We start from the raw sequence: 71,785 nt of genomic DNA, 5'->3' as shown, positions 1-71,785 counted from the left end.
CTGTTCCGAAAGTCCAGTTTTTTAGAAATCCGGATTTTCAGCCCCACTGCCATGAGTTATAGAACTCTAATGAGAAAATTTTCTTGAGCAAAAATGTTTTTCATAAGATTATAAACATGATGTGAAAGATTAAAATGTTTTGATTTTTGAAAGTTTATTGAAAATGAATTTTTACAAAACTAGTTTGAATTTTGAAAAACCGTTTTCACTTTCAAACTTGAAAATATTTTGTCATCCAAATCAAATAAATTTTCAAAATGTATTCAAAACTATATCTATATCACATATGTTCAAAATCTATATGCTCTTGAAAATTTGAGTGGGAGGTCTCCTTGTAGACATGCCAAAAAATAAAAAGATGTGTAATCTCAAACTTTCAAGTGTTCGAGTGAGTTGAAGTTCACACTTCCCTCATGCACTTTCCCAAAATAGAAAAAAGGAAAAGATCCGAGTATGTCCCTTGTGCCTTTATGCACTAACACTGCTCTATCGCTCTATAACTAGGAAAACCGTTTCTGAACTTATAAGAGTCGATGTACCAACTCCAAAAACTAAGTGGGAAGGTTATACTTGTTGTTTGTAACCCACGATCCCCAAGACTAATGAAAGAAGCAATTAACGTGAGACTAAGAGCCGCTCTTGCGACCATCTCTTAAATGGGAGTCCTCTAAGGCGTTTTTGCTTCGATCATTGCTCAATGAGCTACGTCCGAGAGTGAGACGATGATGACAAGGCCTCCCCTTGGGGGATTGTTTTTCAAAGTTGATATTTTGGACTAAGTGGTTGGTTGCACACTTAGGCTCAATCCCTAGTAATCCTCGCTTGAGGCTCTGCGAAAGGATGTGAGTGATCAAACCAATTTAAAAGGTGGCTAGTCAAAATTGATGTATTGACATCTTGGCTAAGCATTAATGATGTGTCATTTACTTATAAATGGAGATTTTTTGCGGCGTTCTCTTGAGGGAGTAAATTATCGTTTGGTTTATAACACCTTTGGATTTTATCAAGTCTTAAACAAACTTAAATCCTAAACCAAAGACTAATCATAAACTTGTTTCAACTTTTATAGGCAAAATGTGTCTCAACCCTCTCTCAACCATTCTTTCCTCGAATAAACTCGAAGGCGACAATTACGTCGACTGGAATGGTAACCTCGACATAGTCCTTACTGTCGACAAGCACAAATGGGTTCTCACCACCCCCTGTCCTCAAGCGAATGAAGATTCGACCAAAGAGGAAAAAGACGCCCTGGCGGCCTGGCTCCGATCCGATGAGATTGCGAGGTGCTATAATTTAGCATCTATGAACAATGTGTTGCAACAACAACATCGTGACTACGAGACTGCCACCGATATGCTCTACAATCTCCATGAGATGTTTGGAGGGCAAGGACGTCAAGCTAGGCAACAAGCGGTCCGACAGTTTATGAACTGTCTGTTGTCGCTCGTTTTCGGACAACTATTTAGGAGCCCAAAGTGGTTAGACCCAAGGCCAGACCAAGTGGTCTCACTCCGGCTCGAGCGTGTCGGACTTGGTATCCCAAGTCGTCCCTTAGCTGTAGATGAAGCTCACCTCGTCTCGATACCTGAAAAATAGTAGAGAGTACGTGAACTACAAACGGTAAACAGAGGGGTTGCCTCTGTTTACCTCTCCGACGCTCAACATTAGTAGGGTTAAGGTAGAATGTAGAGGGTTTGAGTGTTTAGAGGCCGAGACTTGAGGGAAACGAGCGAGTTACGAGTTCGACAACGTTTCAGTACTCAAATTCGGATTACCTGGACCAAGGGAGGGGCCCTTGTATTTATAGGCGGCCAAGGGGTGGTTTGAGGACCCCTTTGGCCGAGTAGAGGTTGAGGGAGCGAGTGGAGGTCGAGCCCCGAGAGGGCGAGTGGAGGTCGAGCCCGGGAGGGCGAGTGGAGGCCGAGCCCGAGAGGCCGAGCCCCGGGAGGGCGCGTGGAGGCCGAGTCCCGGGAGGGCGAGTGGAGGCCGAGCCCGGGAGGGCGAGTGGAGGCCGAGCCCGGGAGGGCGAATGGAGGCCAAGCCCGTGAGGGCGAGTAGAGCCTCGGAGGGCGAGTGGAGGCCGAGCCCGGGAGGGCGAGTGGAGGCCAAGCCCGGGAGGGCGAGTGGAGGCCGAGCCCAGGAGGGCGAGTAGAGTCCGAGCCCAGGAGGGCGAGTAGAGGCCGGGCTGTGGGCGAGTGGAGGTCGAGGCTGGGAGGGCGAGTGGAGGCCGAGCCCTGGCTGGGTGGACCGGTCTTGGGCCTCTCTGCCATGGCCCGGCCATTGGCCGGGGGGGGGGGGGGTTCCCTCGGGCCCCCACGGGCGTTGTCGACCCGGGACGGGCCGACAACATTAGCCCCCCGAGTTTGTCACCGGACGAAGCCTGTGTGACAAACTCAACCGCGTTCCTGCGACCTTCCCGAATTGCCAACGTGCCGCCTTTTGAATAGGTATGGGTCTACGGCTTCTCTCTCCCCTCTTTTTTATTATTATTTTTTGTTCATTCCCCTTCTGTTTTGTTCCACGTGTCAATGGGGTCTCCCAGCCAACCGGCAGCGAGTGGGTCCCCTGAAAATGACTTCTCCATCTACTTCCATGATTCTCACGAAAACTTGGACTCCTTTTGGAAACAATTTCACCTGTCGCCCCCTAATTCGCGAGCTCCTCCAAGAGCGGGATTGGACTTTTCCGAGGGTTTGACGACCAACATCACCGGCGACGACCTTGGACTGATGGAGGCATGGCTGTCGAGCGAGGACGGCCAAGATGTCCCGGCCGGGATGACAGAGCCGGCCGAGGGCGTCCCCGACCGTGATAATCCGGCGCCGGGTGAGGTGCGTCAGGGGGAGGTCCCCAGCGAACACAGCGCGCCGCCCGGGGGGACTTCGCCCGAGGGGCCGTTGGCCGAGGCGGGTCCCGGGCGAGTCGACCCTGTCTGCGTCATCGCCGAGCGAGGCGGCCATTCACGCAAGCCCCGGGCGGGGCGACCTCGACAGCACGAGCCCCGGGGGAGGTTCCCTCGACCGACCGAGCTCCGGGCGAGTCGGTCGAGTCGACCCTGTCTGCGTCATATCCGAGCGAGGCGGCCATTCACGCAAGCCCCGGGCGGGGCGACCTCGACAGCACGAGCCCCGGGGGAGGTTCCCTCGACCGACCGAGCTCCGGGCGAGATCTCCTCGACCACGCGGGCCCCGGGCGAGACTCCTTCGGGGACGCGAGTGCCAGGCGAGACCACCTCGACCGGACGAGCTCCGGCCGAGACTTCCTCGGGGACGCGAGCACCGGGCGAGACCCCCTCGACCAGACGAGCGCCGGGTGAGACCTCCTCGACCAGGCGAGCACTGGGCGAGACCCCTTCGACCGGACGGGCTCCGGGCGAGACCTTCCTGACCAGGCGAGCCCCGGGCGAGGCTTCCTCGGAGACGCGAGCACCGGGCGAGATGCCCTCGGCGAAGCGAGCTGCGGCCGAGGCAACCCGGGCGGGGGGAACTCCGGGCGAGGCGACCCGGCTGAGACGAGCCCTGGCGCAGGTGGTCTTGATGAGGCAAGCCTCTGCAACACGCAAGCAGGAGGCGCCGACCGCCCAGGAGAGAAAGGCGGCGCCCAGCAAACCCTAGGGCTGGGCGCGCGCGAGGGTGCCCTAGGGCCCGGCCCATGCGAAGGAGGCCCAGCCCAACCCGAGCGAGCCTAGACGCGGAGTGGGCCCTCCGGCCGGTCTTGGCGCACGTGATGTAGGTGATGGGCTCGGCCCAACGCAGAGTGGGCGCGAGGAGCAAGCCTTGGTCGACTGTCGTGCGCGCGCGACGATTGTCGGGCCCGACCCAGGCGAACCGGGTCACGTTGGGAGTTCTCCGGCCGCCCCAGGTGCACACAAGGCCGGCCCTTCGGCCACCGGGGAGCGCGACGCGATCCGACTACCGATGCTAGAGAGCGCCCCCCGAGGGAGTGGCCAAGGTACGTCCGTTCACCCTTGTCTTTCGGCAACCGAGACGCTTAGTGCGACCGCTCTTAAGGAGAGTCGGGCTTTAACTTTTCCCTTTGGTGAATTGGCAATCCTTGGTGGCTTTGATTGCTCGGGTCTCGACATTCTGAGTTCTCTCTCCATTGCCAGTTTCGGGAGCCAGAGGAAGCGTTATGACATCCCGCTGTCTGTCTCACTTTTGGGGCCCCTGCCCGGGGATCTTCCAACTCGCCCGCGGAAAGGATACGCCGCTATCCATGAGGAGAGCCTTCGCGGTGGCCTAAGACTACCTTTTCCACCAGTGATCCAGGACCTCCTGGTTCGGTTGGGCGTGCACGCGTCTCAGATGTCTCCGTCTTTCTATCGTTTGGTGGCAGTTTGTCACATGATGTTTTACAGGGCGAAGAAAAGAGCTATCACTGCTGACGACATTCGAAATCTCGTGTCTGTTCATAACTTCCCGGGGAAACCGGGCCTTTACAAGGTCCTCCATCGCGAGCGTTTCAACGTACTCACCCGGGTGACCCAGAAGTATCGATACCCTTGGGTGTGGGTGTCGGAGTCCGCCTTCGGGGTGGCCCCCCTCGTCTTCGGGCCCGTGGCCGAATTTCCGGCCGACTACGCCATTCATGATTCCGAACTCGCGCGCGTGATTGCGGCGGTGCCAAATTCCAAGCGACACGGGACGCTCTTTGAATCCCGGGATCTGATGGCGACCACTGGGTGGTTCACGGCGAGCAAGGAGGGGTACCATTGCTCGATTCTTGACGATGGGACCCCACCGGACCTTGGGTCCGAGGCGGGGGATTCCTCTGCCCCTATGCTTGCCGCGGGGGGTACCGAACATTCTCACGTTTTAGTGATACTTGTGTTTTTGCTACATCTTACGATCTCGTTCTAACCGTTTCGTGTTTCTTGTGGCAGATACCATGGCGAGGGATGGATCCCATGCCAGGCTCTCCGGGTCGCAATCATCAGGCAAAGTTGCGACCGCGGCCCGTTCGCACGGCTCGGCCCGTCTCGCAAGGTCGCCCGGGCGCGCTCGACAGGAGGTGAACTCGTTCGGCAAATGACCGTCGTCCTCGGCATATGCTGGGACGTCTCCTCGTGCGAAGCGTGTGTTGTCGCTCGTTTTCGGACAACAATTTAGGAGCCCCAAACGGTTCGACCCAAGGCCGGACCAAGTGGTCGCGTTCGGGCTCGAGCGTGTCGGACTTGGTGGCCCAAGTCGTCCCTTAGCTGTCGGTGATGTCTACTTCGTCCAGGCGCCTGAAAAAGTAAGTGGGAAGGTGTGAACTACAAAGGGGAAACATGGGGGTTGCCCCTGTTTACCTCTCCGACGCTCAACATTAGCAGGATTGAGATGGATAAAGAGGGTTTAAGTGTTTAGGGGCCGAGACTTGAGAGAAACGAGCGAGAGGTGAGTTCGGCAGCGTTTCAATGCTCAAGAATGGATTACCTTTTGAAGAGGGTGGGCCTCTTGTATTTATAGGCGACCAAGGGGTCATTGGTGGGCCCCTTGGCCGAGGATAACATAGGCTCGGCCGAGGATAGCATAGGATGGCCGAGGATAGCATAGGATGGTCGAGGATAGCATAGGATGGCCGAGGATAGCATAGGCTCGCCCGAGGATAGCATAGGATGGCCGATGATATCATAGGCCTGTGAGGCCGAGGTCGAGCTCGTGAGGCCGAGGTCTAGCTCGTGAGGCCGAGGTCGAGCTCGTAAGGCCGAGGTCGAGCTCGTTAGGCCGAGGTCGAGCTGATGAGGCCGAGGTCGAGCTCGTGAGGCCAAGGTCGAGCTCGTGAGGCCGAGGTCGAGCTCGTTAGGCCGAGGTCGAGCTCATGAGGTCGAGGCCATCGGGCTGATGGCCATGGATAGCCGAGCTCGGTCTTGGGCCGAGGCTATTGGGCCGGCCCTTGGCCGAGCCGGCCCACGGGCCGATCAATGGCCGGGGTAAGTCTGATCGCTGTTTGCCTCTGATTGGTCCCGATCGAAGGTCGGGCCGATAACATTAGCCCCCCGAGTTTATTGTCGAGTGAAGCTCGTGCGGTAAACTCAAGATTCCCGTCATCGTCGGCCCACCGGAGCGACCCATCGCGAAAAGGTTTGACTCGAGCCTCTTTTTCTATTTATTTTTTCTTTTTCTGGTCACTTTTCGTATTGCCTCGCCACACGTGCCAATGGACCCTACCAAATACTTGTCGGGGCGTGGGTCCGTTGAAGATGACCTCTTCCCTCTGCTCGGGAATCAAGATGTAAACCTAGACGACTTTTGGGCGCAATTCTCATCCCCTGTGGCTACCCAAAACGCAGCGCCCCCATCATCGCCTTCGGGCAACAGGTCAGTTGAGATGGCTGGAGGCGATCTTCGCTCGGTCGATGCGTAGTCGGCCGACGTGGAGGAGGGTACGCGCACCGGAGACGTCGTCAGAGGGGACCCCGACGTCGCCGGGGACGCAAGTGGCCCAGGGGAAGGTGCGCCCGCCGAGGTGAGCCCGCGCGAAGGTGGGCCGACCCCCGTCGGCCTTGTCTGTGCTGGAGGCGTTGCCGGGAGGGGCCCAAGCCGCGCTGGTGGAGCGCCCGCCCTGGAAGGAGTCGCGTCGGTCCCGGGTGGCGATGTCGGGACTGTCTTGCAAGCGGGCGGCGGCGAGGGAGGCCCGGGTACTCTGGGCCTGGCCTCCCCCGAGATGGGATGCGCCGGTGGAGGTCGATCGGAGGCGGGGGGTGCCGATGGAGGGCCGCCGGAGGCGGGCGGCGTCGTTGGCGGCAGCACCGGCTCTAGAGACGAGGGGCGCCGGCCGGACGGCGGCCGAGGCGCTGGTTGCCCTAGCCCTAGGGGTTGGCGGCGTCCCATCTGGCGAGCCGGGCCACGCTGCCGGGCCAAGCGCAGGCGCCAATGGGCCGGACGAGAGCCCAAAGAGCCTGGGTGATCTGGGTGCGCGAGGGGACTCTCCGGCCAGGCCGGGCGCCGACGGTGGGCCCACTGCAGGGCCGGACAAGGGGAAGACAAGGCCGGCTGGCTTGGGCGGCCGCCGTGAGTGGTCCCCAATCCGTGATGACCTGGACTGCTCGGGCGTTGATGTCCCGAGCTCGATCTCGATCGTCAGTTTCACGAGTTTGAGGAAGCGTTATGGCATCCCAGATTCGGTGTCGATCCTGAGGCCGTTGCCCGACGATCGCCCGACTCGCCCTCCGAAGGGACACGCGGCCATTCACGAGGCGAGTCTTCGCGGGGGCTGCAGTTACCCTTTCAACCGGTGATCCAAGAGCTATTGACTCGGTTGGGGGTGCATGCGTCACATATGTCTCCGTCCTTCTACCGGGCAGTCGCCGCGTGCCATATGATGCTCTATCGAGCAAAGAAACAGGCAGTCACTGCAGACGATATCCAGGATCTCGTGATCGTTCGCGGGGTCCCGGGGAAACCGGGCTTCTACTGCGCGTGCCCTCGGAAGCGCATCTCCATCGTAACCAAGGTTACCTCGAAGCATCAGTACCCTTGGGTGTGGGTTTCCGAGTCGACCTTCGGGGCGGCGTCCTTAACGTTTGGGCCCGCGGTCGACTTTCCCTCTGTCGGGGACGCAGAAGATTCCGAACTCGTATCCGTGATCAAAGCGATCCCGGATTCGAGGCGGCAGGGGTCACTGTTCGAGTCCCCAGACCTAATGGCGAGGACCGGGTGGTTCGTGCCTTATGACAATGCCCCTCCGTGTCTTGGTCTTGGCGTGGAGGTTACGGAGGACCCTGTATCAGAGGTGGGGGGTTCGTCAGCCCCTCCCCCCGACGCGGGGGGTACTAGCCGTTCACACGCTCTCGCGTTATCGCGCTTTTTGTTGTATTACGCTTATGGTGTGTGTTTTAACTTACTGTCGCCTCTCTCTCTCTTTCAGATATCATGCCCAGACGACATCGGCCGCGCACACACGTGCCGGGAGTGGCACCTATCGCTGAAGCTACGACCGCGGCTTGCCCCCGAGCTGAGGTTCGCCACCGAGGGTCGCCACCGCGGGCGGGGAACGAGGCGATCTCTTCTAACAAGCGATCGTCGTCCTCGACTTCCTTTGGACCACCCTCTGGCCACAAGCGCGCCCACACATTGACGGTGCCGGATAGCATGGATTCGATGCTCCTGGCGGAGGCGGCGGAGCTGAGGGATCAGTGCTCTCGAGGGATTCTTGGGACCTCTCTGCGGGACTTCAAAGGTTTGCTGATGACAAGTGATCTGGAGCATTTCCAAAACGGGATCGACGATGCCTGAAAGGTACGATCCGCCTGCTTATCTCATGCGTAACCATTATGCTTATTTTTCGACTATACGTATATCACTTGTCTCTGCAGATGCTCGCACGTCAAGAGCGAAGCGGTCTCATTCTCCGTGACCTGCTGCGGCGCATGCAGATCATGGAGAAGGACAAGGAGAGCACGGCGGCCGCCCACGCTGACGCTCTAGCGGGAGCCCGCACCGCTCGAGAATTTCAAGCACTCGAGGAGGGGCTGAAGCGAGCTCGCGAGGAGTCGGCGACCGAGAAATTGCTTCGCACGGCCGGGCAGGCGTCTCGGGAGAAGGCGGAGCAGGCGGCCAACACCTTCTTAGGGGAGACGAAGAAGCTACATGCAGGGCTCTCGAACCGGGACGAGGAGCTGAGCATCGTCCACGCTCGGCTGTCAGTGAGCGAGATCTCCCGGGTCAAGGCCGAGAGGGAGAGGGATACTTTGCGGGCGGAGATGCAGATCCTTGCCGAGGAGAAAGACGACGCCGTGCAGTCCAAGACGGACTTGGAGGATGACTGGGACCTTGCGCTGGAGGCGGCCCGTTATGAGGCAGCCAAACGGGTCTGAGATGCGACCGCGAAGGAGAACGTGTCTCGTGGGATTACGTTTTCCTTCTTCGACGTCATGTTTTCTCCTCTGTACGACGAGCCGCCTGAGGACGACCTGCGCCCCCAAGCCCCTGCGGAAGCCGCTCAGTCGACAAACCATCAACTCGACGGAGAAGCCATCGGCGGGTTTGGCGCTCCCTGCCCCGAGGACGACGAAGAGCAGATCGACTTCGGCTCGGAGTAGCCGAGTTTTCTTCGGTTTTCCGCGCACTTGTTTAGCGCTTGCGTCATGCTTTCTTCCGGAATTTTGTTATGTCTTTCTTCCGTTAGAAACTTGTCGTACTCTCATACTTTTCTTGTTGGATTGCTCGTACAACATTGTTTGCTTTAGTTGAAGCTTTTTCGTCTGTTATGCGTCTTATTTTCTCGACTAGCTATGCTTAGCGTAATCGATTCGCGCGATGTGGTTGGTGTGTGTCTCACGAGCCCGGCTTGCCTTACCTAGCATAACCGGTTTGCACGGCTTACTGCCGCAGTCGGCGGCGAAGCTTCCCGCGGACGCTGGCTAGACCAGATTCGCCCGGCGGGTGCGACCTTCGGCCATCCATTCGTGACTCGTTGCCTATCGGCGTGTGCGAGCTGGGTCGCCGTCGCGCTCATCTTCCGGCGAGTACGCTACCTATCGGCGTGCGTATCGGGACGAGCTTGCAGTTCCCAGTGAGCGTGGTACTTGTCGGTACGCGCGTCACGTTTTGGGTTTTGACTGCCGAGATCGACGGTCCGGTGCGCGGACGCGATCTACCGCGCCCCGTTGCCTATCGGTGTGCGAGGCGTGGAATTGTGCGAGAGCGTCGCACGGGGGTTGGAGGTCCGGTGCGCGGATCCGACTTGTTAATCTTTAGCTACCTTTCGGTGCGTAAAACATGTCATTGTGCGAGCTCGACTAGACGAGGTGACGAGTTCGACTAGACGACGTGACGAGTTCGACTAGACGAAGTGACGAGTTCGACTAGACGAAGTGACCAGCTCGACTAGATGAAATGACCAGCTCGACGTGACGAGCTCGATAAGCGAAGTGACGAGTTCGACAAGACGAAGTGACGAGTTCGACCAGACGAAGTGACCAGCTCGACTAGACGAAGCGACCAGCTCGAAGTGACGAGCTCGACTAGGCGAAGTGACGAGCTCGACTAGACGAAGTGACCAGCCCGAAGTGACGAGATCGACAGCCCAAAGTGGCGAGCTCGACCAGACGAGGTCAAAGTCCCAACAATCCGTTAGCCCCCCGAGTTTCTCGGGTAGTCGCAGAGAAGACGAGAAATTGTTACAAAATAAAGTAAAGGTTTTGAAGCGAAATGTAATTCGATTACAATGTTGAAGTAGTTAAAAAAAATTACATTCCCAGGCCGTTTGGCCATACTTGAGATTTAAAAGTGTCATTGCAAAAATCGAAAATGAAATGACATAACAAGACATAGAGTAAGCGGGAACGGGCATCTATTGGTAGTATCGCCGAAGGTGCTCCGCGTTCCAAGGGTGCATGAACACGAGCCCTTCCAGGTTCTCGAGCTCGTACGTGCCGTTGTGGATGGCTCGGCGCACGCGGTACGGACCTTCCCAGGTGGGGCCCAAAACTCCCGCCCCTTGAACTTTGGTGTTTTGGAACACCCTCCTAAGGACGAGGCTTCCGTCGGCGAACTGTCGCAGCTTGACCTTGGAGTTGTAGTATTTTTCGACCTTCCTCTTTTGTGCCGCAAGGCGGGTGAGCGTGTATGCCCTCTTCTCATCTATGAGGTCCAGCTCGAGCCTGATCGCGTTGTTGTTGGCGGCTTCTTCGTATTCCTCGATGCCCAGGGTCGGAAGCTTGGTCTCGACGGGCACCACGGCCTCGACGCCGAACGCGAGAGCGAAAGGGGTTTCGCCGGTCGCGTTTTACGCGGTGGTTCGGTACGCCCATAGGACCATAGGGAGCTCGTCGGCCCAAGCCCCCTTTTTCTCCTCCAGCTTCTTCTTCAGATTCTCCTTGATCGTCTTGTTGACCGCCTCTACCTGACCGTTGGCTTGAGGATGGCGGGGGGAAGAGAAAGTCTTGCTAATGCCCAACTGCTCGCATACTTCTCGGAGGCGCGCGTTGTCAAATTGCTTTCCGTTATCGGTCACAATCGACGCGGGGATCCCGAAGCGGCAGACAATGTTCTTCCAGATGAAGTTCGTTGTGTTTGTCTCGGTGATCTTTGCCAGCGGTTCGGCCTCTACCCACTTTGTGAAATAGTCGATCGCCACGATCGCATGCTTGTATTGCCTCGGAGCCATAGGTAGCTCGCCGATGAGATCGATTCCCCACTTTGCGAAGGGTCGCGGCACGATGATCGGGCATAGCGGGGCAGGCGCTTGGCGCGGGATGTGAGCGAACCTTTGGCATTTGTCGCATTTTTGGCCCACTCGTGGGAGTCCTTTTTCAAGGTTGGCCAAAAATATCCGAGCCTTAGAAGCTTCAATGCCAAGGATTGTCCGGCGGCATGGTTTCCGCACACCCCTTCGTGCACTTCATGGAGCGCTTTCTTTGCCTCGACCTCGGTCAAGCAGCGGAGGAGCGGCATGGAGTAGCCCCTCTTGAACAGGTTATCCTCCCTCACCGCGTACTTCGGCCCCAAGCTTCTTAGCTTTTTGGCTTCTTCTTTGTCTTCGGGGGTGACTCCTCACTTAAGGAATTCCACGAGCGGAGTCATCCATGAGGGGGGCGGAGTCTCGTCGACTACCCCTATGTCGTCTCTCGAGACGTAGGGTCGGGTCAGCACTTCGATCGGGACGCTGCCCTCGCCCTCCTCGTCTATCCCGGACGCGAGGCGAGCCAGGGCGTCAGCGTCGATGTTCGCCTCCCGAGGAACTTGGACGATCTCGAACCATGATAGGGCCTCTAGGTTCTCTCGGGTCTTGGACAGGTACGCGACCATGTTTGGCTCTTTTGCGGCATAGTCGCCCTTAACCTGGTTCACAATCAACTGCGAGTCGCAGTGGATGCGCAGGTTTTGGATGCCTAGCTTGTTCGCTAGCTCCAAGCCAACGATCAGAGCCTCGTATTCTGCCTCGTTGTTGGAAGCCTTAAACTCGAACCGCAGGGCGTATCTCAGCTTTTCCCTATCGGGATTTGTGAGCACAAAGCCGGCGCCAGCCCCCTGGACGTTTGACGCGCCATCCACGTGTAAGTCCCAGACCGGTCCTATCGAGTTGTTGGTCCTCTTCTTCGACGACTCGCTGTGGCCGTCCCCCTTGTCTCCTCTGCCCTCACCGCCTTTGTCCTCTCATCAGCCGGGGGCGCGCCTGTGAACTCGGCTACGAAGTCGGCGAGGGCTTGCCCCTTGATGGCGGTTCTCGGTTGGAACTCGACCCCGTACGCGCCCAACTCTTGGGACCACACGGCCATTCGAGAGGAGGTCCCCTTTTGAAGGGCCTTCTCGATGGGATGCCCCGTGCGGACCACAATGGGGTACGCCTGAAAGTAGGGTCGGAGTTTTCTCGCGCTCATGACAAGGGCGAGGGACAATCTCTCGATTTCCGGGTATCGGGTCTCGGCGTCGAGGAGCGCCTTACTAACGTAATAGAACGGCCATTGCACCTTGTCTTCTTCGCGTATGAGAACCGCGCTCACGGCCCTGTCGGAAACCGCGAGGTAGATGTACAAGGTTTCACCATTCTTTGGCTTTGCAAGGAACGGGGGGGAGGCGAAATAGGCTTTCATTTCGCGGAATGCTTCCTCGCACTTCTCCGTGCACACGAACCCGTCGGTCTTCTTCAGTGCCTTGAAAAACGGTTGGCACTTGTCGGTGGCCTTGGACACGAATCGCGTCAGGGCGGCGATCCTTCCTGTCAGACTCTGAACTTCTTTCACTTTCTGCGGTGACCTCATCTCTAAGATCGCCCTAATCTTTTCAGGGTTAGCCTCGATCCCGCGGCGGCTAACCATGTAGCCCAAGAATTTTCCGGACTCGACCCCAAAAGCGCACTTGTTGGGGTTGAGCTTCATCTTGTAGCATCGCAGGATCGCAAACATTTCTCTCAGGTCTCAAACGTGGTCGTGGGTCTTGAGGCTTTTGACGAGCATATCGTCCACGTAGACCTCCATGGTTTTGCCAATTTGATTGGCGAACATCCGGTTTACCAGCCTTTGATACGTCGCTCCCGCGTTTTTGAGGCAAAATGGCATGACCTTGTAACAGTAGAGTCCGCGGTTCGTAACAAAGGTGGTCTTGATCTGGTCCGGCTCGTGCATGCGGATCTGGTTGTAGCCTGAGTAGGCGTCCATGAAGCTCAACAACTCATGGCCCGCCGTAGCATCCACAAGCTGCTCGATCCTCGGGAGGGGGAAGCTATCTTTCGGGCAGGCCTTGTTGAGATCTTTATAATCGATACAGATCCGCCATTTCTCGTTTGGCTTCTTGACCATCACCACATCGGACACCCACTTGGGGTGTTCCGCCTCCCTGATGAAGTCGGCGGCGAGAAGTTTGTCGACCTCTACACCGATGGCTTGGTATCTCTCCCCGCTGAACTTCCGCCGCGGTTGAACGCGTTCGGCTACTCTCTTGTCGTCGTTGAGTCGGTGAACTATTATCTCGGGGTCGATCCCCGACATGTCGGCGTGTGTCCACGCGAAGACGTCCTTGTGCTTGCGGAGGAAGGTGGCGAGCTGGTTTCGGACTTCGGATGGGAGCTGAGCACCTACCTTGACTACCTGGTCGGGTTTGGCGTTGTCCAACACGACGGGAACAAGGTCGTCCGGCGTCTCCACCTTTCGACGCCCGACATCGTCCCTCTGGTCCAGTTCTCCGAAGATTCCTCCTTCCTCTATTTCGCACGGGAACTTGTCCCCGAGCTGGAAGACGGTGCTCACCATCTTTCCCTTTTCTTTCCCGTCTACGCCTTGGATGTAGCACATCCTTGCCATCGATTGGTCTCCCAACATCATGGCTATCCCCTTGTCAGTCGGGAACTTCGTCATCAGGTGGTAAGTGGACGTAATGGCCTTCAACCGGTTGAGGGTCGGGCTGCCAATTATGATGTTGTAGGCGGAGGGTTGGTCCACGACCAAGAACGATACGATGTGGGTGACCTCGAGCCCCCCCGGTGTCCCGAAGGTCACCGGGAGGTCGATGGTTCCCTCCGTCATGACCCTCTCCCTGGAGAAGCCGAAGAGCGGGGTCGAGATCGGGGTCGGTCTCATCCCAGATAGCTTCATCCTGTCCAGTGCCGCCTTGAAGATTATATCGGCGGAGCTCCCATTGTCGATTAGGATTCTCCGGACGAGGTTGTTGGCGACCGGGGCTGAGACAACTATCGCGTCGTTGTGTGGGTGGAGGACTCGCGCCGCCTCTTGGCCAATGAAGAACATGGACTCGAACGGGGCCGGAGGAGGAGCCTCGTACGTATGGTTGATGTAGTGCGCTATTTTCCCTTGGGAAACTTCACGCGCGTACTTCTTCCATTGTGTGGACGAGTCCCCAAACTCCGGGCCGCCCATGATTGAGCCCACGACGTGCAGTTGTGACTTCTCTGGTTCTTCGATTGTTGCTCGGTCCGTGACGGTCACCGTTGCCGGACCCTTCCTTTCCTGCCGCGGACGTTCACCGTGCGCCGCGGCCGTCCCGATCGTTCTAAGGACGTACTCTTTCAGTTTCCCGTCTTGAATCAAGGCCTCGATCTGACACTTGAGTTGATAGCATTCGGACGTCAGATGCCCGTGATCTTGGTGGTATTCGCAGAACTTGTTTCGATCCCTCTTTGCAGGATCCTTTGTGAGAGGAGTGGGGCTCCCTAGATTGTTGCGGTGCAGAGCTAGGATCCGCTCCGGTGGGGTGTTCAAGGGGGTGAACGTCGAGAACTTTCGAAAGCTATCGACGTGTGACGGTCTCGGCCCGGGGAGGGAGCGGCCGTTAGGGGCCTGGCCTCCCTTGTTCCTCCTCTTTCGAGGGTCGGGACGATCTCCATCTTGGTCGTCGCGGCGTCGACTACCTTGCCCCCTGACTTCCGGCCATCTCGGCCATCGAGATAATCCTCGATTCCCATATACGTGCGGGCTCTCGTCATTAGCTCCGCCATGCCCCGCGGGACTTTCCCAACAATGGACTTGAGGAAGTCGCTCGTGCGAACTCCCTCGGTGATCGCCGTGATGGCGTCCTTGTCGTCGAACCCCTCGACTTTGTGAGACTCCTCGGTGAAGCGAGCGAGGTATTACCTCAACGTCTCGTCTCTCCCTTGCCGAATGGAGAGGAGGTGGGTCTTCGACTTCTTTTGCGCCACGAGCGTGGCGAAGCGGGCAAGGAAAGCCTCTTGCAAAGCCCGGAAGGACGGGATGCTCCCGGGCCTTAAGCTCCGGAACCACTCAAAGCCCGACCCCGTGAGAGTTAGGCTGAAGGCTTGGCATAGGGTCATGTCCGGCTGTCCTTGCATTGTCATCCACGTCTCGTAGTGTTGGATGTGGAAGTTCGGGTCAGTCCGCCCATCATAGGGAGGGATGGACGGCAATTTGAAGTTCCCCACGCAAGGTTGCGCGAGGATTTGCGCGACGAAGGGAGAGTATGATTCCTCGATCCCTCCATACGGCCTCTGCCTCCCCGACTCCCTCATCTCGATGATTCGGTTTTGGAGGCTCTGAATCATCGTGACCATGTCAGGCTCGTTAGCAGGGCTGACCGCCGGGGCCACGGGAGTCGCCGGCTGGCGCTCGTTGGACGCTTGGTCCACGATATTGGCCTGAGGTTTGCCGAGAGTTGCGGCAGGGAGCGCGTCCCTCCGAGAGTTGAGCCTTTGGCGGAGATCCTCTCCTCGGGAGTTTCTCTGCGCCGTCAAGCGCTCTCTAAGGTCCACGCTCGGCGCGTGGTGGGGCGAGTTCGCCCTTGGTGCGGCGAGCGCTTCGGCTATCGGCCCCATCATTGCCCAGAGTCACTCTCTCCTCGGTGAGGGGCCGTGTCTGGCCGCCTCTTGAAACCGAGGGGGCGAGTCCCCGGGAATGTGACCGTGCCTGTCGTCGCGCCGGACGCAACGGACCGGCCAAAGCACCATCGGGCCTCTCGGGTCGTGAATGGCCGAGGCTAGGAGTCGCCTCGTCGGTCCTTGACTCCCCCACATAGTCGGGGTCAGAGTCGTTACGGGTGGATCGATCCTCGACATCGTAGCCGAGGAGATCGGCAATGAGCGAGCCGTCGACACCGGGACGGTCTAGAAGCTCTGCGAGCCGCCGAGCCGTGTCCTCTCGGAGCGCGGCCTCAGGGTCGTTCGTCGGGTCTTGGGGCTGGCTCTCGCTATCACGAGGATGCCCTTCAAGACGGTGAGCGAGGATCCGGAGACCGTACCTTGGGCTCATCGCTCGAACGCCGGCGGAGGTCGCCGGAATGCGACTCATCTCTCGAGAGTCGTAAGAGTAGTGAGGGTGTGGAATGGAAGGGAGAGCGTGCTAAGGTCAGTGGTCCCCTCCTTCTAGCGCCAAAATGTTATCGCTCGTTTTCGGACAACGATTTAGGAGCCCCAAACGGTTCGACCCAAGGCCGGACCAAGTGGTCGCGTTCGGGCTCGAGCGTGTCGGACTTGGTGGCCCAAGTCGTCCCTTAGCTGTCGGTGATGTCTACTTCGTCCAGGCGCCTGAAAAAGCAAGCGGGAAGGTGTGAACTACAAAGGGGAAACATGGGGGTTGCCCATGTTTACCTCTCCGACGCTCAACATTAGCAGGATTGAGATGGATAAAGAGGGTTTAAGTGTTTTGGGGCCGAGACTTGAGAGAAACGAGCGAGAGGTGAGTTCGGCAGCGTTTCAATGCTCAAGAATGGATTACCTTTTGAAGAGGGTGGGCCTCTTGTATTTATAGGCGACCAAGGGGTCATTGGTGGGCCCCTTGGCCGAGGGTAGCATAGGATGGCCGAGGATAGCATAGGATGGCCGAGGATAGCATAGGATGGCCGAGGATATCATAGGCCTGTGAGGCCGAGGTCGAGCTCGTGAGGCCGAGGTCGAGCTTATGAGGCCTCACGAGCTCGTTAGGCCGAGGTCGAGCTCGTGAGGCCGAGGTCGAGCTCGTGAGGCCGAGGTTGAGCTCGTTAGGTCGAGGCCATCGGGCTGATGGCCGTGGATAGCCGAGCTCGGTCTTGGGCCGAGGCTATTGGGCCGGCCCTTGGCCGAGCCGGCCCACGGGTCGATCAATGGCCGGGGTAAGTCTGATCGCTGTTTTGCCTCTGATTGGTCCCGATCGAAGGTCGGGCCGATAACAGTGTGTCCACGCGTCGGCGGCGCAGGATGGCATGGACTCGATACTTCTAGCGGAAGCGGCGGAGTTGAGGGGCCGATGCTCCCAAGGAATCCTCGAGACCCCCATGAGAGATTTCAAGGGTTTACTGACGACAAGTGACCTTGACTACTTCCAGAACGGGATCAGCGATGCCCGGAAGGTACGTTTTGTTGTTGTTTGTTGATCACGATGTTTTATTCTGATCGTGCGCATGTCGCTCCTTCTTGCACATGCTTGCGTGCCAAGAGCGGGGCGATCGCATCCTTCGGGACTTGCTGCGGCGGATGCACATCATGAAAACTGATACGAACCTCGGCCGACTAAGCTCCGAGACCCGATACCCCAATAGCACAGCGACGGATCGTCTACGTTTTAGGAACGAAGGTGGATCGAATGACGCCACGGACGGATGCGAATGGCCGTCTGATGAGTCGGGCTCAAACTCCTACACGCACCGCTTTGTAAGAGACTCGAATAGTTCTAAACGAACCAAAGAGAGAATGAAAATCCTCACAGAATAGTGTTTAACTCGAAATCAGAATTGTGTGTCCTTTCATTCAGCCCTAAGGCTTAATTTATAGAGTTTACAAAGGCAAATTCGCAGCTCCATGGGCCCCATAACCTAATAAGCCCATTTAGCCTTATTTAAGCACTAATAAACATAAAAACAAAGGGTCAGCCCAATACAAACATATATGGGCTTTTTAAATAACATGTCTTGGGCCAAATAACAAAAACTGAAAATAGAAAAATAGGAATAGTCTGACTAATTCAATTCAGCCCAAATAACGTTCTTCATTGGTGTTTCTTGGCTTCCTTGAATCCTCTCCTTTGCGAGCTTGTCCCCTTCTTCGTCTTGGAGCTTGATGATCAGATTGTTAAGCTCCTCCTTGAATCTCCTCGCTCGAGCTCTCGTCACGGGTCCTTCCGGCACTTGGTATTTTGCTTGCGGCTCCTTTTGGGGCGTGTCCTCATCAAAAACGGACATGGAGAGCGCGGTTGCCGGCCATGTTGCCGCTTTAGCAGGGGTCCGGACCACCCAGGAGTTTCAAACGCTTGAAGAGGAGTTGAGGCGGACCCGCGAGGAGGTGGCTCGCTTGAGCCCAGAGCTGGCCGTCGAGAAGTCGTTGCGGGCGGCCGAGCAGGCGTCCCGAGAGAAAGCAGAGCAGTCGGCCGACACTTTCCTAGGGGAAACGAGGAAGCTCCAAGCGTCACTCTCTGGTCGAGATGAGGAGTTGAAGATTGTCCAAGCCCGACTTTCGGCGAGCGAGATCTCTCGCGTCAAGGCGGAGAGGGAGAGGGACTCTCTGGAGGCGGAGATGCAAGCCCTTGTCGAGGAGAAGGATGATGCCGTGCGGACCAAGACGGACTTAGAGGACGACTTGGACATCGCTCTAGAGGAGGCTCGGCATGCGGCGGCCGTACGGGTTCGCGATGCGACTGCGAGGGAGAATGCGTCTCGCGGGATCACTTTTTCTTTTTTCCACGACATGTTTCCTCCTTTGGATGATGTGCCATCAACGGATGACTCTTATCCCCGGGTACCTCCTGAGGCGGCTCAGTCGGCGAATCACCCGGCCGACGGAAGGGCCCCTAGCGGGTCGGGCATCCCTTTAACTGAGAACGATGAAGAGCACATTGACTTTGTTACCGACTAGTTTTGTTTCGATTTTCTGCGCACTTGTTTAGCGCTCGCTTTATTTTTCCTTTCAGGCACTCGCTTATGATTTCTTTCGTTGGATATTTGCCGTATTTTCTCGTTGGGTTTTTCGTACAACATTGTTTGCTTTGATTGAAGCTTTTTTGATCTATTATGCTTCTTATTTTCTCGATTTGCTATGCTTAGCGTAATCGATTCACGCGATCCGATTAGTGCGTGTCTTACGAACCCGGCTTACTATATCTAGCGTAACCGGTTTGCACGGCTCAGCGCCGTACCTGGCGGCGAGGTTTTCCGCGGACGCTGGCTAGACCAGTTTCGTCGGGCAGATGCGAGTCTTCGCCGTTCATTTGTGACTCGCTGCCTGTCGGCGTGTGCGAGCTGAACGACTATCGCGCCCAATTGCCGGCGCGTACGCTACCTATCGGCATACGTGTTGTGCGCCAGAACGGGCCTGAGGCGGGCGCGGTTCCCAATGAGTGTGATACCTGTCGGTATGCACATCGCGTTATGGGTGGGCTGCCAAGATCAGCGATCCGGTGCGCGGACGTGATCAACCAATGCCGGTGTACAAGGCGTGGAATCGTGCGGGATACATGCAGGGTCGGAGGTCCGGTGCGCGGATCCGACTTGCCGACATTTCGCTACCTCTCGGCGCGTGAAATGTTGGGTCGTGCATGCGGGGTCGGAGGTCCGGGGCGCGGATCCGACTTGCTGACATTTCGCTACCTCTCGGTGCGCGAAGTGTCATGTCGTGCGAGGACGTCACACGAGGGATGTGTGGGGTCGGAGGTCCGGGGCGCGGATCCGACTTGCCGACATTTCGCTACCTCTCGGTGCGCGAAACGTGGAATTGCGCGCGCGGCGCGCGAAAAATGTGTACCTGTTACCCTTATTAGCCCCCTGAGTTTCTTGTGTACTCGTAGAGGAGACTAGAAATTATAACATCATAGGATAAAGGCTTTGAGATGAAATGTAATTCAATTATCATGTCGAAAAAGTCAAAATTTACATTCCCAAGCCGTTGGCTTTATTTGAAACTTAAAATTGTTTGTTTCTAAAATTGAAAACAAGACGAAAATAATTGAAGGTCGGGAAGGCGGGAACGGGCTTCTATTGGTAGTATTGCCGCAGGTGATCCACGTTCCATGGGTGTGTGAACACAAGTCCTTCCAGGTTCTCGAGCTCATATGTGCCGTTGTGGATGGCTCGGCGCACGCGGTATGGACCTTCCCAGGTGGGGCCCAGAACTCCCGCCCCTTGCACTTTGGTGTTTTGGAACACCCTTCTAAGGACGAGGCTTCTGTCGGCGAATCTTCACAACTTGATCTTGGAATTGTAGTACTTCTCGACCTTTCTCTTCTGCGCGGCAAGGCGGGAGAGTGAGTCTGCCCTCTTCTCATCTATGAGGTCTAGCTCCAACCTGATTGCGTCGTCGTTGGCGGCTTCTTCATACTCTTTGATGCGCAAGGTCGGCAGCTTGGTCTCGACAGGTACCACGGCCTTGATACCGAATGCAAGAGCGAAAGGAGTTTCACTGGTCGCGTTCCGTGCGGTGTTCCGGTATGCCCAAAGAACCATGGGAAGTTCCTCGGCCCAAGCAACCTTTCTTTCTTCCAGCTTTTTCTTTAGGTTTTCCTTGATCATTTTGTTGACCGCCTCGACCTGACCGTTGGCTTGTGGATGGCGGGGAGAAGAGAAAGTCTTGCTAATGCCCAATTGTTCGCACATGTCTCGGAGGCGCGCATTGTCTAATTGCTTCCCGTTGTCGGTCACAATCGACGTGGGGATCCCGAAGCGGCAGACAATGTTCTTCCAGATGAAGCTCGTCGTGTTCGCCTCATTGATCTTTGCCAATGGTTCGGCCTCTACCCATTTCGTGAAGTAATCGACTGCCACGATTGCGTGCTTATATTGCCTCAGGGCCATAGGTAGCTCACCGATGAGGTCGATTCCCCACTTCGCGAAGGGTCGTGGCACAATGATCGGGCATAACAAGGCCGGCGCCTGGCGCGGGATATGGGCGAATCTTTGGCATTTGTCGCATTTTTTGGCCCATTAATGGGAGTCCTTTTTCAAGGTCGGCCAAAAATATCCGAGCTTTAGTAGCTTCAGTGCCAAAGATTGCCCGGCGGCATGGTTTTCGCACACCCCTTCGTGCACCTCGCGGAGCGCTTTTTTCGCCTCGACTTCGGTCAAGCAACGGAGAAGGGGCATGGAATAGCCTCTCTTGAACAAGTTGTCTTCCCTCATAGCATACTTCGGCATCAAACTTCTCAGCTTTCTGGCCTCTTCTTTGTCTTCGGGGACGACTCCTCGCTTAAGGAATTCCACGAGCGGCGTCATCCATGAGGGGGTGGAGTCAACTACCCCTACGTCGTCTCTCGAGATGTATGGTCGAGTCAACACTTATATCGGGACGCTACCCTCTCCCTTCTCATCTATCTCGGATGCAAGACGTGCCAGGGCGTCGGCGTCGATGTTCACCTCTCGGGGAACATGGACTACCTCGAACCACGACAAGGCCTCTAAATTCTTTTGGGTCTTTGACAAGTACGCGATCATGTTCGGCTCTTTGGCGGCGTAGTCGCCCTTAACCTGGTTCACAATCAACTGCGAGTCGCAGTGAATGCGCAGGTTTTGGACGCCCAGCTTGTTTGCGAGCTCCAAGCCAACGATCAGAGCCTCGTACTCTGCCTCGTTGTTCGAAGCCTTGAACTCGAACCGCATGGCATATCTCAGCTTTTCTCTATCGGGATTTGTGAGCACAACGCCGGCGCCAGCCCCCCGGGCGTTTGACGCACCATCCACGTGCAAGTCCCAGACCGGCCCTATCGGGCTGTTGGTCCTCTTCCTCGACGACTCGTTGTGGTCGTTCTCCTTGTCTTCCTCATTCTCATTACCTTTGTCGTCCTCGTCAGTTCAGGGTGTGCTTGTGAATTCGGCTATGAAGTCGGCGAGGGCCTGTCCCTTGATGGCGGTTCTTGGTTGGAACTCGACCCCGTACTCGCCCAGCTCTTGGGACCATATGGCCATTCGAGAGGAGGTCCCTTTTTGCAATGCCTTATCGATGGGGTGCGTCGTGCGTACCAGAATGGGGTGCACTTGGAAGTAGGGCCGGAGCTTTCTCGCGCTCATGACAAGGGCGAGGGACAATCTCTCGATTTCCGAGTACCGGGTCTCGGCATCGAGTAGTGTCTTGCTAACGTAGTAAACCGGCCATTGCACCTTGTCTTCTTCGCGAATGAGGACTGCGCTCACGGCCCTATCGGAAACCGCGAGGTAGACATACAAGGTCTCGCCATCCTTCGGTTTTGCAAGGAACGGGGGAGAGCTGAAGTAGGCCTTCATCTCGCGGAACGCCTTCTCGCATTCCTCGGTCCACGCAAATCCGTCGGTCTTCTTCAGTGCCTTGAAAAATGGTTGGCACCTATCGGTTGCCTTGGAAACGAATCGCGTTAGGGCGGCGATCCTTCCCGTTAGGCTTTGGAAACGAATCGCGTTAGGGCGCCCTAATCTTCTCGGGATTCGCCTCAATCCCGCGGCGGCTCACCATGTAGCCTAGAAATTTTCCAGACTCAACCCCAAAAGCGCACTTATTGGGATTGAGCTTCATTTTGTAGCGCCGCAAGATCGTGAACATCTCCCTAAGGTCTCGAACGTGGTCGCATGCCTTGAGGCTTTTGACGAGCATATCATCCACGTAGACCTCCATAGTTTTGCCAATTTGATTGGCGAACATTCGGTTCACCAACCTTTGATACGTTGCTCCCGCGTTTTTGAGGCCAAAGGGCATGACCTTGTAGCAGTAGAGTCCGCGGTTCGTAAAGAAGGTGGTCTTGATCTGATCCGGCTCGTGCATGCGGATCTGATTGTAGCCTGAGTAGGCGTCCATGAAGCTCAGCAACTCGTGGTCCGCTGTGGCGTCCACAAGTTGCTCGATCCTCGGGAGAGGGAAGCTGTCTTTTGGGCAGGCCTTGTTGAGATCTTTGTAATCGATACAGATCCGCCACTTCCCGTTTGGCTTCTTGACCATCACCACGTTGGACACCCACTTGGGGTGCTCCGCCTCCCTGATGAAGTTGGCGGCGAGAAGTTTGTCAACCTCTTCACCAATGGCTTGGTACCTCTCCCCGCTAAACGCCCGCCGCAGTTGGACGCGCACAGTCACCCTCTTGTCGTCGTTGAGACGGTGAACCATTATCTCGGGGTCGATCCCCGGCATGTCGGCGTGTGTCCACGCGAAGACGTCTTTGAACTCGCGGAGGAAGGAGGCGAGCTGGATTCGGATCTCGGATGACAGTTGGGCGCCTATCTTGACCACTTGGTCAGGCTTGGCGTCGTCCAACACGACGGGTGTTGTCGGCCCGTTCCGGGTCGACAACGCCCGCGGGCGCCTGCGGGGTCCCATGGCCGAGAGGCCAAAGACCGGCCTCATGAGCTCGACCTCAACTCGGCCTCATGAGCTCGACCTCGGCCTCATGAGCTCGACCTCCACCCGGCCTCATGAGCTCGACCTCGGCCTCATGAGCTCGACTTCCACTCGACCTCATGAGCTCGACCTCCACTCAGCCTCATGAGCTCGACCTCGGCCTCATTAGCTCGACCTCTACTCGGCCTCATGAGCTCGACCTCGGCCTCATGAGCTCGACCTCGGCCTCATTAGCTCGACTTCCACTCGGCCTCATGAGCTCGACCTCGGCCTCATGAGCTCGACCTCCACTCGGCCTCATGAGCTCGACCTCTACTCGGCCTCATGAGCTCAACCTCCACTCGGCCTCATGAGCTCGACCTCAGCTCGACCTCCACGTCTCAGAGGCATCCCTCACCTCCATGACCGCCTCAGAGGCGTCCCTCGCCTCCATGGCCGCCTCAGAGGCGTCCCTCGCCTCCATGGCCGCCTCAGAGACGTCCCCTGCCTCCATGGCCTCCTCAGAGGCGTCCCCTGCCTCCATGGCCGCCTCAGAGGCATCCCTCGGCCAAGGGTATGCCCCCAAAGCCCCTTTGGTCGCCTATAAATACCGGGGTCCCCCCCTCCCCCCCCCCGGTCCAGGTGATCCGAATTTGAGTACTGAAACGCTGCCGAGCTCGTACCTCGCTTGTTTCTCTCAAGTCTCGGCCTCTAAACACCTAAACCCTCTTTATCCACCTCAATCCTACTAATGTTGAGCGTCGGAGAGGTAAACAGAGGCAACCCCTCTGTTTCCCCTTTGTAGTTCACACCTTCCTGCTTGCTTTTCAGGTGCCTGGACGAAATAGACATCACCAACAACTAAGGGACGACTTGAGATGTCAAGTCCGACACGCTCGAGTCAAGACGAGGCCACTCGGTCCGGCCTTGGGTCTAACCACCTTTGACTCCTAAATCGTTGTCCGAAAAACTGCGACAACATTTTGGCACTAGAAGGAGGGGATCTCTCGACCTTGGCGATGCATTCCCTCTACCACTCTTCTTCATCCTTCAACGGCAAAACTCTCGATAGATGAGTCAATTGCCAGTCACCTCCGTGGCCGACCGAGCGACGAGCTCGAGATGCGGCCTCCGAAGCCTCGCGCACCGTCTAGGAGGGCAACCTCGTGACAACGAGAGCCAGCCCCAAGACTCGGCGAATGACCCCGAGGCCGCGGTCCGAGAGGACGCGGCTCGAGGGCTCGTCGAGCTCCTAAACCGTCCCGGCGTCGATGGCGCACTCATCACCAATCTCCTCGGCCATGGCATCGAGGACGACGCCAACCACGACGAGAAGGACCACGATTATGTGGAAAAATCAGGAATCCACCACGCTGTTCACGAAAGGGGACCACACGCACGCTTCCAAGGGGATACCCTCGGGCGACCGCGTCGAGACGTCAACTTTCTAATGAGCACGCGCACGCGCCCTCGAGGGGACACCCTCGGGCGACCACGTCAGGGCGTCAAGTGTCGAGTAATGCTCGGGGACGCTCGACCTCTAGGTCCCGTAAGGGACGCTCCAAGCTCACCATCCGCGTCCAAAACCCCCAGGGAGATGACGACGTCAATGGCCATGGCGTCTGTCGAGGACGTCACTCGAATGACGTATCCTTGCCTAAAGTGATACGGACGGCCACCGGAGACTTGAGAGATCGCCTCAACTCCCGAAGGGAATCTCATGGGAGCGACTTGAGAGAAAAACTCAACGCCCAACGCGGGATCAAGAGAGAAGTCGTCTTGGGACATCAACCACCCAACGTGGCTGACCGCGCATCCAACAAGAAGCGAGCCGCCACACTCATGGCACAGGCCACCGGTCTCGGCTCGCAGAGGAAGAGGCGTAGAAACGGTCGGGTCCCTAATGACCACCCTTCTCCAACCCCGAAGCAATCCTTCGTCCCACTCAACACAACGCCCGACCGGATCCTGTGCTTACACAGGGAGAAGCTAGGATCTCCGCCCCCGTTAAAGACGGACCCCGCGACGAGGGACAGAAGCAAGCAATGCGAATATCACCGGGATCACGGACACGTGACAATCGAATGCTACCAGCTTAGGAAGCGAATTGATTCTCTGATCCGAGGTGGGCATCTCAAAGAGTTCGTCACATTCACTAGCGAGGTGACCCCGACCGAGCAATCGACTTGTCATAAGGGAAGAATCCTCTAGCACAAAAACAACGAGATGATGAGCACTGTCTAACACGCGCCCAGCATTCACGGCCACGACCGGCACAACTTTCGTCATTGAATTCGCGCTTGAACTTATTGTCATTTTATATAAGACATGTAATTTCCCTTTTTCCTAAAGAGGCCATGTGCCAAGACAAGCTGTAACAACATTTTCATTCCAATAAAAAGTTGTTCTACAAGTTGTGACATCCTATTGTATATCTCCCACTCGAGAGTTTCTTGGTCTTCGTCTCACAAACGCAAGAAACTCGGGGGGCTAACAGGGATCAGTACCCAATCAACTAAACAACTAAAAAAAAAATAGAAACATAACAAAGTCTCAAGGGGCCGATGGTTAGGCCGGAGGTCCCAGAGAGAGGCGATCTACACACATCTCCTCAAGTTGAGTTCACTCCCCGAGTCGAGTACCGAGTCCACGAGTCGACAAGCCACTCCTCGTGCCGACTCTACATTACTCCTCGAGTTGAGTTGAGTTTGGAGGCCGAGCCCGGGAGGGCGAGTGGAGGCCGAGCCCGGGAGGGCGAGTGGAGGCCAGGCCCGGCAGGGCGAGTAGAGGCCGAGCCCGGGAGGGCGAATAGAGGCCGAGCCCGGGAGGGCGAGTAGAGGCCGAGCCCGGGAGGGCGAGTGGAGGTCGAGGCCGGGAGGGCGAGTGGAGGCCGAGCTCTGGCTGGGTGGACCGGTCTTGGGCCTCTCTGCCATGGCCGGGCCGTTGGCCGGGGGGGTTCCCTCGGGCCCCCACGGGCGCTGTCGACCCGGGACAGGCCGACAACACTGTCGCATGAAGGCTGGGACTCCCGTTAGAGATCATATGATGCTGATCATTAGCTATCTAAACAAAATGGAGATCCTTGGATCTGAGTCGAGTACCGAGTCCACGAGTCGACAAGCCACTCCTCGTGCCGACTCTACATTACTCCTCGAGTTGAGTTGAGTTTGGAGGCCGAGCCCGGGAGGGCGAGTGGAGGCCGAGCCCGGGAGGGCGAGTAGAGGCCGAGCCCGGGAGGGCGAGTAGAGGCCGAGCCCGGGAGGGCGAGTGGAGGTCGAGGCCGGGAGGGCGAGTGGAGGCCGAGCCCTGGCTGGGTGGACCGGTCTTGGGCCTCTCTGCCATGGCCCGGCCGTTGGCCGGGGGGGTTCCCTCGGGCCCCCACGGGCGCTGTCGACCGGGACAGGCCGACAACACTGTCGCATGAAGGCTGGGACTCCCATTAGAGATCATATGATGCTGATCATTAGCTATCTAAACAAAATGGAGATCCTTGGATCTGAGATTGATGGGGAGACTAAAATAGACATGATCTTGGAAACTCTCCCTGAGTCTTTTGATAACTTCAAGCTGAATTACACTATGAACAAGCTAGAGTACACTGTTACCGAGTTTATGAAGGAACTTCAAACCGCTGAGGGACTCACTATGAAAAAGAGGGCTCAAGGAGAGGTACATGCTACTGCCTCCACCTCTGGATCTAAGAAGAGACCTCGCAAGGCCGAGAAAAAGAACCAACCTAAGGTTCAAATGAAGAAGAAGGCGCCAAAGGCTCCGAAGGTGGACAAGTCTAACAACAAGTGCCACCACTACAATGAGCCTGGTCACTGGCGTAGGAACTGTCCAACCTACCTCAAAACCAAAGTAAAAAGAAAAGCAAAAGCTTAGAGGATGGGGACTTCTGCTTCAAGTGGGGTGATGGGAGCGTGGTGTTTGCGAAGGCTGTGGGATCCGTGACGCTATCTTTTGAAGATCGCACTTTAAATTTGAATACTGTTTATTATGTTCCTTCCTTTAGGAAAAACCTAATATCTGTTGCTCAACTTTTCGAGCAAGATTATTATTTAAAGTTTATAAAGAATGGAATTCGTATTTCTTTTTCAAATTCTTTTGTCACTGATGCATGTATGAAGAATGGTCTTTTTTACATTTATCCCTCTCAACCTTCGATTTTAGACACCGAAATAGATAATGATATAATTAGGGAGCCAAAGAGGATCAAACTTTCTGAATCCTCTGATCTAACAAAATCAACATACCTATGGCACTTAAGACTTGGTCATATCTGTCTAGATAGGATTAAGAGACTTGTGAGGGATGGTCCACTCCAAGCCTCTGCAATAGGTTCACTACCTACTTGTGAATCCTGCATAGAAGGAAAAAGCGACCTTTCTCCGATAAGGGTCGAAGAGCCACTGAGTTGGTGGAACTAGTACATTCTGATGTATGTGATCCGCTCAGCCAACAGGCATGTGGAGGATACGAATACTTCGTTACCTTCACCGATGATCACTCGCGATATGGTTTTGTCTATTTGCTCAAACACAAATCCGAGACCTTTAACGTATTTAAGGTCTTTAGGGCATTAGTGGAAAAGCAAACTGGCAAAGTGATCAAAACCCTTCGATCTGATCGAGGTGGTGAGTATATGTCTGGAGAGTTCGATGACTTTCTTAAAGAAAAAGGTATCGCTTCTCAGCTTACCGCACCTGGCACACCTCAACAAAACGGAGTGTCAGAGAGAAGAAACCGAACTCTTATGGAGATGGTTAGATCAATGATGAGTTACTCTAGAGACAGGTACTGAATTGACCAGTGCACTTCTAGAGACAAAATAAGAACAAACCATTTAACCTCTTATGTCTCGAAGTCACTACGTATGAATTGCATGGTGCTTACCTTAATCCTTAAATGGAACATGCCATTTCACAGTTTACGTATTCTCATTTGAGAAAGTCAGAGTTCAGACTCACTATGTGATTCTGAACAGGACCTATTGGTGAAGTACTAAGTTATGAAGATGTCATTAGTAACTTTGTGAAGTTCTCATAGATATGGAATTCATGTACAAGATTGCTGAAATGCAATGTATATCACATCATGCTTTGTTCCTTGGAGTGTGAATAAATGAACTGGCCAGTGTCCAAATTGAGTCTTGACTCTTTTGTATGAAACAATGTGACTTGTTTGCTCGTCGTCAATACATTGTTTCTGACTTATTCACAAGCGACAAAGGAGTTGAGGAAATAACAACTAGAAGGGTAAAATGGTAACTTCGTAAATCCTGACTAGATGATGATATTCATGAAGGGTAAACATAGATAATATTCAGTGGATCCGCTCATCATAATTTGGTTGAATTCTTGAGTAGAAAATGAATTCATTTGAACCGAGAGATTTTCAGTGTCAACTCTTTAGTGGAGTCAGTTGACATTAAGCTAAACTTGGAAAAGGTTTGTGAACATTTGAGTCCAAGTGTTTAGCTCAAGCTTTGTTCATTTGGATCCATGAGGTCACTGTCACGAATCACATCGAGTAGGAATAGTTAAACTAGAAGCTAAGTCAAAACAAGAACGAGACAAGTTTTACGAAAATTGTCAGAAGGGTATTTTTATCTTTTGAGGCATAGGATGAAATGAATGTCAATAAATTTTTTGACATGGTCATTTGATGACATGCATCTCTCGGCCAATATTAGTTTTATTGGGCCTTTTGGATTAATTTCATTTCATACGAATTTTATTAAAAATTCTTAATGGGCTTTTTTCATGTTGTCATGAACAAATGGAAAAGCTTCTAGAAGCCCTTTCTAGAAGTGTTTTAGGCGCCCACTACCCAAGAGAAAAAGAAAATATTTTGTGCATAAATGTATCAAGATACTTGCCAAAAGAAAAAGAGGAAACAAATTTCCTATGCATGCATAAGGGAATTTCGGCCAACCTATAGAAGGAACAAAATAGGAAACAAATCAAGGTTTCTAGAAGGCTTGTTTGGCCGTGTATCTCATGAAGGAAAAGAGGAAATTGGCTAATGAATATGTGATATTCTATAGAAGAGGAAACTACCTTATTGAAGGTGAGACCTCTCCTATAAATAGGAGCCTCATTCTTCACATTTCATTCATCCAAGTTTTAGAGATTTGAGAGCTTCTCTCTCTAGCTTGGCCGAACTCCTCTCTCTCTCTCTAGTTATTTTTCGTTTTTGTTTTGCCACCTAGGTCCTCATTTGACCTAGTGTTTTAGCTCTTCGACTTCAAGACTTGTTCTTAAGTCGTAGTGTTTTAAAGTGACCACACACTAATTCCTTTTTCTCTCGAATGATTTAGTGATAGAAATTTTCGTGGTTGCTCGAGTTGCCGAGGAAGGAAGAGAGACGTGTTGTCGGTCGTTTTTGGAAAACCCAGAATGTCGAGAAGTCATGCCGCTCAAAGGGCCGGTGGTCCTGAAGAGTGGCAAGCCTTCCGTCACGAGTGGCTAACAAGCCCTCATATCGAAACTTTGAGTCGAACTCGCTCCTCGAGTTGAGTCACTCTCCTCGAGTCGAACCTCGCTCCTCGAGTTGAGTCACTCTCCTCGAGTCGAGCCTCACCCCTCGAGTCGAGTCATTGTGTCCACGAGTCGATTAATAAATCCTCGTGTTGACCTCGATGCCTCGAGTATGGACTTTACGTTCCACGCAACTCACGAAATCTCAAGTCTCGAACGCCTAACGGGCCGAATAAACGAAGACCACTAAGGCCCATAAGAGTCCCACAAGACGGGGCATGCACAAGTAGCATGCCGTGCACCGCGCCAGCCATGGGCGCGAAGCGCCAGTCAGGCGCGCGCCGCGCCACCAAGCACACCGCGCGCCGCTCCAGTCGGAGGCGTGCCGCGCCACCAAGCACACCGCAGCGCATGGCGTATGGCGCGCCGCGCCACCAAGCACACCGCGCGCGCATGGTGCATGGCGCGCCGCGCTATCGCGCACGGTGCGCGCGCCACACTCCACTTCTTGGCGGGGCGCGTTCCACCTCGAGGGGAGCGCGTTCTCGAGTCCCACATGGACGAAATAAAAGCCTCCTAGACCCCTCCAACTACTATAATACCCCTTCTCATTGAGGGGAAAGCCATCCCATTCATTTTCAAGGAACTTGAGACTTCTCTCTTCTTCTCTGGATGCCATCCTTGGCCTGAAGCGGATTCTCCTCGATTTCTCGTTCTCAGAGATTCTGAAGCGCTTTTCGAGGACTCCCGACTGCCGCCTCTCTTGATCGAATGATTAATCTTGAGCCCACGAGCGGTCTAACGGTTTTCAACTGAAAATCGCCTACGCGTCTAGCACCCTAGACGCGTCCACCATTTCTGACAATAAATCGCCTACGCGTCCGGCATTTCCGACTAGAAATCGCCTACGCATCCGGAATCTCCACCACAACAAGGAACTCTTGACTTAGAGTCTTCCACGTCTCCAAAAGAGAGAAAACACACATTCTCTCTCGCGCTCGTGATCTCCAAAGTTCTGAGACGTCGCCGAGGACTCATCCGCGCACCGTCTCCTTTCGACGAGTACGCTTCTCCATTAAGGCTCCGCACCTCACACTTCGTTACATACACCTTGAACTACGTTCTGACCTGATCCCACACACGGGTACGTAGGCAGCCGACACATAAGGCACGGTCACTCCCCCTCCTCATCCCTTCTCTCCTCTGAGAGGTGGGTTGATTGGAGAAAACCTAGCTCGAGACTTTCGAGTTCACACTTTTGGCCCGGGTGCGATCACTTGGTCCGGCCTTGGATCGAACCACCCGAGGTATTCAATCGTTGTTCATTTTCGTGCGACAACATTTTGGCGCTAGAAGGAGGGGACTTCCCGACCTGTTCAGCCAGAACTCCCTTCTATCCATCTTCTTCTTTTCTATTGAAAACTCTACTTTCTCGGACTTGAGAAAAGATGAGTAATTAGCCACCCATACGTTCTGAGGGCGTGAACAACCCCGATAACGTCACTGGGACCAAGAAATACTTCTTGCGCTCCCGAGCGCATGGTGACGAAGAGTCGCTCCATGAAGAGAGCTCGACCCGCTCACCATCTCCATCTCCAGATAGCAGGGACGACCGCATCATGGAGTTGGAGGAGAATATCCGCTAACTAAAGGCGAAGAACGCGAGGTACCACAGCCGACTGGCTGCGAAGCAACCCGCGCATAATGCGGTGATCCCCAATGGAGATCCCGAGAACCTCAATGAGGAAAGTTGCGACCGCGACCCAGATTACGAGGGTGCTGATGATTCGGAGGATATCAAGACTTCTCTCACAAAGGACGGGGAACTCCCCGCTGTGAATGAAGCCGGTCCTTCGGATCCTTCACCCAATACGGGGAATGCACCTACGGCCTCCCAAGCAGGGAGCTCCCGACGTTCGGCCCATGACCGACTTGGTCAAAGGGAGAATGTTGCGAAAAGTCAGGGCACGCGAAGAGCGCGCCGTCTTAGACGAAGCATGCGCCTCCGTGCAGCAAGCCCGGATCTTAGGGATCATCTTACTGCCAAACGCAACAAGCGTGGCGATGACCTAAGAGAGCGACTAAGCTCTCGGCCAAACATCCCCGTAGCAGCCCCAACTAACGGGAACCGCCGCACGGGACAAGGGTCTAATGAGAGGCGGCAGGTAACTTCTCCCGAACAGGGAGTTACTCCGACTACCAATCTCGATGTGATCACTATGATCCACAATCTTCGAAATAAAGTACGAGATCTTCGAGAACACAGAATAGGCGGAAGTGCCTATGGGGTCGTCGAGGAGAATCCATCGCCTTTCACGGCTCAGATATTGGCCGAGGTATGCATGAGAAATTTCAAACTCCCGAACCTTGCTCCATATTATGGGAAAACGGATCCCGCATACCATATCCAGCATTATGAAACCTGGATTACGATGCAGGGTGTCGCTCCCGGTGCCATGTGCCAAGCTTTTAGTCTTACCCTCGCCGGACTCGGCTTCGAGTGGTTCAAGAACTTAAGGCCGGGAAGCATCCGATTGTTCAAAGACCTGAAGGACATGTTCCTAGCACGCTTCGCTACATCTATGGTCCAAAAGAAGACCAAGATGTACCTGTGGTCAATCAGGCAAGAGAATGGCGAGTCTCTTAGACGATACCTCGCCCGATTCACTGAAGACGCCTCCGCGGCACGCTATAAGACATCCCAGAGATGCAGGCTGAAGACGCCTCCGCGGCGTGCCATAAGACATCTCAAAGATGCAAGCTGAAGATGCCTGTGCGGCGCGCCATAAGACATCCGAGAGATGCAGGCTGAAGACGCCTCTGCGGCATGCCATAAGACATCCTAGAGATGCAGGCTGAAGACGCCTCCGCGGCGTGCCATAAGACATCTCAGAGATGCAAGCTGAAGACGCCTCCGCGGCGCGCCATAAGACATCTGAGAGATGCAGGCTGAAGATGCCTCCGCGGCACGCCCTAAGACATCCCAGAGATGCAGGCTGAAGATGCCTCAGCGGCGCGCCATAAGACATCCCAGAGATGCAGGCTAAGACGCCTACATGGCGCACGTAAGACGCCTACATGGCGCAACCAAGTCGTCCCTCGCGACGCACCTAAGATGCCTACATGGCGCATGTAAGACGCCTACTGAGCACGATCACATACGCTTTGGGAGACTCCTCATTCCACGCGAGCTAATTGAAGCTGCTCGCAAAGACTCGCGAACTCCGCCTCTGAGCAAGAACTTAGCTCGGCCTGAGCTAGCTGAGACTTTGCTCGAGCAAGCTCCTCCTGGAAGAGTCCCTGGCGACGAGTGAGGTCATGTAGATTCTTCTCGAGCCGAGCCTTGCTCCTCGAGTAAATTCATCCTCCTCATGTTGAGCCTTGCTCCTCGAGTCGAGTCATTCTCCTTGAGTTGAGCCTCGCTCCTCGGGTCGAGTCACCCTCCTAGAGTCGAGTCTTGCTCCTCGAGTCGAGTCATTCTCCTCGAGTCGAGCCTTGCTCCTCGAGTCGAGTCACTCTCCTCGAGTCGAGCCTTGCTCCTCGAGTCGAGTCATTCTCCTCGAGTCGAGCCTTGCTCCTCGAGTCGAGTCACTCTCCTCGAGTCGAGTCTTGCCCCTCGAGTCAAATCATTCTCCTCGAGTCGAGCCTCGCTCCTCGGGTCGAGTCACCCTCCTCGAGTCGAGTCTTGCTCCTCGAGTCGGGTCATTCTCCTCGAGTCGAGCCTCACTCCTCGAGTCGAGTCACCGTCCTCGAGTCGAGTCTTGCTCCTCGAGTCGAGTCATTCTCGTCGAGTCGAGCCTTGCTCCTCGAGTCGAGTCATTCTCCTCGAGTCGAGCCTTGCTCCTCGAGTCGAGTCACTCTCCTCGAGTCGAGCCTCGCTCCTCGAGTCGAGTCGTGCTCCTCGAGTCGAGCCTTGTTCCTCTAGTCAAATAGCTCTCCTCGAGCTGAGTCTTGCTCCTCGAGTCAAGTCACTCTCCTCAAGTCGAGCCTTGCTCCTCGAAACAAGTCATTCTCCTCGAGTCAAGTCACTCTCCTCGATTCGAGCTTCGCTCCTCGAGTCGTGTCATTCTCCTCGAGTCGAGCCTCGCTCCTCGAGTCGAGTCGAGCCTCGCTCCTCGAGTCGAGTCATTCTCCTCGAGTCGAGCCTCGCTCCTCGAGTCGAATCTAGCCTTTCTCCTCGAGACGAGTCATTCTCCTCGAGTCGAGCCTCGCTCCTCGAGTCGAGTCACTGCCCTCGAGGCGAGCCTTGCTCCTCGAGACGAGTCATTCTCCTCGAGTCGAGCTTCGCTCCTCGAGTCGAGTCATTCTCCTCGAGTCGAGCCTCGCTCCTTGAGTCGAGTCACTCTCCTCGAGTCGAGCCTTGCTCCTCGAGACGAGTCATTCTCCTCGAGTCGAGCTTCGCTCCTCGAGTCGAGTCATTCTCCTCGGGTCGAGTCTCGCTCCTCGAGTCGAGCCACTCTGCTCGAGTCGAGCCTTGCTCCTCGAGTCGAGTCATTTTCCTCGAGTCGAGTCCCGCTCCTCGAGCAAGCACCTGAAACGATTCGAAGAACAGGCTAGCCAAAGCGAGACTATTGCAAAAAAAAACAAACAAACAGAGGGAAACTTACCCTCTGGGCATCAAAAATGCCATGACAGAAGAAGTCCACGTCACTACTCGTTACGATGTCCCTTCGCGTCTTTAACAGAGACTCGCACTCACGTCTGGGGAATAAGGGTCGATCTTCCGAACGCAGACGGAGAAGCGTCTCCAAAGCTGGAATGGCGGATAGACCGACTTATGCTTGATGCGTGATCGAACTTTGAGCGTTGATCCCCGAGCAGTTGAAGCCCTCCGATGCGGCATGGCCTTCCACCAGGTACCACTCCGCCTTCTCGAAGCATCGGCCCGCAGCATCAACCTCCATCTCCGAGACCTCGGAATGAGCACGCCTTTGCAAAATGCAAAAGTGCAGTCGCCTTCCAAGCTGTCCGAGACGGAAGCCATGATCTTCCCCTAATAGGTCACGATTACACAATCGTCGCCCTGCTAGTCACCGTCGAGTCCCATGGACTCCGGGTTGATGATATCATCAAACAAAACACCATCGAAGAAAGACTTGGGCAGGACTTCACCAAAAGATCAACAAGTTGTGACACGCCAGTCCGCCTCTGCACACGCACATACCCTACTTGCGCATGCATGCCCCCGTCGTGGATGACGCCGCTCGTGGAATTTCTCGAACGAGGAGTCGTCCCCGAAGACAAAGAAGAGGCCAAAAAGCTGAGAAGTCGAGGCGAAGAAAGCGCTCCGCGAGGTGCACGAAGGGGTGTGCGGGAACCACGCCGCCGGACAATCTTTGGCACTAAAGTTACTGAGGCTCGGATATTTTTGGCCGACCTTGAAAAAGGACTCCCACGAGTGGGCCAAAAAATGAGACAAATGTCAAAGGTTCGCCCACATCCCGCGCCAAGCTCCGGCCCCGCTATGCCCGATCATCGTGCTGCGACCCTTCGCGAAATGGGGAATCGACCTCATCAGTGAGCTACCCATGGCCCCGAGGCAATACAAGCATGCGATCGTGGCAATCGACTATTTCACGAAGTGGGTAGAGGCCGAACCCCTGGCAAAGATTACCGAGGCAAACACGACGAGCTTCATCTGGAAGAACATTGTCTGCCGCTTCGGGATCCTCGCGTCAATTGTGATCGACAACGGAAAGCAATTTGACAACGCGCGCCTCCGAGAAATGTGCGAACAATTGGGCATTAGCAAGACTTTCTCTTCTCCCCGTCATCCGCAGGCCAACGGTCAAGTCGTGGTAGTCAACAAAACGATCAAGGAAAACCTAAAGAAGAAACTGGAAGAAAGAAAGGGGGCTTGGGCCGACGAGCTTCCCATGGTCTTGTGGGTGTACCGAACCACCGCACAAAATGCGACCGGCGAAACCCCTTTCGCTCTCGCATTCGGCGTCGAGGCCGTGGTGCCCGTCGAGACAAAGCTACCAACCTTGCGCATCGAGGAGTATGAAGAAGCCGCCAACGACGACGCAATCAGGCTCGAGCTAGACCTCATAGACGAGAAGAGGGCGAACGCACTCACCCGCCATGCTGCACAAAAAAGGAAGGTCGAGAAATACTACAACTCCAAGGTCAAGCTGCGGAAGTTCGCTGATGGAAGCCTCGTCCTTAGAACGGTGTTCCAAAACACCAAAGTGCAAGGGGCGGGAGTCTTGGGCCCCACCTGGGAAGGTCCGTACCGCGTGCGCTGAGCCATCCACAACGGCACGTACGAGCTCGAGAACCTGGAGGGACTTGTGTTCACACACCCATGGAACTCAGAGCACCTGCGGCAATACTACCAATAGCGGCACCGCTTCCCCACGTTCATTTATTTCCGCTTTTTTTTAATTTTAGCAACAAACAATGTTAAGTTTCAAGTAAGGCCAATGGCCTGGGAATGTAATTTTTTAAACTATTTCTACATGATAATTGAATTACATTTCATCTCAAAGCATTTGTCATACGATGTTATAATTTCTAGTCTCCTCTACGAGTACCCAAGAAACTCGGGGGGCAAATGAGGATAACAGGAACTTTTTTCGCGCGACGCACTCGCGCGACTCCACGTTTCACGCGCCGAGGGGCAGCGAAACGTCAACAAATCGGATCCGCGCACCGGACCTCCGACCATCGCGCGACGCTCTCGCACAATTCGATGCCCCACGTACTGACAGTTAGTTGGGCGTCGGCCGATCGCGTCTGCGCATCGGACCGTCGATCCCGGCAGTCGAAACCCAAAACGTGACACGCGTACCGACAGGTGCCACGCTCACTGGGAACTGTGTTTACAACAAGCCCAGCCCGACGCGTAATACGCACGCCGATAGGTAGCGTACTCGCCGGAAGATGGGCGCGACGGCCGCCCGGCTCGCACACGCCGATAGGCAGCGAGTTACGAAGGGATGGCAAAGTGTTGCACTCATCGGGCAAAACTGGTCTAGCCAGCGTCCGTGGGAAACTTCGCCGCCAAGTGTGGCAGTAAGCCGTGCAAACCGGTTACACTAGATACAGTAAGCCGAGTTCATAAGACGCGCAAGAAACGGATTGCGCGAATCGATTACGCTGAGCACAGCAAGTCGAGAAAATAAGACACATAATGGATATGAAAAGCTTTAACCAAAGCAAACAATGTCGCGTAAAGTACGAGAGTACGACAAACGTCAAACGAAAGAAAAACATAACAAAAATCCGGAAGAGAACATGATGCAAGCGCTAAACAAGTGCGCAAAAAACCAAAGAAAATTCGGCTACTCTGAGCCGAAGTCGATCTACTCTTCATCATCCTCGGGGCGAGGGGCCCCAGACCCGCCAATGGTTTCTCCGTCAAACTGGCAGTTCGTCGATTGGGCGGCCTCCGCAGGGACTTGAGGGCGCAGGTCATCCTCCGGAGGCTCATCATCCAAAGGAGGGAACATGGCATCGAAGAAGGAAAACGTGGTCTCGCGTGACGCGTTCTCCTTCGCGGTCGCGTCCCGGACCCGTATGGCCGCCTCATAACGGGCCACCTCCAGCGTGAGGTCCCAGTCGTCCTCCAAGTCCGTCTTGGATCGCACGGCGTCGTCCTTCTCCTCAACGAGGGTCTGCACCTCCGCCCGCAAAGTATCCCTCTCCCCCTCGGCCTTGACCCGGGAGATCTCGCTCGCCGACAGTCGAGCGTGGACGATGCTCAGCTCCTCGTCCCGGCTTGAGAGCGCCGCCTGGAGCTTCTTCGTCTCCCCTAAGAAGGTGTCGGCCGCCTGCTCCGCCTTCTCTCGGGACGCCTGCTCTGCCACGCGAAGCGATTTCTCGGCCGCCGACTCCTCGCGAGCTCGCTTCAGTTCCTCCTCGAGTGCTTGGAACGCTCTGGCGGTTTGGACCCCCCCTAGAGCGGCAGCATGGTTGGCCGCCGCACTCTCCCTTATCCTTCTCCATGATCTGCATGCGCCGCAACAGGTCTCGGAGAATGCGATCGCTTCGCTCCTGACGTGCGAGCATCTGCGGGAACAGGTGGTACACGAATGATCGGAATAAGCATAATGATTACACATAAGACGGGTAAATGAGTCATACCTTTCGGGCATCGCCGATCCCATTTTGGAAGTGCTCAAGGTCGCTCGTCGTCAGCAGACCCTTGAAATCCCGCAGGGAGGTTTCGAGGATCCCCCGGGAGCACTGGTCCCTCAGCTCAGCCGCCTCCGCGAGGAGCATCGAATCCATGCTATCCGGCAACGCCGATGTCTGGGCACGCTTATGGCCGGAAGGTGATCCGAAGGAGGTCGACGACAACGGTCGCTTATTGGAGGAGATCGCCTCATTCCTCGCCCGCGATGGCGACCCCCCGCGGCGAGCCTCAGCTCGGGGGTGAGCCGCGGTCGTAGCTTCAACGGTAGGCGCCACTCTTGGCACTCGTGCGCACGATCGATGTCGGGTCATGGTATCTGTAAAAGAGAAAGGACGTCAGTCGGTTAGAACACAACAATGAGCATAATACAACGAAAAGTGCGATAACGCGAAAGCATATGCACGGCTAGTACCCCCTGCGTTGTGGGGAGGGGCAGACGAGCCCCCCGCCTCTGATACAGGATCCTCCGTAACCTCCGCGCCAAGACCGGGGCACGGAGGAGCATCGTCATCAGGCACAAACCACCCGGTAGTCGCCATGAGATCCGGGGACTCGAAGTGCGATCCCTGTCGCCTCGAATCCGGTATCGATCCAACCACGAGCGCGAGCGCGAGCTCGGAACTCTCAATACCGTGATCGGCCGGGAAATCGGCCACGGGTCCGAAGGTGAGAGGCGTCATCCCAAAGGCTGATTCGGACACCCACATCCAAGGGTAACGTTGTTTGGAAGTTAGCTTGGTAAGGATGGGAAACCGCTTCCGATGTTGGACCTTGTAGAAACCAGATTTCCCAGGGACGTCGAAGACGGACACGAGGTTTCTGATATCATCGGTCGTCACGGCCCGACCCTTCGCCCGATGCAGCATCATGTGGCAGGCAGCCACCGTGCGGTAGAAGGATGGAGACATCTGGGCCGCGTTGACATTGAGACGGGCCAGGAGATCCTGGATCACGGGCTGGAAAGGCAGTCGCAACCCCCCACGGAGACTCGCCTCGTGAACGGCGGCGTACCCCTTTCGAGGGCGAGTCGGAAGATCTTCGGGCAGCGGTCGCAATAACGATACGGCTGGCGGAATGCGAAAGCATTTTCTCAAACCCCTGAAGCTGGCAAACGATAGAGAACTCGGGAAGTCGACGCCTGAGCAGTCGAAGCCATCTCGAATCGCTGATTCCCCGATAGGGAACGACGAGGCGCGTTCCTCTTCCTGCGCAGTCAGGATGATTGGGGCGATCGATGGAGTACGGCGACTCGACGTCTCGCCCGAGCCCTCGGCGTTAGGGGCAGCCCTCGACCCAAGAAGTCCCTCGCGACAATCGCTAGAGCGGGTCGCTCGAGCCGCGACGCACGCACTCGGCCCAATCAGGCCTGTTTCCTGTGTGTTGACCGCGGGAGGCGGCCCTGTCAGCACGTCCGGCCCAGTCGCGGGCCCGTGGGGTGCATCGGACGCTCGAGCCCGAGGGTCGATCTTGCCAAGAGCCGGCCCAAGCACGTCCCTCTCACGCCCATGGAGCGCTGGGTTGACCATATGGCCCTCATATGGTGCGTCCGGCCCAAGCGTGTGACCCGGCCCAAGAAGAGCCAAGCCCCCTTCACCTAGGCCCGGCCCATCGGGCCCTAGGGTTTGCAATGTAGCCAGAGTGGCCGCCTCCTCCTCTCCGGCAGTGGGCAGCCGGCGCTCCCCCGCCATGCGCGCGTCCCAGCCCGGCCGGGACTTGTCCACCTGGGCTCCCACAGCCGCCGGCCACCTGGAGCACAGCCCCACCCGAGAGGGTGGGGTCCTCCCCGGCATCAGCGCCGCCCGCGGCGGCGTCTCTCCACGCCAGCGCGTCGTCCCCGGCGCCCATCCCGCCAGGCGCGCCACCCCGAGGCTCGCCCGCTCCTCCGGCGTCCTTCACAGCCGACCTAACCCCCTCAGGACGAGGGGCGTCTCCCCCGGGGCTAGGCTCGCCCCAGACGGCGCCGACCCGGCCAGGCGCAGCCCCCTCCACGCCGGCGTGGGTCTCCTAGGCCCTATCGGCGTGCTCCCTGGTTGGGCTCGTCGCGCGCGGCCCTGCGAGCGTCACTCCGGGCCTGGGTCCGGCACAGACAGCACCGACCCAGCCAGGCGCGACTTCCCCGACGTCGGCGGCGGCCTGCGCGACGCCGCCCATGGCCCTCCCCCGGCTCCAGACCCGCCGGAGATGGCCCCCCCGGCGCTGGATGGCTCACCAGCGGCCTCCTGGGAGGCCGACCCTGCGCGCGCGACCTCCCCGGCGTGTCCCTCGACTAGACCAGCCTCGCGTTGATCGGCCCGGCTATCCCCGGCGCTCCCCTGTCGGCTTGGGCCGTCCCCGGCTCGCGTGTCCTCGCCCCAGTCGGCCAACCACGCCTCGATCAAGGAAAAATCACCACCCGCCATATCCACCACGTTCCTACTCGGGACGAACGAAGACGGTGCGTTGTAATTGGTCGAAGGGGGCGAAAATTGTGCCAAAAAATTATCCAACTCAGCGTCTTGATTCTCGAGAAGTGAGAAAAAGTCGTCCTCAACGGTCCCACACCCCGACAGGTGGTTGGTGGGATCCATGAACACGTGTAACGAGAAAACGCGTCGGAAAATAATAAAATAATATTAAAATGAGGTAGGGCTTACCACTTAGCGACAAGACTGCCCAGCGAGGCGATGAAGGTTGGGAGTCGCTTGAGTTTACCACACGAGCTACGCCCGGTGCCAAACTCGGGGGGCTAATGTTATCGGCCCGACGAGGTCCGATGACGGGATCGACATTTCGGGCGGCCGGACGAGCTCACCCGGCCAATGGGCGGCCCAGTTCACTCGGCCATTAGCCGACCCAAGCAATTCACTCGGCCAATGGCCGAGTGAGCCCACAGCCGGCCCATCACGCTCACTCGGCCAATGGCCGAGTGAACCCTCAGCCGGCCCACCAAGTTCACTCGGCCAATGGCCGAGTGAGTTCCCTACCGGCCCAACAGCTCACTCGGCCAATGGCCGAGTGAGTCCTCTCTCGGCCCAGGCTTTTCACTCGGCCAATGGCCGAGTGAACCTTATCCAGCGTTCACTCGGCCAATGGCCGAGTGAATCTCACTCGGCGTCCGGCATTCACCCGGCCAATGGTCGAGTGAACCTCATCCAGCGTTCACTCGGCCAATGGCCGAGTGAATCTCTCTCGGCGGCCTAACTTCACTCGGCCATCGGCCGACCAAGTCTCACCCGGCCGATGGCCGACTCAGCCTCACTCGGCCAAGGGACTTTCAAAACGTCCCTTGGTCGCCTATAAATACGAGGGTCCCTCCCTCGGTCCAGGTAATCCGAATTTGAGTACTAAAACGCTGTCGAACTCATACCTCGCTCGTTTCTCTCAAGTCTTGGCCTCTAAACACCTAACTCTCTACAATCTACCTCAACCCTACTAATGTTGAGCGTCGGAGAGGTAAACAAAGGCAACCCCTCTGTTTCCCCTTTGTAGTTCACTGTTACCTTCTCTTGCAGGACAAACGACGGACGAGTCAAACACCAACCACAGCTAAGGGAAGACTCGGGATACCGAGTCTGACACGCTCAAGCCCGAACGCGACCACTTGGTCCGGCCTTGGGTCGAACCGTTTGGGGCTTCTAAATAGTTGTCCGAAAAACAGCGACAACACATCCCATTCATTCTCAGGGAACTTGAGACTTCTCTCTGCTTCTCTGGATGCCATCCTTGGCCTGAAGCAGATTCTCCTCGATTTCTTGTTCTCAGAGATTCTGAAGCACTTTCCGGGGACTCCCGAGTGCTGCCTCTCTTGATCGAACGATTAATCTTGAGCCCACGAGTGCTCTAACGGTTTTCAACTGAAAATCGCCTACGCGTCTAGCACTCTAGATGCGTCCACCATTTCTGACAAGAAATCGCCTACGCGTCCGGCATTTCCGACTAGAAATCGCCTACGCGTCCAGAATCTCCGCCACAACAAGGAACTCTTGACTTAGAGTCTTCCACGTCTCCAAAAGAGAGAAAACACACATTCTCTCTCGCGCTCGCGATCTCCGAAGTTCTGAGATGTCACCGAGGACTCCTCCGCGCACCGTCTCCTTCGACGAGTACGCTTCTCCATTAAGGCTCCGCGCCTCACACTGCGTTACATACGCCTTGAACTACGTTCTGACCTGATCCCACACACGGGTACGTAGGCAGCCGACACATAAGGCACGGTCACTCCCCCTCCTCACCCCTTCTCTCCTCTGAGAGGTGGGTTAATCGGAGAAAACCTAGCTCGAGACTTTCGAGTTCACACTTTTGGCCCGAGTGCGATCACTTGGTCCGGCCTTGGATCGAACCGCCCGAGATATTCAATCATTATTCATTTTCGTGCGACAACAAGACGTGCTGCGAGGGGAGACGAACGTTGCAACCTTTTCCAAAAGCTTCTCAACGTTCAAGCTTCTAAAAAGGTTAGTAATCTTTAATGCTCATATTAGTTTTTATTTACATGTGCTTGCTCTTTGTGTAGGTTAGTAAAATCGTTTTACTAGTTAAAAGAAAATTTTTAAAATTCCGCCGTTTACCGAAGCGTTAAACTTTTTCTTAAACCCTAGATCAATTCCAACATGCATTTATTACAATTAAGTAGAATTCTTGAGTAGAAAATATATTCATTTGAACCGAGAGATTTCAGTGTCAACTATTTATTGGAGTCGGTTGACATTAAGGTAGAACTTGGAAAAGGTTTGTGAACTTTTGAGTCCAAGTATGCTAGCTCAAGCTTTGTTCATTTGGATCCATGAGGTCACTACCACAAGTCTTTAGAGTAGGATTAGTTAAACATGAAAGGTAGGTCAATAAAAGTTCAGATGTTGAACTAGACCAGTTTTACGAAAATTATCTAAAGGGTAATTTTGTCCTTTTGGACATAGGATTCTATGAATGTCAATAAATAAGTTTTTTTTTTACATTGTCATATGATGTCAATGAGATCAAGTCACAAGGCCATTTTAATGTAATTGGGCCTTGAGGATTAAAATTCATTTCATGGAATTTTATGTGAAAATTCTTAATGGGCTTTTCTTATGTTGTCATGAACAAATAAAGAAACATCTAGAAGCTTGTTCTAGAAGCTCCAACACCGTCAAACATAGAGAGAAAAGAGAGATTATTTTGTGCATTGATGTATGAAGATACTTGTTAAAAGAAAAAGAGGAAACAAATTTGCTTCTAGAACCAATTGTGTTGGACGTGCAAGGTAGAAAAGTGGAAACAAGATTTGCTCATGCGGCAGAAAATAAAAAATTTCTTTTAAACAAGTAAAATGATTTTACTAACCTAGACAAAGAGCAAACACATGTTTATTATTAAAACTATCTAAAAGCAATTACACGTTTACTAACATTTGTGAAGCTTGAACATTGAGAAGCCTTAGGAAGGTTGAAACGTTCGTCTCCCCACGCAGCTCGTCTTTCTTCGTTCTTCGGGACCTCGAGTAACCACGAAAGTTTCTATCACATAAATCACTCAAGATAAGAAGGAATTAGTTTATGGGTACTTTTAAACACGACGACTCAAGAACAAAGGAACAAAGGCGCTTCATCGAGCCTATTCCTAATTCAAGAATACAAGACTTCAACAAAGAGTTTCATGGTTTGAACAAAGCTGAATGGAAGAAATATTAAGCTAGAGCCAAAAGCTACGCAAGAAGAAAACCCAACCACGAGGCCAAGGGCGGCACAAATAAAGGAAAGCTTATTCACGTTATTTTAACCAGTTTGAGCTATTTATTTGTTATTTTCGTAGTTTAAAATAATAGATGAAGTTAGAGTCTTTTTAAAATGTTTTTGGGCTTTAGTTATGCTTAATGAAGCCTATATGTGTTAGGTATTAAGTTAGGCTTTTAATTTTAATGTTATCAGGCCTAAATAATGTTTTGTAGGCCCATTTAAACTAGGGAAACAATGTACTCCGAATTTGCTTTGTATTTTCCTATTTAAAGGAGGTTTCAAGCTGAATGAAAGGGCATCCAGATTTTTATAAAAAAAAAATATGAGAGTCTTCTCTTGAGTTCTTATGAACTTTTATTGAACATATCAAGACTAGTCTTGTGGCGTTCAAACCCAACACATCAGACGGTCTTTCGCAACCGTTCGTGGCGTCATTTGATCCACCTTCGTTCCTAAATTGTAGACGATCCGCCGCTGTGCTATTGGGGTATCGGGTCTCGGAGCTTAGTCGGCCGAGGTTCGTATCAAATGGTATCAGAGCTGTGCTCTACGTTTAGGTCTGCTTATCCAATTTTCTATTTTTTTTTCATTTTATTTGTATTCCTTTTTGTTTTGTTGAAGTACCTTTTCTAGAAAATAAATCGAAAAAAAAAGAAAAAAAAAAGATACAGATCCAAAAAAAAAAAGGGGGTCTGAAAAAAAAAATCCAAAAAAAAAGAAGAAGAAGAATATCGATTTTGATGACTTTTTGAGTGTGGCAAAGGATATAATTTCGAAAGAAACAAAAAAAATTATGAAGAGATTGGATCAAATTGAAGAAAATCAACAATCCAAAAGTGTTGCTGAAAAGAAAAGGGTAGAGGCCCTCGACAAGAAATGGGATGTTTTGACAGAAAAATTTTGTATCTGGTTTGAACACCAGACCTTCCAACAAAAGAAGAAGAAACATGCCCAACATGTGGAAGTTGTTGAAGAAAAGGAAATTCTTGTGGAAGAGGAGTTAGTAACTACGCTAATCGAGGAGACTATTCCCATAAAATTAGAAGTCCCGAATTTGGTAGTTCCTTATTTTGAGGATAACAAGAACATGGATGACAAAGTAATTTCGTATCAAACGAAGATGGTCAAGACTTTCTCTCCCATCTCTGATTTCAACAACGTACAAGATTTGAGGATAAATCTTCTTCAAGAGAGAGAGAATGACGTGATCCCACGTGCAAAGGAACAAAGGCGCTTCATCGAGCCTATTCCTAATTCAAGAGTACAAGACTTCAACAAAGAGTTTCATGGTTTGAACAAAGCTGAATGGAAGAAATATAAAGCTAGAGCCAAAAGCTACGCAAGAAGAAAACCCAACCACGAGGCCAAGGGCGGCACAAATAAAGAAAAGCTTATTCACGTTATTTTAAGTAGTTTGAGCTATTTATTTGTTATTTTCGTAGTTTAAAATAATAGATGAAGTTAGAGTCTTTTTAAAGTGTTTTTGGGCTTTAGTTATGCTTAATGAAGCCTATATGTGTTAGGTATTAAGTTAGGCTTTTAATTTTAATGTTATCAGGCCTAAATAATGTTTTGTAGGCCCATTTAAACTAGGGCAACAATGTACTCCGAATTTGCTTTGTATTTTCCTATTTAAAGGAGGTTTCAAGCTGAATGAAAGGGCATCCAGATTTTTATAAAAAAAAAATATGAGAGTCTTCTCTTGAGTTCTTATGAACTTTTATCGAACATATCAAGACTAGTCTTGTGGCGTTCAAACCCGACTCATCAGACGGTCTTTCGCAACCGTTCGTGGCGTCATTCGATCCACCTTCGTTCCTAAATTGTAGACGATCCGCCGCTGTGCTATTGGGGTATCGGGTCTCGGAGCTTAGTCGGCCGAGGTTCGTATCAAAATCTAAGAGTCGAATAGCTAAAACAGTAGGTCAAATGTGGACCTAGGTATCAAAACAAAAATGAAAAGAACTAGAGAGAGAGAGAGGGAGATGGGCGGCCACAATATCTAGAGAGAGAAGCTCTCAATCTCTAACTTATGTGGGAAGAGAAACAATGAGAATGAGAGTCCTATTTATAGGAGAAGGATTACCTTCAAAAGGTAGTTTCCTTTTCTCTATAGAATATCACATATTAATGATAAACATTATTTCCTCTTTTCTCACCTATATGGACGTCCAACATGAGCCAATTAAGGCTTTGGATTTGTTTCCTCATTTAGCTTGCTCTCTCTTGGCCGAAAATACACTTGCTTCTAGAAGCAAATTTGTATCCTCTTTTTCTTTTGGCAAGTATCTTCATACATTAATGCACAAAATAAACTCTATTTCTCTCTATGCTATGGACGAAATTAAGGCTCTAGAACATGCTTCTAGATGTTTCTTCATTTGTTCAAGTAAAATTCCATGAAATGAAATTAATCCTCAAGGTCCAAATTCATCAATATGGCCGAGTGGTCTAAATCAATTTGTCATCATATGACAATATCAAAAAACTTATTTATTGACATTCATTTCATCCTGTGTCCAAAAAGACTAAAATACCCTTTAGACAATGTTCGTAAAACTTGTCTCATTCTTGTTTTTACTTTAGCTTCTAGTTTAACTAATCATACTCGATATGATATGTGACAGTGACCTCATGGATCCAAATGAACAAAGCTTGAGCTAACATACTTGGACTCAAAAGTTCACAAAGTTTTTCCAAGTTTAGCTTAATGTCAACTGACTCCACTAAAGAGTTGACACTGAGAATCTTTCGGTTCAAATGAATTTATTTTCTACTCAATAATTCAACTAAATTGTGGTAAGTGGATCCACTGAATATTATCTATGTTTACCCTTCATGAATATCATCAGCTAGTCGGGATTTACAAAATTACCATTTTACTCTTCTAGCTGTTATTTCCTCAACTCCTTTGTCGCTTGTGAATAAGTTAGAAACAATGTATTGACGAGGAGCTAACAAGTCACATTGATTCATCCAAAAGTGTCATGACTCAAATTGATCACTGGCCAGTTCATTTACATGAATTCCATACCTATGAGATCTTCACAATCTTGTATACGTTGCATTTCAGCAATCTTGTACATGAATTCCATACCTATGAGATCTTCACAAAGTTACTCATGATATCATCATAACTTAGCACTTCAGCAATAGGTCCTGTTCAAAATCACATTGTGAATCCGAACTCTGACTTTCTCAAATGTGAATACGTAAGCTATGAAATGACATGTCTCATTTCAGGATTGAGGTAAGCATGATGCAATTCATACGTAGTGACTTCGAGACATAAGAGGTTAAATGGTTTGTTCTTATCTTGTCTCTAGAAGTGCATTGGTCAATTCAGTACCTTCAGAAGATACCTAGAAGAACTATAGAGTCTACAACTCTCAATGTCCCATAACCAAACATCTTAGATTGAGAGACTCTCTCTCTAGACATTGTGGCCGCCCCTCTCCTCTCTCTATCTAGTCAATTTCGTTTTATTGTTTTGGCACCTAGGTCCTCATTTGACCTAGTGTTTAGCTCTGCGACTTCAAGACTCGTTCTTAAGTCGTAGTGTTTTAAAGTGCCCACTCACTGATTCCTTTATTTCGAGTGATTTAGTGATAGAAACTTTCGTGGTTGCTCGAGTCGCCGAGGAAAGAAAGAGAGACGTGCTGCGAGGGGAGACGAGCGTTGCAAACTTTCCAAAAGCTTCTCAAAGTTCAAGCTTCAAGAAAGGTTAGTAAACTTCTTAGCTCATAATAGTTTTTATTTACATGTACTTGCTCTTTGTCTAGGTTAGTAAAAACTGTTTTTACTTGAAAAGAAAATTTTTAAAATTCCGCCGCTTTGCGAAGCGTTAAACTTTTTCTAAAACCCTAGATCGTTTCCAACAGGAGATAAATCCAACGGCGTTAGTGGGTTAAAACCATAGACAATCTCAAAGGGTGAGAACTTAGTAGATGAATGAATAGCGCGGTTATAAGCAAACTCAACATGTGGTAAACAATCTTCCCAAGTTTTGATATTCTTCTTAATTATTGCCCTCAACAAAGTCGACAAGGTCCTATTAACTACTTCGGTCTGACCATCAGTTTGGGGGTGACAAGTAGTCGAAAACAACAACCTAGTACCCAACTTAGCCCATAAGGTCTTCCAAAAGTAACTTAAGAACTTGGTATCCCTAACCGAGACAATCGTCCTAGGCATGCCATGCAACCTAACAATCTCTCGAAAGAACAGATCAACAACATTAGAAGCATCATCGGTTTTGTGACATGGGATAAAATGTGCCATCTTTGAAAACCTATCAACCACTACAAAAACAGAATCACGACCTCGCTTAGTCCTAGGCAAGCCTAACACAAAATCCATAGATATATCTACCCAAGGTGAGCTAGGAATAGGCAAAGGTGTATACATACCGTGTGATTGAACTTTCGACTTAGCTTTCCTACATGTGACACAATTACCACATATCCTCTCAACATCACGCTTCATGCGAGGCCAATAAAAGTGCTCTTGGATCACTCCTAGAGTTTTTGCTATCCCAAAATGTCCCATAAGGCCCCCACCATGAGCTTCCCTAACTAACAACTCCCGAAGAGAACAACTAGGCACACAAAGTCTACCAAGCCTGAACAAAAATCCATCATGCCTAAAGTAATCTCCCGATGCCATCTTCTCACACTTCGTAAATATCTCACTAAACTCTCGGTCTTCTGGATACAACTCTTTGATATGTTCAAAACCAAGCAGTTTAGCATTTAAAGTGGAAAGTAAAACATACCTTCAAGAAAGGGCATCGGCTACCACATTCTCCTTACCTTGTTTGTACTTGATGACATATGGAAACGGCTCGATGAACTCCATCCATTGCGCATGCCGTTTTTTGAGCTTTTGTTGTCCCTTCAAGTACTTCAGTGACTCATGGTCGGTGTGGACCACGAACTCTCTTGGCAAAAGGTAGTGCTGCCAAGTCTCTAAAGCTCGAATCAATGCGTACATCTCCTTGTCGTAAGTGGGGTAATTAAGGGTGGCCCCACTCAATTTTTCGCTAAAATACGCAATCGGCCGTCGATCTTGCATGAGAACTGCTCCGATTCCCACGCCGGACGCATCACACTCAACCTCGAATGGTTTATCTAAGTTAGGTAATGCGAGAGTTGACTAATTTTCCTTTGATTTCGGTGAACGCCTCCTCTTGTGCTTGCCCCCATGCGAACGCCATATTTTTCTTCATCACCTCCGTGAGCGGGGCAGCGATCGTGCTAAAATCTCTGACAAAGCGCCTATAAAAGCTCACTAAGCCATGAAAACTTCGTACTTGTGCTGCGTTTGTCGGTGTCGGCCACTCCTGAATAGCTTTCACCTTTTCCTCATCTACCTTGATGAGGACATGCCCCAAAAGGAGCCGCAAGCAAAATACCAAGTGCCGGAAGGACCCGTGACGAGAGCTCGAGCGAGGAGATTCAAGGAGGAGCTTAACAATCTTATCATCAAGCTCCAAGATGAAGAAGGTGACAAGATCGCAAAAGAGAGGATTCAAGGAAGCCAAGAAACAACAATGAAGAACGTTATTTGGGCTGAATTGAATTAGTCAGACTATTCCTATTTTTCTATTTTCAGTTTATGTTATTTGGGCCAAGACATGTTATTTAAAACGCCCATAATGGTTTGTATTGGGCTGGTCCTTTGTTTTATGCTTATTAGTACTTAAATAAAGCTAAATGGGCTTATTAGGTTATGGGGCCCATGGAGCAGCGAATTTGACCTTTGTAAACTCTATAAATTAAGCGTTTAGGCTGAATGGAAGGGACACAATTCTGATTTCGAGTTAAACACTTTTCTGTGAGGATTTTCATTCTGTCTTTGGTTCGTTTAGAACTATTCAAGTCTCTTACAAAGCGGTGCGTGTAGGAGTTCGAGCCCGACTCATCAGACGGCCATTCGCATCCGTCCGTGGCGTCATTCGATCCACCTTCGTTCCTAAAACGTAGACGATCCGTCGCTGTGCTATTGGGGTATCGGGTCTCGGAGCTTAGTCGGCCGAGGCTGCCGAGGTTCGTATCAAGTGGTATCAGAGCTAGTCTCTACTTTTAGGTCTGCTTATCCTTTGTTTCGTTTTCTTTGTTTTCGTCTCTTCGTTTGTGTTGTGTTCTTTCCGTACGTACGTATTTGTTGTGTTGAGTCTGTGTTTGTTATCTTCGTATTAGGTCCGTGTTCTTTTCGTGCTAGGTCTGTGTTCTTGAGCATCAGAAAAAAAAAAAAAAAAAAAAAAAAAAGGGAATCCGTGGAGATCATATATTTCTTGTTAATTACCGGGGTCTGTTTTAGGAAGTCAATTTTATTCAGTTTCCCGATTTTTGGCACCTAATTTCGGAAGTATCTTTATATCTTAGTTTCCCTGATTTGCTTTTATCCCTTTTATTTCCAGAATCAATTTCCACTTAATTACCATTTCATTCGTTTTCTGATTTCGTGTGATCACAATCAATTTCAGGGTTTCACATTAATTCTGAATTAGCATTTATCTCCCGGATATAAAAAAAAAAGAAAAAAAAAAAAAGAAAGAGGATCCGAAAAAAAAAAAAAAAAAGAAAGAGCCTCGTCAACACCTATAAATACCCCCCTCTTCACTTGAGGGGGACCTTGAACACAACTCTCCACAACTCTTGTGACATTCCAAGAGCTCTCTCCTCCTTTCCAAGCTCGGCTCAGAAATCCGAGAACCGCCCTTACAACATGGAGTACGTTCCAATTCTGAGACCCGAGTATTCACAAAGCACAAGCTGCTCTCCCTCACTTCTTGACCCTTGTGTTAGAACGCTAAGCCACGAGTATAGCGACCCCTCTAAAGTCTTCAATAGAAGCCACGAGCAAGGTCCTTCTCTAAAGTCTTAAGTTCTTAACCTCCCAGTCAAACATAGCCACAACCACCATATTGAATCCTAGACCACGAGTACATAGGCAGCCAATATTTGGCACGGTCACACCTTCCAAAACACACCTCCGGGTTTGGAAGGTGTAACTTGGTCTTCGAGTTCACACTTTTGCTCAAGCGCGATCACTTCGTTCGGCTTTGAATCGAACTGCCCGTAGTTTTAAATCATTTTCATTTTCGTGCGACAACACCCGACATTTTGCCGATGACCGACTTGGTCAATGGGAGATTGTTGCGGAAAGTCAGGGCACGCAAAGAGCGCACTATCTTAGACTAAGCATGTGCCTCCGTGCGGTAAGCCGGTATCTCTGGGATCATCTTACCGCCCAATGTAACAAGCGTGGCGATGACTTAAGAGAGCGACTGAGCTCTCGGCCGAACATCCGGTCGGCAACCCCAATTAACAGGAACCGCCACATGGGTCAAGGGTCCAATGAGAGGCGACAGATGACTCCTCCCGAATAGGAAGTTACTCAGACTACCGGTCTCGATGTAAGTTGTTTAGTTTGTTCATGGACTAAAGACTAATGTTTTATCATAAAGCTTCAAACAGACACGGAAGAATGAATGAACGTTTCAACTTTTTATTAATGAATAAGCAATTACAAGCAAGAGTCTTCATGAGACTTTATTACATCAAATGTACAATATAACGAATCTTTCGCTGGGGAAGCAACAATGCTTAGGGCTGATATGTATCAAGAGAAGTATAACGGAAAAATTGACTTCTCTTGACACGGGTCAAACCTGGAGGATCTTGATCACGAACTGACTATATCAGTGGACACTCGTCACGATGAGTAAATATAATTCTAGTATAAAGGAGAGTTCAATCTTGGCTTACAAGGTGGAGTATTTGACCAAGATTAAACGAATCGATGGAAAAAGAGAAAAGACTATTTCGTCTTTTTCATCGAATTTGTTAAGCTTCTATTACTAGGTCCATAGTCCCCGATTCGGCACTGATAAAGGCGGGTAAGAACTTTCGTATAATAATGTTTATCATTATTAATCTCACTTGCTGTAATGGTGATTGACAACATTAATTCTGGAAAATGGGTATTCGCAGAATTAAATAAATATTTATGGTAGAATTGTTTATTTAATGTTTGATCAAGTAAATAAACAATTATTAATTATTTGTTTGTTGTTGGACCAAGTAAATAAATGATTAATTGGGTTTTAAGCAATTGGGCCTTGCACAAAATATGAAAATCAGATTTGGGAATATTGGCACTAGGGTTTGCGGAAATCCCCCCTTGGTCGTGTGCCTAAAATTCGAATTTTATAATATTGGTATTTACCAATATTTTCTCTTTAGTTGTTTAAATAAAGGAGAGAGAATAATATAAGATATTGTCCTTTATTTTCTCCTTATTTAAAGGAAAGTATTTAGGAGAATATATGAGAATATATTATTCTCATTTATTCTCTCACTAAATAAAATATTCTCTATTTAAATAGAGAATAATATCCCATAGATATTTATCTGATGGATGAGAGAAAAAGAAGGATTCACTTGTTGAGATCCAATGGCCTAGATTTAATCCACTAGTGTGAACACAATAAAAGAAAATAAAATATTCTGGAAGATTCCATGAATATCTCCTTTTTACTACTATAAATAGGGGTTCATGAGAAGGCAAAAATAAGCAATTTTTTGTGAAAAATTTCGTCCATCCTAGTCTTCCTTGGCCGTGCACTTTTGCTTCTCTTCCCCTCGGAAATTCGTTTCCATTCTTAGTAAAATAAGAGCGAGATCTCGAAACATCTAGTTTCGTGATCTAGTGAGATAAAGATTGTGCCCACTCATCTTTCTTATTCGCCTCGGAGATTACGTTTCGGAAGACTAAGGTGTCATCCTCGAGTCCTTCGTCAAGACGACGCAAGGAGTACGCGATTGGTTTATAAGCATTCTGTAGCTGAACCGAAAATCAATGTAAGTATTCGTTTTTCTTCAAATCGGTTGCTTGATAAATATGCTCTCGTGAATTAAATTAATTAAACATAACTTGATCTTGTTAATTATAACCATAATTTAATTAGCTTATGATCAGCGTAATTAATTATTTTTTCGCATTAATATGGTTATATGGTGGAATCATCTCAAACGACTCGCATCAGAACGATTGTTCGTGTCTGATACGCGCCCGATTCCCCGACACGCGCGTGGGCCGAAGCTCTGGCGCGCGCATCGGCCGGAGGCCCAGAAGGCGATCCGGCCGGTGTCGTTTTTTTTTATTTTTCCGGTTTCTCGAAAACGGCCGGTAACATCGGGAGTTCCCCTCTTGGGAGGCCGCAGGTGCATTTCTCGGTTGGAATTGATCTAGGGTTTAAGAAAAAGTTTAACGCTTCGGTAAGCGGCGGAATTTTAAAAATTTTCTTTTAAAAAGTAAAACCATTTTTCTAACCTAGACAAAGAGCAAACACATGTAAATAAAAACTAATATGAGCATTAAAGATTACTAACCTTTTAGAGGCTTGAACATTGAGAAGCTTGTGGAAAAGGTTGCAACATTCGTCTCCCCTCGCAGCACGTCTCTCTTCCTTCCTCAGCAACTCGAGCAACCACGAAAGTTTATATCACTAAATCACTCGAGAGAAAAAGAAATTAGTGTGTGGGCACTTTTAAACACTACGACTTAAGAACGAGTCTTGAAGTCGAAGAGTTAAACACTAGGTCAAATGAGGACCTAGGTGCCAAAACAATAAAAACGAAATTGAATAGAGAGAGAGAAGAGGGGCGGCCAAGTCTAGAGAGAGAAGCTCTCAATCTCTAAAACTTTGGATGAATGAAATGTGTGGAATGAGGCTCCTATTTATAGGAGAGGTCTCACCTTCAATAAGGTAGTTTCCTCTTCTATAGAATATCACATATTCATGAGCCAATTTCCCCTTTTCTTTCATGAGGCACACGGCCAAGAGGATCCAAGTGCATCCTTGTATTTGTTTCCTCTTTTATTTGCTTCTCCCTTGTCCCATTTGGGCGCCCACATTGATTTCCTCTTAGGACAAATTTGTTTCCTCTTTTTCTTTTGGCAAGTATCTTCATACATTCATGCACAAAATATTCTCTCTTTCTTTGGGTATGTTGGGCGCCTAAAACAACTCTAGAAAGGCCTTCTAGAAGTTTTTCCATTTGTTCATGATAACATGAAAAAGGCCCATTAACAATTTTCAATAAAATTCTTATGAAATGAAATTAATCTACAAGGCCCAATAAGACTAATATTGGCCGAGTGATACATGTCATTAAATGACCTTGTCAAAAAATTTATTGACATTCATTTCATCCTATGTCTCAAAAGACAATAATACCATTTTGACAATTTTCGAAAAACTTGTCTCGTTTTTGTTTTGACTTAGCTTCTAGTTTAACTATTCCTACTCGATGTGATTCGTGACAGTGACCTCATGGATCCAAATGAACAAAGCTTGAGCTAAACACTTGGACTCAAAAGTTCACAAACCTTTTCCAAGTTTAGCTTAATGTCAACTGCCTCCACTAAAGAGTTGACACTGAAAATCTCTCGGTTTAAATGAATTTATTTTCTACTCAAGAATTCAACCAAATTATGATGAGCGGATCCACTGAATATTATCTATGTTTACCCTTCATGAATATCATCAGCTAGTCGGGATTTACGAAATTACCATTTTACCCTTCTAGCTGTTATTTCCTCAACTCCTTTGTCGCTCGTGAATAAATTAGAAACAATGTATTGACGAGGAGCCAACAAGTCACATTGTTTCATCCAAAAGAGTCAAGACTCAATTTGGACACTGGCCAGTTCATTTATTCACACTCCAAGGAACAAAGCATGAGGTGATATACATTGCATTTCAATAATCTTGTACATGAATTCCATATCTATGAGAACTTCACAAAGTTACTCATGACATCTTCACAACTTAGTACTTCACCAATAGGCCCTGTTCGGAATCACATAGTGAGTCCGAACTCTGACTTTCTCAATTGAGAATACGTAAGCTGTGAAATGGCATGTCTCATTTCAGGATTAAGGTAAGCACGATGCAATTCATACGTAGTGACTTCGAGACATAAGAGGTTAAATGGTTTATTCTTATCTTGTCTCTAGAAGTGCACTGGTCAATTCAGTACCTTCGGAAGATACCTAGGAGAACTATAGAGTCTACAACTCCCAATGCCCCATAACCAGACATCATAGATTCTCCTAACAATCGTACTGAGGTCAATAATCTTTTGACCCTTAGATTACGAATATATCGTTTTAAGCAAACTACGAAGAGTTTGTTCATGTAAATCTACATTTGTCTCTTCGTAAGTTGTTAAGTTTGTTTATGGACTAAAGACTAATGTTTTATCATAAAGCTTCAAACAGACAAGGAAGAATGAATGAACGTTTCAACTTTTTTATTAATGAATAAGCAATTACAAGCAAGAGTCTTCGTGAGACTTTATTACATCAAATGTACAAAATAAAGACTACAACTCTTCTTGTGGGCACCATTGACAACATCCTCGTCTTGGGTGAGGGATCCGAAGGACCGACTTCATTCACGGTGGAGAGTTCCCCATTCTTTGTGAGAGAAGTCTTGATATCCTCCGAATTATCTATGCCCTCGTAATCTGTGTCGCGGTCGCGAATTTCCTCATTCAGGTTCTCGGGATCTCGGTTGGGGATCATCGTGTTATGCGTAGGTTGTTTTGCAGTCAGTCGGTTGTGGTACCTCGCATTCTTCGACTTTAGTCGGCAGATAGTCTCCTCCAACTCCGTGATGCGGTTGTCCCAGCTATCTAGAGATAGAGATGGTGAGCAGGTTGAGCTCTCTTCAGGGAGCGACTCTTCGTCACCATGCGCTCGAGAGCGTAAGAAGTATTTTTTGGTCCCAGTTGCATTATCCAGGTTGTTAATGCCCTTAGAACATGTGGATGGTTGATTACTCATCTTTTCTCATATCCGAGAAAGCCGAGTTTTTAGAAGAAAAGAAGAAGATATTCAGAAGGGATTTATCACCAAAATATTGTCGCACGAAAATGAACAACGATTTAAAGCTTTGGGAGGTTCGACCCAAGACTGGACCGAGATGTTGTCAATGGTGCCCACAAGAAGAGTAGTAGTCTTTACTTATGTACATTTGATGTAATAAAGTCTCACGAAGACTCTTGCTTGTAACTGCTAAATTATTAATAAAAGTTGAAACGTTCATTCACTCTTTCTTGTCTGTTTGAAGCTTTATGATAAACTATAGTCTTTAGTCCTTAACCAAACCTAACAACATATGAAGAGACAAATGTAGATTTGTATGAAAAAACTCTTCATGGTTTTCTTAAAACAATATATTCGCAATCTAAGGATCAAAGAATTATTGATCTCAGTACGATTGTTAGGAGAATCTATGATGTCTGGTTATGGGGCATAGAGAGTTGGAGACTCTATAGTTCTTCTAGGTATCTTCTGAAGGTACTGAATTGACCTGTGCACTTCTAGAAACATAATAAGAACAAACCATTTAACCTCTTATCTCTCAAAGTCACTACGTATGAATTGCATCATGCTTACCTCAATCCTGAAATGAGACATGTCATTTCATAGCTCACGTATTCTCATTTGAGAAAGTCAGAGTTCGGACTCACTATGTGATTTTGAACAGGACCTATTGGTGAATTGCAAAGTTATGAAGATGCCATGAGTAACTTTGTGAAGATCATCATAGATATGAAATTCATGTACAAGATTGTTGAAATGCAATGTATATCACCTCATGCTTTGTTCCTTGTAATGTGAATAAATCAAAGTGGTTTGTTAGCTCCTCGTCAATACATTGTTTCTAACTTATTCACAAGCGACAAAGGAGTTGAGGAAATTACAACTAGAAGGGTAAAATGGTAATTTTGTAAATCCCATCTAGCTGATGATATTCATGAAGGGTAAACATAGATAATATTCAGTGGACCCACTCATCACAATTAAGTTGAATTCTTGAGTAGAAAACAAATTCATTCGAATCGAGAGATTCTCAGTATCAACTCTTTAGTGGAGTCAGTTGACATTTAGCTAAACTTTGAAAAGGTTTATGAACTTTTGAGTCCAAGAATGTTAGCTCAAGCTTTGTTCATTCGGATCCATGAGGTCACTATCACAAGTCATTTCGAGTAGGATTAGTTAAACTAGAATCTAAGTCAATACAAGAACTAGACAAGTTTTACGAAAATTGTCTAAAGGGTATTTTTGTCTTTTTGGACATATGATGAAATGAGTGTCAATTAATAAGTTTATTTTTTACATTTTCATATGATGACAAATGAAATGTATCACTCGGCGATAATAAGTTATTTGGGCCTTGAGGATTAAAATTCATTTCATGGAATTTTATGTGAAAATTCTTAATGGGCTTTTCTTATGTTGTCATGAAACAAATGAAGAAATATCTAGAAGCACCTTCTAAAAGCCTTGCACGTCCAACCCAAGGAGAAAAGAGAGTTTATATTGTGCATTGATGTATGAAGATACTTGCCAAAAGAAAAAGAGGAAACAAATTTCCTATACAAGGTATATATGATTTTGGCCAAGGCAAGAGAGGAAGCAAAAGAGGAAACAAATCCAAGGCCTTCTAGAAGCATAGTTACCCATGTGACATAAGAGAAAGAGAGGCCATATTTGCTAATGAATATGTGATATTCTATAGAAGAGGAAACTACCTTTTTGAAGGTAAACCTTCTCCTATAAATAGAGCCCTCATTCTCATTGTTTCTCATACCCACACAATTTAGAGATTGAGAGCTTCTCTCTCTAGACCTTGTGGCCGCCCCTCTCTCTCTCTCTAACTCCTTTCGTTTTTGTTTTGGAACCTAGGTCCACATTTGACCTAGCATTTGTTTTAGCTCTTCGACTCTGAGACTTGTTCTTGAGTCGTTGTGTTTAAAAGTGCCCACACACTTATTCCTTCTTACCTCGAGTGATTTATGTGATTGAAACTTTCGTAGTTACTCGAGTTCCCGAAGAACGAAGAAAGACGAGCTGTGTGGGGAAACGAGCGATTCAACCTCCACAAGCTTCTCAACGATCAAGCTACACAAAGGTCAGTAAACGTTTAATAGCTCTTAGATAGTTTTAATAATAACATGCACTTGCTCTTTGTCTGGGTTAGTAAAAATCCTTTTAATAGCTTAAAGAAAATTTGTATTTTCCGCCGCTTGCTAGAAGCGTTAAATATTTTCTTAACCCTAGATCAATTCCAACACAAGTGGCCGCACCCGAGCCAAGGTGTGAACTCGAAAGTCTCGAGTTGAGGCTTCCTCCAGTCGGAGGTGTTCTTTAAGGAGATAATGGTGTGAATGGGGGTGTGACTGTGTTTCTTGTGAGCTGCCTACGTACCCGCATTGCGGGACCAAGTCAGAACGTACTTCAAGGCGTATGTAATGCTGTATGAGGCACCGAGCCTAGATGGCTTGCTCGACAGAGGAGACGGAGTGCGGGGGAGTCCTGGGCGAAGTCTCAAAACTCTACGATCAAGTGACCCTAGAGAGAATGTGTGTTTTCTTTTGGAGATGTAGGGGATTTTCTTTAGAAAATCGTGGACGTAGCTGGTGCGTTGGACGCGTATTTTCAATGGAAAATCGTGGACGCATCTTGTTTGTTAGACGCGTAGGGGATTTTCAGTGGAAAATCCTAGGAGCGGCTTGTGCTTTAGATCAAGCGCTCAATCAGAGGAAATTGTGTTCAGAAAGTCTTTGACAGCGTTTTAGAACTCTGAGAGCGAGTAATCTTTGAGAGGAATGAATGTGTCTCTCCCCCACAATGAGAGGGGGTATTTATAGTGAATGAGGCCTAGGAGGTCGTAGGGGCGCAACTCATGGAGCGGGGAGCAGGTTTCGGGTGCGCGTTCCTTGCTTCAAGGAGCGCAGCGCGGGCGCGTTTGGGCGTGGTGTGCCGTGTGCTGTTCGCGCCGCGCATGCGCTGTTTCAAGGAGCACGCTCGCGGCTTCAGGGGGCGCATCGCGTGCTCGAGACTGTTGATGTCACGGAGAATAACCAAGTTGGAGCCCCAATTGAAGAGGAGCGAACTGAGACATCAAGCCGGCAGGATCAATTGTTAGGAATAATATTGCCCACTTGAAGATAATGAATAAATGATTACTAAATTCGATAATAAGATTACTTTATTAGCATTATATGATTAGTGGGTTGAGTTCTAAACAATTAGAATCAATAACAACTATCTTCCACAGCCTCCGTATTAAACTGAGTCACGTGCTGGGCACCTGAGTTCGGGGGGTGAGCTAAAATGAGGTCGATGACTGATATACGCCTGGAAAGCTATATTTAAAGTCATATATGTGGAACACATAGGTGAAGGCTGATCACTATGTGGGAGCATTCTACACTTGTGGTAAGTGTACGACTTGGACAGGTCTTGGTGTAGATGTGTCGTTTAAGGACCGTTACGACACACTAACCGAGGCCACTATGATGGTCACAGTGAGACTTGATCTAAATCCTGAAGTGATCATGGACACTGGCTTATGTTACTGAGCCCTTTGACTCATTCGCTAAAAGGCTATTCATGCTAATCACAGCTTATGTCTTGGGAGTCTCTCAGAGCATGATTCGAGTGGGAAGTGATTTACAGATACGGAATCCAGCCTTCCTGAAAGAAGGTTAATGTTCACTCACCTAAGGGTTGATTCCAGAACCGATAGATTGCTAGCACTTTCGAAGTAAGTAACGTTCGAAAGAATCTTTCGCTGGGGAAGCAACAATGCTTAGGGCTGATATGTATCAAGAGAAGTATAACGGATAAATTGACTTCTCTTGACACGGGTTGAACCTGGAGGATCTTGATCACGAACTGACTATATCAGTGGACACTCGTCACGATGAGTAAATATAATTCTAGTATAAAGGAGAGTTCAGTCTTGGCTTACAAGGTGGAGTATTTGACCAAGATTAGACGAATCGATGGAAAAAGAGAAAGGACTATTTCGTCTTTTTCATCGGATTTGTTAAGCTTCTATTACTAGGTCCATAGTCCCCGATTCGGCTCTGATAAAGGCGGATAAGAACTTTCGTATGATAATGTTTATCATTATTAATCTCACTTGCTGTAATTGTGATTGACAGCATTAATTCTGGAAAACAGGTATTCGCATAATTAAATAAATATTTATGGTAGAATTGTTTATTTATTGTTTGATCAAGTAAATAAACAATTATTAATTATTTGTTTATTGTTGGACCAAGTAAATAAATAAGTAATTGGGTTTTAAGCAATTGGGCCTTGCACACATGAAAAATTCGAATTAGGGTTTTGGCACTAGGAATTTGCGCAAATCCCCATGGCCGTGTGCCATCAAGTTCGAAATTTTCATAATTGGTATTTACCAATATTTTCTCTTTAGTTGTTTAAATAAAGGAGAGAGAATAATATAAGATATTGTCCTATTTTTCTCCTTATTTAAAAGAAAGTATTTAGGAGAATATATGAGAATATATTTAAAGGGAAATAATATATTCCCATTTATTCTCTCACTAAATAAAATATTCTCTATTTAAATAGAGAATAATATCCCATAGATATTTATCTGATGGATGAGAGAAAAAGTAGGATTCACTTGTTGAGATCCAATGGCCTAGATTTAATCCACTAGTGTGAACACAATAAAAGGAAATAAAATATTCTGGAAGATTCCATGAATATCTATTTTTTACTACTATAAATAGAGGTTCATGAGCAGGCAAAAATAAGCAATTTTTTGTGAAAAATTTCGTGCATCCTAGCCTTCCTTGGCAGTGCACTTCTGCTTCTCTTCCCCTCGGAAATTCGTTTCCATTCTTAGTAAAATACGAGAGAGATCTCGAAACACCTAGTTTCGTGATCTAGTGAGATAAAGACTGTGCCCACTCGTCTTTCTTATTCGTCTCGGAGATTACGTTTCGGAAGACTAAGGTGTCATCCTCGAGTCCTTCATCAAGACGACGCAAGGAGTACGCGATTGGTTTAGGAGCGTTCTGTAGCTGAACCGAAAATCAATGTAAGTATTCGGTTTTTGCTCAAATCGGTTGCTTGATAAATATGTTCTCGTGAATTAAATTAATTAAACATAACTAGATCTTGTTAATTATAACCATAATTTAATTAGCTTATGATCATCGTAATTAATTATTTTTCCGCATTAATATGGTTATATGGTGGAATCATCTCAAACGAGTCGCATCAGAACGATTGTTCGTGTCTGATACGCGCTCGATTCCCCGACATCAAGCCCAACAGTGAAACAAATTTTTGTTGCATTTTTCTCTTTTTCTTATTTAGCTTTTTTAGTATGTTTATTGAACTTCTTCGGCATACTGTTTTTCTCGGGTGGGCCAGTATGGTTTCCGAATTCTACTCTTTATTATTTTTTTCTTTTTTTTTTTTGAACTAATCGTTGGAGGCAATACATTGTGTTGTTTTGCTTAGTTGGACCAGCACGGCGTTAATGTTATTTTCTTTTGGTGAATATTTTCTTGCTGGATTTGTGTTTTGGGCTCGCTCGAGCATATTTCTTATCTTTGTCAAAACTCCTTGCGGGACAAGACCCCGGCTTAGATGTATGCGAACGCATGGATTCGGCTTAATGTTCCTAATTCCCTTTGTCTTGTGGTGCGAGCTGCGGAGCTCGGCTTTATCTAGGAGATGGTTTCATCTTCCAAGAATGCAAACGTATGAGCCCAGCTTAGCGCGCAGAGGTCGTTCGAGATTTTACTTCGAAGCCTCGAAAAGATAAAGTGAAGAGGACGAACGCGGAATATGTCCTCTATTTTCTCATTCTCATTCAAATTTTCATTTCCATTTCCATTGCCATTCCATTTTTCCGTTTAACATACAATTTTACTTTTGGATATCTAAAAATATATGGACGTACGCTTATCATGATAGAAAAAGAAATAATAGATCATGTGAGTTACCAATGATTCAAACTCAATTCTCAAAATATCAACCCAAAAGTTTTACTTTTGGAATTGGTGATTGTTAACGTGAGAACTCATTCCGACAAAATGAAAACTATTTGAGGGAAACTATTTCTTCCTATAAATATTCATCTTAACTCCAAAACAAAATGGTGTTGCCGAATAAAAGCATAAAAAATGTCTTAATGTCGCACGGATATTATATTTCCAAGTTTGTTTGCCGCTATCATCTTATTAAAATTGAAGTTTAGAGGAATGATGATACTTAACTAAATGTATGATAATTCATAAACATAAAAAATGATAGCAGTAAACAAACTTAGAAACTTAGAAATGTAATGATCATGCTACAAGAAATTGTCTATGTTTTTATTTGGCAACTCTAATTTATTGTGAAGTCGAGATGCAATTACATTGGTGTTGCATAAACCAATTTTGCAACTATTTTAAAGTAAATTATAGACCATTGTCCGATCGCACTATTTGCACTTATGAGAAGAAATAGAACTCTCGGATTGGATAAGTGATATAGCTGTATTGAATTGATGAGTTACTTGGAAGAGAAAAGCCAACAATGTTATGAAACGACGATAGTATTTTTTTTTAATAATTTAATTTTACATCATACATCATATCATCAATGTAATGTAAAATGTAAGCACAAATTACATTATATAATCTTCAAATATCAATATTGCGTTTCTTAAGGATTGAACTCATGCCTTCTCGCAGAGATCAACTCACATGCAAGAGGTCTTGTCACCCAAGCTAAGCATTTGGATTTGGATTTGGGAGTGAAACAAAGATCATATTATTAATGTGTAAAAGACCAAATAAAAAATAACATCCTTATATCCTTATATATTATTCTATGTTTGCTCCGAGGAACCGACAACAATGTTATGAACTTTCTCCAATGATATGAACTTTCTCCTTTAAAGAAAGAGCTCCCAAAAAAGCTATATAATCATATTTCTATACTCAGTCCAATCTTCTGAGCAAGTACTGGACTTGGACTTCCTTTGTCAAAGGCATAATCCAGTCTCCATAGAGATCGGCGACCAAGCTCGGCTTGATCTTGTAAACCGGGCCATCCTCATAGTCGGCTTTAGCGTTCACCGGCATTTCTTGGCCGTAAGTCTTGGCTTTCGTTTCGACCCTCTTTTTAATCACTTCCTCCACCGCCGGATATGTCAAAAGTCCCATCAGCTTTTCCTTGTTCTGAAAAAAGCCCAATGATTATAGATGATAACGGTTTGGGTTTCGGAGCATTAGAAAAGAGTTTTTGAGTCTTTTTTTTACCTGTTCTTTGATGGCAGCATCGTAGGCCTCTGGAGAGGCACGGTATTTCGCCTCTGCTACGAATTTTCCATAGTGAATTCTCTTTGAGAGAATCTGTGATTGACACTAAAATATTCTCAACAGTTTTCTTAATTTCTTTAACTAGGGTTTTTTTATTTATAAATATTTCATTACTATTACCTGCAAGCACATCGTATCACAAACAGCGGTGGACCCGGAGTTTCCATCGTCACCTTCTTTGACGAGCCTCGGGATCAGATCTTTAAAGTACATGTTCCATACTTTGTTGTTTATGTTAATCGAGTCAGCCGCATGATGCAGAACCTGCTTCGGATTCAATAAATAAATATTTTTAAAAATTATTTAATTATTCATTTGGTTGTTTAATTACCTGAGGGTATTGCAGAGGTGGCAGCATTGGTTCGGGTAGGCCAATGGGGAAGAAAGGATGTTCGTCCGGGCTCTTGTACCTTCCAACCTAAGCCATCACATAAACTTGAATCATTTCACAAAATTTCTATCAGCAACCAATTTATACGAAACCGGAACCTCTATCTGTTTTTTCGTGTCTCCTTTCATCTCTGGCATATTAAATTATGAAACATCAACGCATGATGCGTCATAATTTAATCTGAGAGACATGTAATGAGACAGATGCAAAAAAAAAAAAAGACAAGCAATTATACTCTTCCAACAAGATAATTAGATTATTGCAGCTAAGACGTTCAAATGACAATTTCACTAACACTCACCTTAGCATGAAGCTTTTCAGTTTCTCTGACGATGTATTCAACTAGAGACCCATTGAAGCCGTCCATGGAAAACGCGTTGGGATCGTAAGTATCGGCATTGTAACAGTGTTGAGCTCTCTCTAAGAGGCTATATATTATGCTATCCTCTTGCCGGATCAGAGAATATCTAATCGCGTCCAGTGTTAAGTTCTCACTGTCGTCGGTCCTTTCCTTCGTCGCCATTGATCTGAAATGTCAAAACAATAAAATTAAAATCATACTACCAGATAATGAAATTATCCTAGGCCTTTTTCATTGATACTTAGACGTTTCATGTTTTTTTCTCACAAGAAATCAAATCAATAAAAACCCAGTACCTTGAGGCAATAAATACATGTTTTGCCATTGGAGCCCACGCACAAACACAACTATTTTACTGAAAACTAACGGAACCGAAATTTAGGTTCCAATGCCATTAAAGTCGATCGAGATATATATATATATATATATATATATATATATATATATATATATATATATATATATTAAAGAAAAAAATTATAACATCTAGCAAAGACTTTACTTTTTCAATTAAGTACCCACTGTTCGAACTAAGATAACTGTCCTTTCCTTCATTGATACTGCAAAGTTCCATGCTTTTATTTTTCTCACAAAAATAAAACAAACAAAAAGCCAGTAACTTGAGGCATAAGATAGCAGCAAATTCAGACAAACATTAAAACTTTATTTTCCCAATCTCAGAGTTCAAAACATGTTTGAGTTATTAGACAGAATCATTTTGTTCTGTGGCATTGTCTAAGTTTATAATAATACAACGACTCAAACTTTTTTTCTTTCCTTTTTTTTTAATTCCCTCAATGTTTGATTAGAATTCCAACTTTAGAACTAAAGCAAACTGCCCACTCTCCTTTATGATTTGAGTCTGACTGAAGTAGAAATGTGAAGGGAAAAAAAGTTCTTATAAACTTGTTGTAACTTTTAAGCAAATATGAGATTATTTTTAATAATTTTTTCTATATCAATTGTACGTCCGGAGAAATTAATTCTCATATCAATTTGAGAAGAAAAAACATCCCAGAGTCTGAGTCAAAACCCATATCCCCTGACTATAAAATCACCTTTCACAAACATGCATGAAAAAAAAAAAAAAAAAAAAAAACATCAAAGTCCCTAAACGCCGATAAATTAGCGAAAAAAATAAGAGAGAAGCGAAATTAGAAATGCATTCGAAATTACCCATTATAAATCGCGTTGACCGGGGAAAGGCAACGAAGGGCTGAGCTCTGCGAGTCTGGTTTGACTCCGACGAAGCCGAGACTCCCGAGGGAAAAACGGGAACAAAAGGGACTTTGTTTTGGAGCTCCGAGACGCCTCGTAGAGACTTGTACGGAGACTCCCAAAAGCTTGGCCTCCATTGAGGGAAAGTGAGAAGAAGCAAAAAAAAATCGGCGAAGAAACGAGTGAAACGAAACGACACACGACAATTAAAAAAAAAAAAAATGTGGTTGATATGGAAATAGAAAGTTAAAAGAGGGCTATTGATTTATTTATATTCTTTGTTATGTGGTGGTTGTTGGGGGTGGTGTGTGTGTGTGTGTGTGTGTGTGTGTGTGTGTGTGTGTGTGTGTGTGTGTGTGTGTGTGTGTGTGTGTGTGTGGGAAATAAAGAAAAAAAATAGGAAAAAAAATAGGGTAGGTATGTATTGAGGTTCAATCGAAAGTTTGGTGGAGAAGAGAGAGAGAGAGAGAGTATGAGAGTACAAGTACAAACTTCTTGAAAACTCTCTAGCCGTGTTGTGTCGTTGGTTTTGTATTTTTGTCGTTATTCGAGGGATTTGACTCTGTAACACGCTCGCACATACACACACAACGTCGTCGAAGTTTTTATGTGGGTCCCACAAACGACTAAATCGTTTTCTATTCTACTTCGATTTTTATTGGGCGATTTATTATTCTTATTATTATTATTATTATTATTATTATTAGGTTATTGCCGGTATAAATACCATAATTTTTTTATTTATACACTTTTATACCACAACTTTTTTTTCGGCGGCAAAAATGTATAACGTTAAGTTTTAGGATCACCGTTATTCTCAATCCGTTAAAATAACACGTGCACCCCGGCATAAATATCACAACTTTCAATTTTATAGGTAATTGACGTCATAAATACCACAACTTTTCGATTTTATACACTTTTATACCCATCGGATCTCACATGAGCTAGGGTCAACCGCAAAATTTCCTCCTCCTATTCGCCGACATGTGCTCACTCACTTTTTGTTCCATCCTCAAATCACTCACGTGCTTCACCTTGTCACCCGGTGCGTCACTCTATGCTCAGACACTCCGCCTCAGTGTCATCGCCGACTCTTTTATCGCCACGTCATTCCTTGTTCTCTACGCCAACGCCGGCAATCCCCGAAACGCGCGTAAGGTAAAATGCCCCAAAAGTGACTGTTGATGTCATTTTCGAAGCCTCAACAATTACGAAGAAAATCATCATAAGGAAACGAGCTTACAATTATAAACAACTACCTTAGGAACAAGAAAACAAATTTATTTTTTATTCGGTCTTGAGTACACTAGTCGAGCTCGGATGATTATGAACACAATCGACAGGCTCGGTAGAAATTGTTAATTCTCTGTATTTCAAGGCGATATCACTTCACATGTGTTGACTTCAACTTCGTCAGAGACCTTGGTAGTCACATTGTGAGCTCGTAAAATAGACTTGGGCCGGGCCCAAGTGAGTTATTAAATTCGTACGACAATGATTAATAACAATCAATTAATAATTTCGATAATTAATTATTTATATTATTTTTATCGAAATGGGCTTTGATGAATGTTGGACTTTGGCGGTCCAATATCAAATTATATTATGAGGTCGAACTCTATCTCCACAATCAGCTCCCGGTCTATTAATTATTTTTTCTATAAAACTTTTGGTATAAAAGTGTATAAAATAGAAAAATTGTGGTATTTATGCCGTCAATAACCCATAAAATTGAAAAATTGTGGTATTTATGCCGGGGTCCACGTGTTATTCTAACATAATGAGAATAACGGTGGTCCTAAAACCTAACGTTAGGTATTTTTGCCGCCGAAAAAAAAAGTTGTGGTATAAAAGTGTATAAATCGAAAAGTTATAGTATTTATGCCGCCAATAACCCGTCACGCTTCTGTATTCAGTAGAATTGGAATTTTCTGTATATTCTCTTTTAATATGAAAATTTATGTTAATTATGCAGGAATCGAAACCCTGGATTTTTTTAATAATTATATTTGTTGGGTGGGAATAAAAAATTGAACGGCTTCAAGTGCAATAAACTAGTAGTCTAATCCAACAGGGAATTTAACGAAAATTCAAAATTGTATGGATGACATCGTTTGACGGAATTTAATATATGAGTTTGATCTCAGCGTAAACCAGATCTTCTGGGGCAGAATAAAAAAAATAAAAGATAGCATTGATGTCAATTAAAAATAAAATATAAACAAATATGAATACAAAAAATTTGGAAAATGGTCAATTTAAACATTTGACATTACTAAATAACCAACGTTTGGTAAATTTTAAATAAAATAGAAATTTTCTAACGTAAATCTTAGATAAATAGTCAACGTTTGTTATATGAAAGTGTCTATTTACTTAAGAATTACGACTGAAAGTAACTATTCAATTAAGATTTATCAAATGTTGACTATTTAGCAATGTCAAACATTTAAGTTGGTTATTTTCCTAATGGGCCCCTATATATATATATATATATATATATATATATATATATGAGCCGGTTTCTCGGACCAACAATCTATACCAAGTTTATTTAAATTGCTTCGTATATTTATTTTAATGAGGGAATGGTCTCAGAATCCGATTATGAAGATTAAATCGAGATACGAAAGAAATTTATGAAGAATACGAATTTATAGAAGAAATAAGCGAAATAAAGCTTCTTTATTGATGATCGAATATAAATCTTACAAAAATAAAAGAGGATGAGCAAGAAGTCTAAGTATTAATAGCAAATCAAGGTATAATCATATGGCACTTTTCTTTCAAATATTCAGTAGTCGTAAAATGAAGGTGGAGTGGGCTTTTATAGCTAACTCGCTGATTCCCCTTTTTCTTCAGATCGATACACGTGTACGAGCAGAACCGGTCTTCAATCCTCCAATCTCGTGTTCATCCTCATCTTTATGTGATTTGACCGTTTCTTAGGAGATTAATCATTCAAATCACTTGGCGGGGCCGCATGGGCCCGGGTCGAATTGGGATTCGGTCTTCAGCAAAGAATTCCTTTCTATTGACTTCGGCCGATCTCGCCTGCGTCTAGGATTATTAGGACGAACTTGGTTTTTGGCCGAACTAACGATCATCCTCAATCCTTTTGGGCCGAACTGGCTATGGGCCCACTTGGTCCATCTTGCATGGTGGATGGGGACGATATCCACTCCCACAATCAGTCCCCCAGTATCTTCTATATTATAAGATAATATAATATGGAATATACTTTTAGTCGAATCGAGATTTCTCAGAATCTGGTTGAAATTTGACGAAATATTCGGGTATTTCTACCTTTAGGTTACCTTTCGATTTTTTCATTAATACCAACCCGTTCGCTCCCCAAAGGTAAAAATAGCGACTTTCCTCTCTTCTTCTTCTTTCTCCCTCTTTCTTCTTGAATTTTTGGTTTCCGCCATTTTTTGCCGTAAAGATTTTGAATTCTTTTTCTTTCCTCTATTGTATTAGTGGTTTTAGGTTTTCAAGGTTTAGTCGACTCTCATCCTGGATTCTTGTTTCCGCTCTTTTTCTTGAAACCTTAATTTTATCGAAAAAATGTCAGCATTTGACAAGAGGAGCGATGATCCCAACAGCGAGTTGTCGTCGCTGTCGACGTTGACAAAGCGCGACCTCGCCGACATGGGGGAGCGATACAACTTCCCTGATGGGTTGAGGGTGAAAGTCGGAGGCTAGTCTGCCGATCGAGTTATCCATGGGTATGTTTGTGCATACCAGGTATTTTTCGAAGAGTGTGGACTGCGTTTCCCAATCCCCCGACTCATCATCCAGTTTTGTGACCGTCTGGGCTTACAATTCGCCCAGATGTGTCCGAACTTTGTGCGTCAAGTGATGGCGATGCTGCTGCTGTCTAGAGAGGTTGGAATCTTTCTAGACGTTAATGACCTCGGCCGCCTGCTGATCGCGAAGCGCAACTCGAAGCATCATCTGATGTGCAATTTGGCGAACCGACCTCGTCAAGGGATCATTACCGACCTCCCTTGCAAGGAAAAGAACTGGGGCTCGAAATACTTCTATTTCAAGATCAGTGACAAAACAGTCGAGGTGGTGAAGAATTGTCTGTCCGTCCAGTGGAAGACGGACTGTGGTAATTAGGGGATGGGTTTATTGGTGATCTGCGAACTGGTTAATGTCTGCCTAGTGCGAACTGACGCCATGCCCTTTGTTTTGTAGAGAAGATCGTTCTTTACACGTCGGACTCGTTCGATCTTAAAGTCCAGAAGCTGCGCGCCGGCGAGGTCTCTTGGAAATCCTTTTCCGAGGCTCGATTCATAGCAGCTGGTCTTTGGCCCATTGCTTCTTCAGGTCAGTTCTTATTTCCGAACTCGTATTTTATTTTATTTTTATTATATATATATATATATATATATATTGTTTTCATCAATTGTCTCCCTACAGACGACTCTTCAGACGATCTTTCCTCTTCGTCCGAGATGAACAACGAAAATGTCGACTGGCGAGCTAAGAAGAAGGCCCTCAGAGCGGTCACTGAGGCTGGTGCCACGTCCAGATCGGCCGAGAAGGCCAACTCTTCTGTCCCGGTGGCGCCGACCTCTACCCCCGGCTTCCAGGAGCTCTCGGTCGTGATTCCTCCGGCCACGCTGCTTGTCGAGCTCGACGGCGAGCCCGAGACCGCCAAGACCCCCTCTGTCGGGGTCGTCAAGGCTTCCGGCGTCAAAGTAGCAAAGGCTTCAGCCGCTGCGGCTAAGTCCACGATGGCTCCGTCCTCTCAGGTCAAGAGGAAATGGGTGGAGGGCGTCCCCCAACAGCATAGCGACCCAAAGAAAGGTCGAACTGACGATCGCAGGAAGGCCGTGAAGGGATTTGGCCAGCAATCCCGCCAACCGACCCCGCAGTCCGGCCAATCGCAGGGGTCTCCGCCAGGTTCCTGCAAGTTGGCATTCAACTGGAACCTCGACAAGACGATATGCGATGATCCAGCGACGGCTGCGTGCATTATGCGTCAATTTAACTTTCCCGAGTACCGACTTCCAATGGTATCGAGGATGCATGGGACGAGCTACTACCGTTCCGTCAATGCGGCGGGATCTCGGGTAAGTTCACACATTTTTTTCTATCGTTGTATCGTCATTCTGGTCTAACTTTCGTCCTGGCAGTTCATGGCCGAGCTGAACAAGGGCGTTCTCGGGTACGAGGTGATGTACGACTGTCTCTTCCTCGCGAACCAAGAATTACGAGTCAAGCTGAAGGCCTCCGAGAATGAGCTCGTGAAATGCCAGGGTTCTCTCGGCCAGATGGACCTCCGTATCGTCGAGGCGGAGGAGTATACCCGTCGTCAGAAGGATCTTGAAGATCGCCTTCAAGATTCCGAGAGGACACGGATCGAGCTGAAGAATGAGGTCGACTTGGCTGAGGCCTCCCATCGTAACCTTGGATCCGAACTGGAGCGGGTGAAGGCCGAACTGGCAAAGGAGAAGGCGGGAAATCGATCCTTGTATTGAGCTTATCAGTCTGCCAAGGACGACGGCATTCGTTCAGGTAGAAAGGCCGCCGGGGCGAAGTACAAGGGAGCTTTGATGGCTTACCGCCAGTTCGTCATGCGTAACCTCGACCAGGCTAAGGCGGCATCCTTAATTTTCCAAGAGGTCGTCAACCAGAAGATCACCGACGCCCCAGCTGAGCTGCAGGAAGCCAAGGACGAGCTGGTGAAGCTTCAGGCCGAGCTCGATGGTGTGCCTTTGCCCTCCCTTGTCGGGGCCGAAGACCTCGAGTTCACTCCGTACGCGGACCGCTCGCCTCCCGACGCTCCAGTGCCCGAGATTACCGAGGTCGCGGACCAGTTTGGCTCGATGCTCGATAGCTCGGATGCCGTGCTTGCGTCCATCGATGAGGCTGGGGAGAACTCGAAGGAAGCTGAGCCCGCCAAGGATAAGTTGGCCTAAATTCGCCTCGACCTCTCTTAAGTTTGCTTTAGCTTGTTTTCGGGCCCTTGCGGCGGTTATTCGTAGACAGCTTATTTGTGTGATGTGTACCGGCCATCATAAGTCAAACCCCTAGTCATAACGGGATTGTGTATACCGCGTGTTCCTGGCCGGTGCCTTATACATGGTATGTTTGTCGAACCGAAACTTAAAGTCCTTCTTCGTTCGGGAGTCGGACTTAGATTGGTTTATCATACACTGTGGCGTGTAAGTTGAATCTGCCATGCTCGGCAAATTGAGTGGGACTCGTTCGTTTCGAGTCTCTCTGGTTTATGCGAGACGGGGGGCTGAACCTTGTCTTAAGGTTGCCTATGTACCCATGTTTGGGATCAAGCCGTTACGTAGTTCGATTGTTATGATACTACTTTTAACAGTAATATTTTTTTAGATTCATGATATTTCAATATCTCAGTAATGGGATACCATCGAGCGTTTCAAGCTTGTAAACACCTGTTCGTGGGATTCCTGCGACTCGGTATGGTCCTTCCCAGTTTGCTCCCAATTTTCCGGCGTTTTCCTCGGCCCTGTTCTGATATACCTTTCTCAACACCAGATCTCCGGTGTTAAATTCCCGAAAGTTGACTCCTTTGTTGTAGTATCGGGCGATGGATCATTGGTATAGATTCATGCGCGTCAATGCTTGGTTTCTCCTCTCGTCTGTTAAGTCGAGGGAATCGCGCAGCATTTCGTTGTTAGTTTCTTCGTGATCATTCGCGTATATGATGCGAATTGTTCTAATCTCGTGTTCGATGGGCAATATTGCTTCAACCCCGTAGACCAGAGAATATGGGGTTTCCCCGGTGGGCCTTCGTGGACTCGAGCGGTAGGCCCACAACACTCCAAGGAGTTCGTCGGCTCATCGTCCTTTTTTGGCTAAAAGTTTCTTTTTCAGGTTACTAACAATTGTTTTGTTGGTAGCCTCAGCGTGTCCATTCCCTTGTGGGTATCGGGGTGTTGAGAATCGTAAAGTGATTCCTTCTGCTGCACAGAAGCGTCAGAACTCCTTTGATATGAATTGTGATCTGTTGTCTGTGATTATCTCTTGTGGCGTTCCATGTCGACAGATTATATTTTTCCAAATAAATTTTTTTACCTCCACATCCCTCACTGAGACGAATGCTTCGGCTTCAACCCACTTGGAAAAGTAATCTGTTGTGATAAGGAGGAATTTC

General features: G+C 49.0%; 1 protein-coding gene across 1 annotated transcript; it reads right to left on the bottom strand.

Moving 5' to 3' along the window:
• Positions 1–61,949: 61,949 nt before the first annotated feature.
• On the bottom strand, positions 61,950–64,869 carry LOC149407883 (chorismate mutase 1, chloroplastic-like). The gene is made up of 6 exons (XM_089615937.1): positions 64,597–64,869; positions 63,361–63,586; positions 63,000–63,086; positions 62,789–62,932; positions 62,609–62,701; positions 61,950–62,527 (listed from the first exon to the last, which is right to left on the bottom strand). The coding sequence occupies exons 1-6, from the start codon at positions 64,773–64,775 to the stop codon at positions 62,288–62,290; spliced, it is 969 nt and encodes a 322-aa protein (XP_089472063.1). The 5' UTR covers positions 64,776–64,869; the 3' UTR covers positions 61,950–62,287.
• Positions 64,870–71,785: the final 6,916 nt, after the last annotated feature.

Source organism: Urtica dioica, chromosome 1 (genome assembly GCF_054948205.1).
Source record: "Urtica dioica subsp. dioica isolate 48M chromosome 1, U.dioica_male_clone48M_v1_H2, whole genome shotgun sequence".
In the NCBI taxonomy this organism is placed as follows: domain Eukaryota; kingdom Viridiplantae; phylum Streptophyta; class Magnoliopsida; order Rosales; family Urticaceae; genus Urtica; species Urtica dioica.
The sequence above is the reverse complement of the archived record's forward strand: the minus strand, read 5'-3'. Positions and strand labels throughout refer to the sequence as shown.

Coding starts and splice junctions, on each gene's coding strand:
- LOC149407883 (XM_089615937.1), bottom strand. CDS start 64,775: ATGGAGGCCAAGCTTTTGGGAGTCTCCGTACAAGTCTCTACGAGGCGT. Junction 63,587..64,596: donor GTCAACGCGATTTATAATGG/GTAATTTCGAAT, acceptor TTGACATTTCAG/ATCAATGGCGACGAAGGAAA. Junction 63,087..63,360: donor CTGAAAAGCTTCATGCTAAG/GTGAGTGTTAGT, acceptor GTGATGGCTTAG/GTTGGAAGGTACAAGAGCCC.